Consider the following 60948-nt stretch of genomic DNA (forward strand, 5'->3'; position numbering starts at 1 on the left):
CTGACAGCTGCAAGAACCAGTACATGAGCTCCCCAAGGCGATTCCAAATGGAACGATTTATCACTTGGAATCACATCAAACAAAGGATCCAGGTACCTAATCAATGGTTTGCCATGCTTGCCATGTTCTTTTGAGACAAAGACTGACTGTACAATTTGCAAAACACCAGATGGGGGCAAATTAGACTGATAATTTCAGACTCACATGGCTTCTACCTCTGCTGAACCGTTCTATAAACTTTTTTACCTTTATCTTTGAATATTCCAAACTCAACATGCATAAAACCATCCAATCAATCAAAGGGCACACGCAAAGGGCACCAAAAATAAATTGGATGGTAGACACATGATGGATACGCTTCTGTAGCTAAAAGAAAGTGGTCCACAACAGAAGAAAAAAACAGCTTTGAACAGTGAGACTCTGGAAATACCCAACGACACATATTTTTTCACATTACATAAATATTTCACTTTTTGTCAGGCTATGATCCAATTGTCCAAAGACTTCTGCAATGCTAAAGGGGTGTAAGGATTCTTTGGCACAGAATTGACAATGGTGCCCTCTGGTGGCTAGCTGCAGGACAATTGGCAAATCTCTCAGAACCAGGTGTTTCCATGGCAACCCAGCCTCAATGACATTTCTCAGACTGAGGGAGTGGGTGCGTGGAGCATGTTATGAGGTGACATCACCCCCTCACCATCACATGCTCCCCTGCTCAGTGAATTTATTAAAGCTTTCTTTAATTTAATTAACAACATCGCATTAACACCCTCCACGCTCACACACCCACAGGTAGATACCTACATCTGACAAAAATATATGCTAATGAGTCTTCTCTCCCTATTTCTATTTATCACTTACCTTTTTGATACTGAATCCACTCAGCTAAAACGGAAGAATCTTGTATCAACCGTGTGGCCCCACAAAATACCAGAAAGTTCTATAGATGCAGTATAAGGTGGTGTGATACAAGCCTCCTCACAGCAGTGTCAATAATCTGTGTGTGTGTGTGTGTATGTGTGTGTGTGTGTGTGTGAGCGTATGTGTGCGTGTGTTTGTGCATTCATTACTTTATTTTTTGCATGACAAAAAAGCTTAATTCTCCAATGTACAGTGTATTTTATGCATATATACCGTTTCAGCAAAACACATTAGGCACTAATGCAAAGTGTACAAATGTAGTAAAATCATTACAAATCTGCTGGAGAGATTTTCCAAGATTTATTAGAGTTTTTATTAGTTTTTCAGTGATATACTTGAAAGGAATACCTGTATGCTATAGTGCAGTCAAAGTAATTGTAGTCTATTTGCAATTGATTAATCTGTAAGGAACAGCTGTCAGAATGCCCTACCGTGAAGAAGGAGAAAGGACGATTATTTACTTCGGTCGTAAGCAGTTTCAGTTCGTGTTAATGCAATAACATATAACTCCACTGGGGGCGATCACATACCAAAATATGCCTGTGGTTCAAAAACTTTCTTCTAGTTATAATGCATTCATTGACTGTTTCATGCTGCTTAATCCATTCATTCTTTGCCCTTGCCTTCTTTCAGAATTTCCTAAATCAAACTCAAACGTTAGTGCGCATTAATTTTATTTTAAGCCCGTGGAAATTCAAAATTGGCAGCTCTTGTAAGGGTAAATATTGCAGCCCACTTTGAATGACGTAGGCCATCTAAAGAATTGAGGGTTCATTCGAAATGTATGTCAAAAACATTTATGGACTCCTGTGTCATTTAATACATTTATTATAAAATCGATGAAAAAATGAAAAAGGTAGAATGTTGTTTTCATTTCTACTACTACCACTACTATTACTACTGCTAATACTATTGTTTTTGCTGTTGTTGTCGTTTGTGTTGTTGTTGTTATTATTATTATTCTTTTTTTAAATAATAATAATAATAATAATAATAATAACACAAACGACAACAACAGCAAAAACAATAGTATTAGCATTAATTAAATAAATTATTATTATTATTTTAAATAAATAATAATAATAATAATAATAATAATAATAATAAAAAGAAGAGGAATAAGAAGAAGAGTTATGATCATCATCATCATCATCAATGTGGTATTTAGTCAAACAATAAAAATCATAAACACTGACATACTGATTTTGTCACGAAATCATTTTTTGTCTCTAGGCTTAGATGTTCCGAGTTTAAACTACATTTCCCAGCACTCCCCGAGGGGGAAAAAAGAAAAGCGTTGTCGAGTTTCAATGTCATTTACATACTTTTCCCCCTAACAGCAACGGAAACAGTGGGGAACCGGAGAGCCTAACAGTTAGTGATCTCATACTCTTAACTTTAAAGATAAAAGCAAAACATAGATAGGATAGGCACGTGAAGCTGAAGATTAACATTACAAACAACTGCCGTTTTATAAATATTTATTGCGTTCAATTTTTTTTAAAACTTTCATGTATTTTTGTTCTTAATTTTTAAACCAACAGTCAGCTCATAAAGCCTAAAGGAAGACTGCTTGCTACGTCTGCACTTCTCATACATTATCTGAATTAGCCTGTATCACAGCCATTAAAAAACGCTTTGGATTTAAATTAACATTGATCCACTGTCGGGGAAAGCTGTATGTGGAAAAGTACACTTCGGTTAAATCGCTGCTGTCTCCCATGTGAGGGTTGGTGCCAACGCCTTTTTTTCTCTCTCTGCTCCCCGGTTATTACGGCTGCTGAAGAAATCGCTGTGTGTATTTTGTGTTGCTTCTAAAACTGAGAGTTTGAGTTTTATTATATCGGTCTCTCTACGAATACTTATTGGTATTTCAAAATGGGATGTACGCTAAGTGCCGAGGACAAAGCGGCGGTGGAGAGGAGTAAAATGATCGATCGGAATCTGAGAGAAGACGGAGAGAAAGCGTCCAGAGAAGTCAAACTGCTGCTGCTTGGTGAGTATAGAGAGCTGGGGCAATACCACGCGATTTGGTAATTTTACCCAACCCTCTTATAGTGCATTGTATCTCAAACCACGACGGCTGCTTTCTTGCCAGTCTTGCTCTACCTCAGCGATTTTACATGGCTACTTCGTAGCTACATTTCTGAAATGACACAAAAACCGCACTGTATTAGCCTATAAGTATGCAGGATGGTTTGTTTCCTCGCCCACTTCGAGTAGCCACTCGATAATATGAAAATGTGGTTTCGTTCAATTATCAGTCATTTAAGCGAACTAAATTAAGTTGCTTAAAATGAGAATAATCTCGTCTGGTGTCCGTGTCTAATTGTGCTGCATTTCGTTGATAAGTATGTTTCAATAATTGAGCAATCATTCAGTGGGCGACAACAATCGAATTGAGTGAATCTAATCTGAATACATTGCCTTCCTATTTCGTTCATACAGGATATATTGCCTGCTACTTGTAAGGCAATGTGATATATAGTACAATGACATTTATCAGTTTCTTCGGCCAATAGTTATCGAAATGGCAGATCATTTAATTCCAAACGCTTGTCTTAGACAGCGATGTCCTGTTGGGTTTGAAACGCTAGACATTTCACCATTTGTCCACCAACTGGAAGTTGATCTAAAGTTTTGCGTCGTCATTCAACGCTGTGGTCGGGGCGACGGCTGAGTTGTAATAGCACTTGATTAAGAGCCGATCAGTGACGTATCTTCTGGATTAGCACGGCTTCCAAATACAATAATAACAACGTAGCCAAAGCTCATAATCTTCCACAAGACTACTCTCCATGTCATATCTGTCAAATAAACCAGCAAGATGCATAACGAATATGCTGTCCGGATGGAATGTGTCATTGCGCTGTTGTATTGCGTTTGAAGTTTAAAACCGTTGCATATTTTTGAATGATTGCCAACTTTTTAAAATTCTGTTCTTATATGCTTCTTTCGATTCTGGAAATATGGCAGAGATTGCACACTAGATTAGAATTTTTTTGTTAGAAAGTCAGTAATAGAGACTTTAAGGGAATTTAGGCCTTCATGTACTGATGCCTTGTATATTTAACATCAGTACGTAGGCTATGCCCAGTGCTCCTGGTTGTGAACTTTAATTTACACTAACTGAATGTAGATTGGAAGCTGACACCCACTAGACAGACAAATCCGCCATCGTTTCCATGCACACACTTTCTTTTTGCTTGCTACATTACAGCAATATATTGCAATAATAATGTGCTCATTGGAACCTGTGTGACTGCTGATATGTAGGAACTGTGTGGCCTTGACAACAGGAGATACGAGTTTCATTTTACCTCTTCGATGCTGCCCTGCTTAGTTCTTCCACGAGGGAGCTAATGATTAAAGGTGTTGGTAAGGTCTTCAGAGAAAACTGCACTTTGCAGGGATATGAGATTTCTGCTGATTTGTGTGGTTTTTTATTCACAATAGAAGGACCCGGAGAATTTGACATATTCAAGGCTGCTTCCCAAACCCCAAGCTGAATCACTCCAGTCCGTGGTCCCCTGATCTCTCTGAGTGTTCATTGGGTGTGGCCTGGTCACCAGTGGGCTTGAACACATGTGCCAGAGTTGCAGCAGTACAATGCTCATCTTTTACCAGACATCCTGCAGCTCTTTAATTTTGTATGGACAAAAAAAGATTTTAAAAAACACCATTAGTCAGCACTTAATTGCTCCGTTACATAAGAACATTAGAATAGAGAGTGATGAGAACAGGCCATTCAGCCCATCTAGGCTTGTCATTTTAATGTGGCTGATTACAAAGCTAACCCACCTGAGCTGGTTTCTTAGGTCTGGATTGCTAATTCTAAGGTGAAAACTAAACCCCAGCATACCTTGCAGATTTCCAGGACCCAGGTTATTGACCTCTCAGCTACAGGGAAGGCTACTTACACTTATTACACAAATACAAATTGTACATTATCCCCAGTTTTTGTGCAAATTAGAGGTTGAAATTTGCAGGTGAATGTTCTTTTGTCAACCGGCAGGCTACAGGTACGCACACGTTTGTGTACCAGTGCCCAGCGGCAGTGTATCAGAATCTGAATAAGAATCCTTTTATTTGCCAAGTGTATTTACACATACAAGGAATACATTTACAAGTATATTTACACATACAGGGAATATATTTACAAGGGCATTTACACATACAAGGAATCGTTCTTCGTGGTTGCAGTGTGCGTAGTTAAGGCAAGGAGAGTAGAAGAGACACTAAGGCGATATAAGACGGAGAATAGAATTACATACGCAGTAGAAGTGAATGTAAGGAAATGTGTTGTCGTGGTCTCTGTGAGATGCAGAGCAGATAACGTTTGCACAGCGTTTCGGAGAGCATGCTGATGGTGCAGCATGCTGTTTGCGATGAGCAGGAGATTACCAGCTATGCACCTTCTCCCTTGAACGGTGGTCAGGGTGAAATGTGCGCACTTCTTTCTCTTAGAGCGCCAAGAGGCGTCCCCCGTGCTACGCCTTCCCCCAGCGAGTTAAAGGTGCGTTTAGTTGCATTAAAAATGCAAGCTGCAACACAGATGTCGTTCAAATGCAGACAGCTGGCTATAAAGTTACAGTACATACTGAGCTCTCACACACACACAGCCAGCCTGCGAACAGGCTATCGTGTTATCAAGGCAATTTCTCAAAAGTGATGACATCACTGTTAGCCTAATTAGTGCTCTGCGTGCTTTTCAGAACCTCGTTAGCGGCTAGCGGTTCCTGCAGATGAACTGAACTGACCCAGTCTGGGTGGATTCTGCCTTGTTGAACTTTTTTACTTTCAACAACCTGGTTTTCACGCACATCATTGTTCCGATTTTGTTCAGAAACCTCAAGTACTATAATTCTAGTTGCAACACATCCCATGGGAACATCGGGTTAAACCTGTATTACAAGTAGCCTATGTGCACAATCCAAATAAGATCCAAGGTTGCGCATCCCTCATACATGAACACCTTAGTCTGTTTACACCTCTTAAACATGGTCTGTGCATATACAGATTCACAAGGCATTGTGGGTGTTGAAGTCAGCCGTCTAATTTACTGTAAAAAAAAATAAAATAAAAAAAAAGTCATGGCAAGCGCAAAACCCTCACTTCTGGACTGACGAAGAGACCAAAGTCTGCATTAAGAGATTTAAGCATTGTGCAGTGTTTGAACAGCAGAAAACAGCAATTTGTTCAGTTACACAGAACAGATTAGACACTGAAAGCAGTGTATTTTGCAAGGGCTGTCAACGTTAACATGTTAACTCATGCGATTAATCTTAATTACTATTATCAATTACAATAGTTAAAGACTGGATAATAGATGGGGGTGGTAGATAGGGAACCTGGTCATAGATATGCAACTATGGGGACCATCGCTGCCAAAATAAGAAATTATGAGAATTAACTGCATTAAAAAACGTGTGAATTATTTCAATTATTTGCATGAGTTAATGCGCTAATGTTGATAGCCATAATTTTATGACAAAACAATGGCAGCAGTTCTAGCCCAGCACATTTTAAACACTTCATACACATGGAAGAATTACTAAGACACCTTGGGTTATTCCTTTAATGACGCACATAAATGGTTAAATAAAGGTAATGAATGAGTATGACCCTAACTGGAATAAGGATTATTATATGGAATGTGGTGTGCATGTACATGTGGTCAGTGTAATTCCAGTGTTACAGTTTTATCATAATGAAGTATACTTGTGAATTTATCCCTTTGACACTGCTGACCTGCATGATATTATTGGTTTATTTATCATTTAAAAAAAAAAAAAAAAAACTTTTATTGTGACTTTATTTCTGTTTCAACAGATCTTTGCCATCAGACCGATGAGTAGCCTAACTGTATACTGAATACAGGGCTAAATATGGTCCAAAGTGGATCGATCTTGTGAAATGGGCCTATGGTACACATTTTGTTTGAAATGCTGTTTTGGGACAGAAGTTTGAATTTATAAGTTAATTATATCAGTACTGTTTAGCCAAGCCATTATCAAAATCACAGTAGAAAACAGCTTTTGAAAGGTTTGCTCTTTGATTTAGGAGAACATAATGTGGAGAATGAGGCGTGTGATTACATTAGTTTTTTAGATCCTGGAGGCAAATTTGGAACATGCGGAAAGCATTTTTGGGAGGCTGCAATTTTGTAAATGGCGTGAAGTGCACAGTTCACAAATAGTGTACTCAAATGTATTATTGAATTTTGTTGCTGTTCTGGTTGTTTATTGCTGAGAGTTTTAATATGTCATGTCTGAAGTTTTGCAGCCTGGCACATTGTAGATTTTGTGTCAAAGGTTTGCCTGACAAAACCATTTCCATTGTTTTGTTTTTGAGGTACACACTGAACCAAACTTCAGTTATGATTCCAACAAAAATACTTTACATACTGTACAATGGCACAAAACCACACACAGCAGCATAGAGTGCAGCTCAAGCCTTTATTTCGCTGACCTCTCACATTGTTTCTTTGTTCAGTCTCGGTCTGTGGCTTTTTAAAGTCATGGTTAGGTTTCTAGGGCTAGGCTTATAGCTCATTAATTGGCTTCCTAGGACTAGGCTATAGCTCTTTAATTGGTTTCCAAGTGAAGCTAGTAACATGAATTATATAAGTATAAACTCTCACTTTAGCTTGCTGTTAGTAATGAATATGCTAACAGGTATAATCAGTGCCTTTGGGAAACATACCATATAGCCAAAGTACATCACAGCTTCATCATTGTTTTTTGCAAGAGCAAGGCAGTGTACTTGGGAGCCCAGTAGCAGACCGTGATTTGCCACTGTAAATTGCAAACAGTGTTTGTGATGCTTGATTGCATGCTAGCTAATATAGGCCGCTAGCTAATTGATAATTTGCTGCTTGGCTGAAGTTAGGAGAGCGTTCTTATAATGAAAATCACACATCCTATAAGATTGTATAACCGTTACGGTATGTTTCCGTGCATTTTATAAAATACGTGGCTGTACGATTGCTTGACAGATGTTCTGCAGGCATGTATTCTGGATCAGACCTGGGTCAAATAAATATTTTAAATTCTTTAGGCCTGTAGACAGCAGTAAAATTCCTGCAGATTGTCTTGTAATTTATGAGCGGTGAGGGCGGATTCCCCCGTGAACCTGGACTGAGTCCTGAAGTGCTGCAGGTCTCTCTGCGAGATTGTTAAAGTCGTCACAGGGGCTTCACCCTTCGGTGCTGCACTTCATTTTCCTCCGCCTGGCTCTCACAGTCACAGATGGTATATTTCCCGACAGATTAGACTGAATTACTGTTGTGTCAAAGTGTGCAGCACCTCAGTCCCTCCACCATTTAGTATAGGCTACCTGTGTCAGTATTGGTCTGTGATCTTTAGTGTGTCGGTATTGGTCTGTGATCTTTAGTGTGTCGGTATTGGTCTGTGATCTTTAGTGTGTCGGTATTGGTCTGTGATCTTTAGTGTGTCGGTATTGGCCTGTGATCTCTAGTGGATTAGTGTGGGTCTGTGATCTTTAGTGCATTAGTGCAAGTCTGTGATCTATAATGTATTTGTGTGGGTCTGTGGTCTTTAGTGTATCTGTGTTGATCTGTGATCTTTAGTGTATCTGTGTCGATCTGTCATCTCTAGTGTATTAGTGCTAGTCTGTGATCTTTAGTGTGTTAGTGTGGGTCTGTGATCTTTAGTGTATCTGTGTTGATCTGTGATCTTTAGTGATCTGTGTTGATCTGTGATCTTCTGTGTTGATCTATCATCTCTAGTGTATTAGTGCAAGTCTGTAATCTATAGCGAGTCTGTGATGTTCAGTGTATTAGCCTAGTGCGTGTCTGTGATGTTCAGTGTATTAGCCTAGTGCGTGTCTGTGATGTTCAGTGTATTAGCCTAGTGCGTGTCTGTGATGTTCAGTGTATTAGCCTAGTGCGTGTCTGTGATGTTCAGTGTATTAGCCTAGTGCGTGTCTGTGATGTTCAGTGTATTAGCCTAGTGCGTGTCTGTGATGTTCAGTGTATTAGCCTAGTGCGTGTCTGTGATGTTTAGTGTATCTTGCTCATTATGTCAGACCAGGTTGTGAAAAGTTGCAGGAGAACAGCAGGTGAATCACAGGTGGGAAACTGGATTAGCTGAGCAGCCAAACAGAAACAGAAACAGAAATGGAAACAGAAGACGGAGAGCAGACCAGCTGCCTTCGTTTAATGAGAACTCTCTTTCCCAGTGATCACCTGGGGAAGTCTAAGGATCGCCTAGCCAGTCGCATGTAGGAGGTGATTAGGTGGGTGGATTGTGTAGCCAATCAGGTGTAGAGGTGATTAGATGGATGGATTGTGTAGCCAATCATCCATCCATAATTAGGTGGCCAGATGGCAAGAGCCAGTTTCATAGAAATTATACCAGAGCATTGGGGCTAACACCCCTGCACTTCTCAGAAATGTCACAGGAACTTTAGTGACCACAGTGAGTCAGGACCTCAGTTTAACATCTCACCTGAAAGACAGCACCTTCATCAGGCTGCTGGGGTATTGGATTTTCAGTTTGGTTTAGAGGGGCACATGCCCCCTACTGCTCCACCAACACTCTTTCACCAGCAAGGTAGTCTCCCATCCAAGTGCTGACCAAACCAGTGCCTGCTTAGCTTCAAACGTCATTATTTAATACATAAATGCAATGCTTTTACCATGTGATGAACCCTCTGAAATTCAGATCTCTGTTTGGGTGGGGTAAAAATTTCACAAGTTAAAAATGTGAGCTGAAACAATAGGAGAGGGAAATAGATTTCATTATTTTTCATTTCAAAATGACTAATAGGAAAATTGCGCAAAGGTTCTTACTTCTCTTATTTAGAGGGATGTTGCAGCAGTCTGTTGGGTAAGGCTGAACTGCACAGATGGCAGTTTATTGTAATGTTTCTTATCTCCACTGTGTTTCTTTATGGAAGATGAAAAATATAACCGCTTGAGTGGCTAATGCTAACGGTGGCGAGCTCCAAGAAAAAGCGATTATCCAAAGGGAGTAGTTCATGAAAGTGGTGGATTTCTGTTTATTTCTAGCGTGGGGAGTCTCTGAAGATTACACAAATTTTGACAAACACTAGCGTTTCACATAAACGGCTGGCATGAAGACTAGAACTGACTGAATGTGAGAAAATAAAGGCACTTAAAACCGTCTTCTTTAGTTGCTGTGAAGACCAAAGAACACAACTTGCATCCTCCCCAGTGCTATAGTGAGCCATGCTGTGGAAACTTGGAGAACTCCTCGTAAAACCAGCATTGTATATAAAGTAGGCTACATGTCATACAAAATTATGGGCATTAATATGGAGTTGGTCCACCCTTTGCTGCTATAACAACCTCTTGTCTTCTGGGAAGGCTTTATACTACATATTGGGCATTGCTGCAGGGATTTCCTTCCATTCAGTCAGAAGAGCATTAGTGAGGTCTGGCACTGATTGGGCGATTAGGCCTGGTTCACAGTTGGCTTTCCAATTGATCCCAAAGGTGTTGATTGGGGTTGAGTTCAGGGCTCTGTGCAGGCCAGTCAAGTTCTTCCATCCCATTCCTGACAAAAACCATTTCTCGTGGACCTGGCTGTGTGCTCGGGGGCATTGTCATGCTGAGACAGGAAACGGCCTTCTAGAATGTCTAGAATGTGATTGAATGCTGTAGCATTAAGATTTGCCTTCCCTGGAACTTTGGGGCCTAGCCCAAAACCCAAACCATGAAAAACAGCCCCAGACCAAGGGGTGTCCAGATACTTATGGTCATATAGTGTACCTTGGATAGCCTGCTGAAGTATTGTAATAAGCGCGCCTTTTAAATTTGGTTCAGCCTGGCGATTGTATTTATGGTCCTGGTCCTGACAGCTGAGAGGTGTGAGTTTGCCTGTTAACAGTGTAGACGGCGATAAACCCTTCCATCAGAAAAATGTCTCGGGAGATGACAGACATTAAAATCTGTCAACCTGGCAGGGAGACATCGTCTCATAACAGAAGAAGAATGCACATGTTGGAAAAGCCAATTTTATGGAGTAGAAACTGAGACAAGGGTGTGAGGAATGTCACACAAGGAATAATACCCATTTTTGGAAGGGCCAAATATTTTATATTTTTAGTGTGTAAACAAGCTAAGCAAGCCGTGTTTAAAATACTGCATGAGTGCAGGAATTCCTGACTGCTGCAGCACAATGGAAGCCATGACAGAGGGCCCAGACTTAAGGCACCAGCTTTAGCATTGGGGGAATGAGGTTGTATGACCCCCAAAAATGGGTGGAGCGACGATACGCTGTCAGCGACTCGCCAGTATGAACATTTGTTCTTTGCTTTGGAAAGCACGGTCATTTGATTGGCTCACAGAAGTAAATTGTGATGGGATTGACAGCTCACTGAAACACCAACCATTGGGGTGCTTTTTGAAACCTCACGCATCGACCATTAACCCTTTGAGGAGTAGGTTATTTTGGAATGTTTTTCAAAATTCTAAGTCAGTGTTCTAGAACTACTTTGCTTTCAGTTACTATTAGTGATTGTTACATCAGCATTAGAATCTTCAGTGAAGAACATTCTATTCACACATTTGTGATTGTACACCTTAAAGGGTTAATATAGCTTTAGCATTCATTTGCACTGTGAAAGCACTTCCCAGCAATGGGTGAAGGGTCCAGTGACTGTTGCATGGCTGGAGAACTTGACTTTGATTTTGGCTTGGTGGAGCTCATTTCTGATGATGTGCAAGAACACAGATGTCAACAGTTTGCAACAGAGTGAGTTTGCAAAACAAAGTGACTGTAAGAACAGGAAGAGCATATACTCTAGTTTGCCAGAAGAGTTTAGCGTACAATCATGTGCGGAATCGCATGAAGCTGACTCTCCCAAATGTCAGAAAAGTAACTCATAGTTTGTTTGAACCAGGGGGTTTTCACTGTCCAGTCTTATCTGAAAAGGGCCTTTGTTTTAGCCCGACACTGAGACACCTGATATTAATTAGTTAATCGGGTGCTGTAGTGCTGGGATAAAAACAAAAAGCCACACCCATGTTGGCCCCTTTTTAGAAGAGATTTGACACCTCTGGTTGACCCCCCTGGTCTGACACCCGGACTGTTGTAATTACTAGCGTTTATGCCTAGCTTTGGACCTCAGCACAGCATTTTTTAAATTGAAAAACATGAACTTCAGCTTAATATTAATCACTCATTTCAAATGACTCATAGAACATTTGCATGAATAGCCCTCTTTCTCTTGTTCGGGAACAGTTCATCTGAAGTGGTGTGGCTGCCTCTTCTGCCTTGTAGTCCCAGAATATGTGATGGTGTTATGGCCAGGTTATGGGTTCGCACTTCATTAATTTCACCCAAGGTTTTTGCTTGCTCTTTCTAAGATGAACATTCACCTTTTTGAATATATGTGGTTTGAATTATTTAAACACATTTATTCCCACTGCTTATTTCTTCCTCAAATTGTGGATTCCCTCAGCACTGCTACATCATCTGTGGGTTTGGGAGAGCTTGTGTCGTAGCACATGTCGTAGCATGTGTGTCATACCGCGTGCGTCATACCGCGTGCGTGTCATACCGCGTGCGTGTCATACTGCGTGCGTGTCATACCGCAAGTGTGTCATACCGTGTGCTCGTCTGATCTCTCTCTCTTTCTGTATGTACAGACAGGTGACAAGTTAAAGGAAAAACCTGAATAAATTAGGGGAAAAACATAATGAATTCAGGTGCTTCCATACAGGTGTACTGCATGATACAATTAAGCAGTTAGCACCGTATCAAGCTCTGTTGCTGAGCAGGCCCAGTTGACCTCAATTTCAGATCAAGATGGCAAGAGGAAAAGAAATAAGTGACTTTGAACGAGGGTTCATTATTGGGGCAGGGATGGCGGGAGCTTCAGTCACAAAGACTGCTCAGCTGGCTAGTGTTTCAATAGGAGCAGTGACCTAAGTGACATCTGCTTTTATTATCAGTAAGTAGGGTCGGAAAATTGTGGTGGAAAGCTCATATTCGATGACCATGATGCTCGTGCATTAGTGCGATATGCAAGTAAAAACCGAAGAGCAACTCTTCCTGGTGACTGAGAATGTCAATGCAGGACGTGATCAGACTGTCAGCAAGAACAGTCTGTTGACTGCTACATAGAGAGGGATATTATAGTAGGGTTGCAGTGCATAAACCCCTCATTTCAAAGACAAATGCACATTTGAGAGTTCAGTGGTGCAAAAACCACAGGCATCCAGAAATGTGGAAAAAAGTGATATGTTTTTTTTGGTGGCAAGGCGGTCTTAGAAGTGCTGCTGTGTGTGGGAGACGTGTGGAAAAACCAAAAATCAGTAAAAAAAAAAAAATAATAATAATAATTTTGTCAAGAAATGATGCAGTCCTCCACACAGCAATCCCAGAGTGCTGAGACTGGGCAGGACTGGGGGCCCCTGGGGGCCGATTGCTGTTCAGCACAGAGCTGGATGCTCCGAGGCCCACGCTCTCACAGGCCTTTCGTTTCCCCGGCGTGCTCCGAGTCGGCATGGAGACCGACAGAAAACAGACCGCCGAGCCGCTAGAAGAAATATTAGGGTGGTCTTCTTCTGTGAGACGCGTCTCCTTCTGTGAACTCTCTGAGACTGAACTTCTGTCCCACTGACCGTTGGCTGCCTCAGGTGGGATTTCCCGCTGGACATTCGAAACAGTATTTCAGGACGTGAAATGGAAGAAATCTGATTGCACAAGGCTCACAGCCGTACAGTACTCTGAGCTCTGCTTGATTGTGTTGTTTGTAACCTTTTGGTAGTATGACCCTGACCAGTTTGCTTGTACACTTGAGGTTCTAGGAGCCCAAACAGGTTGCTGGTAGCTTTAAGGTACACTGAGCCTGATTCATTTTTCCCAAACTTCATTTGTGGAAAAATGCTCCAAAGTCAGCTCAGGGTTTTTCATAGTTGAGATAATGTAAGATGTCATTATTCTGGTGGGGAGTTGGTATAAAGTACTTGTGCATGTTTTCAAATATAATACAACTCCATAGCAGGTATTAAAAGTTCTTCTTGCAAAAATGTGGACTACATTCAGATGATTGGTCACAGCAGAGCAGAGGTTTTGCCCATTGGCTAGTCTGAGTAGGGAATTTAGCATGTGACTTGGCACATGGATCTTTTATGGAGTAAATCATAATTTATGCAGTAAATCAAGTAATTTATTATATATTCCTTTGCCTGTGGATGAAAATGTATTGTTGTACAGCTGAGGGAATGCTGGAATGTTCCTAGCATGTAGGCTTGTACAAACCACCTGCCAGCAGTAGTTCCCTCCTTGTCATTTCAAAAAAAGGGAGGCACAGAATTGTTTCTTTTTCCTAGATACTGTGCTGTTCATGCTCTTGATGAAAGGTTTCATTTTTAAATCTTTAATTTTTTTTAGGTGAAGCCCTTTTGCTGGCATGAGCTTGGCTAAAGGCAATCTTTTAACACACTCAGTGTTTTCCTTAAGCTTTACTATAGTATACAACACACATTTTTGCAGACTCAAGTTTTTCTAAATCAAATAAAACAAAAATAGAATTTCCTTTGCACCTTCCTGATCAGGTTTCTAGTTTCCCAAAATGCACTTCTTTTCCCCTGGTCATGGACTACCTCAGAGTCTTAGGCTGAGTTGATTGGCTGTTCCCAGCTGGCTGAAGGTTCTAGTCAATTTGAAAATGAAAGGGGAACAGAGTCCCTCGCTGCTTTGGCAAGTCTTCCCCCAGCGACAACTGAGGACATTCCAGTCAGGGAGCCGGTAGTGAATGTACAAGCTCTGACTGAGATTTATCAGAGCACGGTGATACGGAAGGGAAGCTGAATAAAGGCAGAGCCATTCTGATGCTTGTCCTTCTAGTTTCCATACAGAACGGCAGAGCTGCTTATTGCAGAGCTGATTCACTGGATTTGTAAATAATCATTTTCCAGATCTAGGGGAATTATTCGAGTTTGGGAAAGATGGCGGCATGAAAGTTACTGAGAAATATGAATAATGAAAGGTAGAACAACGGTCCAACAATCGACAATGTCGTAACTTCGAAAGAAAGCCTGCGGTTTTGAATGCTATCTCAGTTGCGCTGCATAGGTTCTGTGGAAATAAAAGCATGCCTGTTCCCATGCACACACACATAACTCAGCATGCTGTGAGCCGGCCACTGTTTTAGTGTTACCATTGATGAGATACAGCTCTAGATGATCTGATGCCTCATATTTCCTGTTGTTCGTCCCCACAGGTGAGTACGCCCTGTTCCTTGTGGGCCCAGAGGCTCCTTATTGCCCATAAATTTTCTCGCCGGGTGGGGAAAAGTAAATGGATGGCGTAGAAATGCGGGAGTCATGACATAGTTTATTAACGAGTGTTGAGCCCGAGAGTTCGTTGAGCTGTGTGTTGTATTTGCGATCTTCCCGCTTCAGTGAAGAATGTTGTCGGAAACATCGACCTCAGAAGCCTTGACTGCGGCCAGATCTGTTTGTGCGTGTAAACGGAACCAGAATGTTCCTGCGCAAAAGTCACCTTACCCTGTCGAGCAAGGGGCGCCCGGCCAGACAACACTGTTTGTTTTGACTCGTGGAGAAGTCGAGCTGGGGTGTTGGATTACAGGCGGCAAAGTACATGCAAAACATGACGGAAGATTTAAGGGGAATTTGCGGAGTTGTGGCACAGGCATGTGCAGGATCTTGTGCAGGATCTTGTCCAGGCCTGTCCTGGTTTAGCCAGCACTGGATCTTGGGCAAGAGCAGGCTGTCCCGCGCGCGTGAAAGGGGCTCCAGAAATCTCACCGTTGTGCCGATTCCTGTTCTCCTCTTGTTTGCGCGTGTTTTGCTCGGTTGTTGGCAAGAGTGCCACTTAAGGGGCTGATCCAATCCAACCTCGTGTTGTTCTGCTCTTTAGCAGAAATCGTATAACGCAAAGCCGAACCGGGCTAAGGAATTTCAGCCTGCCGTCAGGCTTTGAGTTCAATTCAGTTCGGTTTAGTCACTGCGTGGTGAAAGTAAAACCGTTCGCTTGGGGAAGTAAATCGCCCCGTTAGTGCCTATGATGCAAGCTTTTGCACGGGGCGTAACAAAAGCTCTGTTGAGGAAATGAGGGAATTTTAAAGCAGGTTTAACGCGCAGTTTGTGCCGGGTAACCGATTTCTATGCCACCCACATGCCCTCGCTGCAGGCACCGAGAACAAAGAACAAAATCTCTCCACGTGGTCGAATAATCCAGAGACGTGTGCAAACACCGCACAATGTTCATGACGCAACGAGAAAGAAAGCTTCTGCAAGATACAATTAAGAGGGAGAGAATTAGTTGCCGACTGTTACCGATTTCTCGGCTAATTATATGCTTGAGAGAAAAATGGGTTTGAGAAGCGATGTTCTTTAAAGGTCACTTTAGAAGTTGGGCAATGATTTCAGCCGTTCACCAGAAGATGGCTTCCTCCGCGAGCGTTTGTCCTTTCCCGTCCCTCTGTGCGTCTCGTACGCAAATGGAACGCGCTGGAAATATATAAATCGAAATATATTCAGACACTGCAAGGCCTCACAATATATTGGCAAATATACAAATTATTTCCACTTTTTTCAATTATTGCAGTATGTAGACCTATGTGAAATATATTGGTGTGAAATATACTTTATGTTTTAGCTCAAATGTCCGACTGAAGCCAACAGACCCAAATGAGCTGCTCTGTTACAGTGCTTGATGGTCTAAACGAGTCGAAAGTCAACTCTCCTTTTGTGTTGTGCGCCCGCACGTTGTGTGTGATCAGTATCAGAGCTTAACCAACGGTTATATGGCACATACTGATCATTTTGCAGTGTGTTGCTAGCCTTCTAATAACTTAGACTTTTGCTAAATATATGCTTATTATATTAGTCTGCATATTTTCTGTACGTATGCTTTCCTGAAAGAAACGGAAAAGAATGAAAAAGAACGAGAGAAGGAACTGAATTCCCGTTAGGATGCAACGCGCTAACGTCGCAATGCGCTAACGTCCCCCCCCCACTGCCGACTGCTTCTGGAGGATTCTTATTCCTGTGCTCTGGGTGGGTGGTTTGGCCAGTCCAACAGTCTTTAGGCCAGAATACAGCCCGTGCAGCCAAGTTTGTCAGTTCACTGGCAAAACATTCATTTCAAAAGCAAAAGTTCCAATACAATTTGCAGAAGTAATCAGGGAGAAAAAAACACAAAAGACAGGAAAGAAAGGAACATTATGTGTCCGTGCAGTTTTCATAATGCCGTCTTGCTAAACCACTGAGGACATTTTCCATATAGAAGGACATGACTTGAGAAATGATTGGCTAATGCAATGCAGGTTCAGCCCATTTTCATTTTTTGTTAAAGGGGAACTGCACCAAAAATTATTTTGTATTTTCCTGTGTTCTTTGGCCATAATATATATAATAAAAATTTGGTTCTGAACTTCGAAATTCATCCTGTAGAACAGAACCATCCCTTCTGCATATTTTGACTAACCAGGTGCCACGAAATGCACCATCTGGCTAATTTCGAGCTTGAGTCTAGACATCCTATTCATGACGGGCTTGTAGAATAATGGGGGAAAACTTTTTTTGGGTGTCCTTCCAGTTCTGTCATTGCCTTTATTCTGAAACCTGACACTGGCATTGTTAACCTCACTAACTGCTCATTAAAGCCAGTATTTTCGGTGTTATACCAGCTAATCCTCATTTGTGGCTCAAAATGGCTGCCACATGGGCGTGGGGACCAGAAGAGGCTCCCCACTTCAATGTGAAGTGCTTTGAGAGCACTGCATCAATCCAACCCATGATATCAGTTATAGTTGTTACTGCTATTAGGCTACTACTAATGCTGTAGTAGGTAATCTGGGAATTTTTCATTGGGGAAGTTACAACATGGTGCACACATCTTTCACTTTTAGTTCCTAACATTTTTCTTGCCACCTTAGTGCAAATGAATGGGTGAAGCAGCGTACAGTCTGAGAAATAAAGGTACAGTGGGTGTACTTATTTGTTTTTTGGGGAACAAATTTCCCAAACGTACCCTGAAAGTCACGCAAAAAAGCTACAAATGAATTATTGCTAGGGGAAAAGGTTTATGTCCCTATAGGGTACCACCTGATTGCTCCTAGGGTACGCACCGCGACGTTCCTGGTCTGATTCCTCCTAGGGTACGCACCGCAGCGTTCCCGGTCTGATTCCTCCTAGGGTACGCACCGCGACGTTCCCGGTCTGATTGCTCCTAGGGTACGCACCGCAGCGTTCCCGGTCTGATTCCTCCTAGGGTACGCACCGCAACGTTCCCGGTCTGATTGCTCCTAGGGTACGCACCGCAGCGTTCCCGGTCTGATTGCTCCTAGGGTACGCACCGCAGCGTTCCCGGTCTGATTGCTCCTAGGGTACGCACCGCAGCGTTCCCGGTCTGATTGCTCCTAGGGTACGCACCGCAGCGTTCCCGGTCTGATTGCTCCTAGGGTACGCACCGCGACGTTCCCGGTCTGATTGCTCCTAGGGTACGCACCGCAGCGTTCCTGGTCTGATTCCTCCTAGGGTACGCACCGCAACGTTCCCGGTCTGATTGCTCCTAGGGTACGCACTGCGACGCTCCCAGTCTGATTCCTCCTAGGGTACGCACCGCGACGTTCCCGGTCTGATTGCTCCTAGGGTACGCACCGCGACGTTCCTGGTCTGATTGCTCCTAGGGTACGCACCGCGACGTTCCCGGTCTGATTGCTCCTAGGGTACGCACCGCGACGTTCCCGGTCTGATTGCTCCTAGGGTACGCACCGCAGCGTTCCCGGTCTGATTCCTCCTAGGGTACGCACCGCAACGTTCCCGGTCTGATTGCTCCTAGGGTACGCACCGCAGCGTTCCCAGTCTGATTGCTCCTAGGGTACGCACCGCAGCGTTCCCGGTCTGATTGCTCCTAGGGTACGCACCGCGACGTTCCCGGTCTGATTCCTCCTAGGGTACGCACCGCAGCGTTCCCGGTCTGATTCCTCCTAGGGTACGCACCGCGACGTTCCCGGTCTGATTGCTCCTAGGGTACGCACCGCGACGTTCCCGGTCTGATTGCTCCTAGGGTACGCACCGCGACGTTCCCGGTCTGATTGCTCCTAGGGTACGCACCGCGACGTTCCTGGTCTGATTGCTCCTAGGGTACGCACCGCGACGTTCCCGGTCTGATTCCTCCTAGGGTACGCACCGCGACGTTCCCGTACTGATTGCTCCTAGGGTACGCACTGCAGCGTTCCCGGTCTGATTCCTCCTAGGGTACGCACCGCGACGTTCCCGTACCGATTGCTCCTAGGGTACGCACCGCAGCGTTCCCGGTCTGATTGCTCCTAGGGTACGCACCACGACGTTCCCGGTCTGATTGCTCCTAGGGTACGCACCGCAGCGTTCCCAGTCTGATTCCTCCTAGGGTACGCATCGCAACGTTCCCGGTCTGATTGCTCCTAGGGTACGCACCGCGACGTTCCCGGTCTGATTGCTCCTAGGGTACGCACCGCAGCGTTCCCGGTCTGATTCCTCCTAGGGTACGCACCGCAGCGTTCCTGGTCTGATTCCTCCTAGGGTACGCATCGCGACGTTCCCGGTCTGATTCCTCCTAGGGTACGCACCGCGACGTTCCCGGTCTGATTGCTCCTAGGGAACGTCAAACCCGGTTCCATGTCGAGAGGACTCATTTTTTCATTTTTTTAACGCCTGGCTTTTCGGTTTGCCGGGCTCTGAGGTTCGCTCCTGATTTGGCGTACCGCGACGCGCCTGGCGTAGCGCGCTGACCTCCCTTTTTACCGGAGCCGCGAGGCACGGCTGGTCTTCCGAGAACACGGACAGCGCAGGAGAGAACGCCGGAGGCCCGGGAAATAAACGGAGACTCACCGAGCCAGAAACGAGCGCTGAAACGTCCGCTGTCCTGCGGTCAGGAAAAAATATGCACTGAGACGCACTGAGACGTGTCACTGATACAGGGAGACGATCTGAATATGGACTAGTATTTATGCATGCAGCTAATGCGCTTGACTTGACTTAAAAATAAAAAAAATTTAAAAATCGGTTCAGGAAACTAAGGCAATTTAGTAATAGGCTATATCAATTGTGGGTGCATAGCTGCTAAACTGTATAAAGCTAAAAGGTAGACACATTGTAAACAGGTTGTAATGTAATAGACTGCATTATATAGCGCTAAGCGTAAATGAGCACCTCAGGCAGTTAGAGTTGGTAGTTCTGTAAGACAGTGCCCGCGGGTTTGACGCAACTCATGCGACTGTACTCGGTAATCGCATTGGTCTATTAGGATTGGAGTACTGTAATAGCAATTTAGCACACGCTGTTGTCCAGAGCCCCTTACAAAAGTGCACACTTGAAGGTTTAGGGAAATAGCAGAGATTCAAGTCATCAGGGTCCCAACCAATAGCGTTCAGCGTTATATAACCCTGCAACTTAACAGTAGGTGTTCTAGTCAGTGCAAGAGGGAGACTGACGTTAAAGTGTTTTAAGTAGCAAATGGATTTGAGTTTGAGTTTGGATTTGGGTGTATCAAGCCCATTTTAAAGTTTTGGCCATTCCAGTACATTCTACTATTTACAACCAATACACTGTCCTGGGTGAGGATTTTATATGTTCCTGCTGCACAAATATTTCTATAGATAGAATTCTTAAAATATAAATGCAATTTTTAAAGGAGTAGTAGGCTAACTAAGAAGAAGAGATTGTTTATAAAGTTGCGTACACTTTGTTAGATGAGACATAGACTAAACACTTAACTGTGTCTGGCCGTTTTAAAGCAAGTCGCAAGCTAGGCCCTTTTCTCCGTCGACTGTGGAGAGGGAGGATTTATTAGGTCAAACAAGGCGAGCTTGGATTCTCCCCCTGAACACACAAAACCGAAGCTCTACGGTTGGCTGGAAACCATTGGCTCTGCCTGAAAAGAGTTTGCCCTCTTAAGCATGAATGCCATTCATAAATAACTGCCCTTCTGCTGCAGGCGTGCACATCCAGGAGTGTTTTCAGACCGTACTGGCAAAAGCCAGACGCATTAATGCAGCCTTTACTGTGCAGGCAGAACTGAACTGTGGGTATTTAGCCAGACGGGAACTGAAATGATGTGGAAAGAGCGTTTGAGGGTTGGGGGTTGTGGCTGGGTTAGAGTTTGGGGTGGTGGCTGGGTTAGAGTTTGGGCTGGGTTAGAGTTTGGGGTGGTGGCTGGGTTAGAGTTTGGGCTGGGTTATATTTTGGGGTGGCGGCTGGGTTAGAGTTTGGGGTGGTGGCTGGGTTAGAGTTTGGGGCCGTGGCTGGGTTAGAGTTTGGGGTGGTGGCTGGGTTAGAGTTTGGGGTCGTCTTTTGGTTAGATTTTGGGGTGGCGGCTGGGTTAGAGTTTGGGGTGGTGGCTGGGTAAGTTTCGGTCGCTGATTGTGTTCCCATAATTTAAGCTTCCGGGTGGCCGCTCCCTTTGTGCTGACTAAGCCCCTCCTGACCACAGCGATTCTGCAGCCCGACAGCAGCTGCCGTCCCTCACTGCTGCTCATATTAACAGCACCTCTAGCTGCCCTGCTGGGCCCTGTGGCCCTGTGCCTCTGTGTGGCCCTGTGGCCCTGTGGCCCTGTGGCTCTGTGGCCCTGTGGCTCTGTGGCTCTGTGGCCCTGTGGCCCTGTGGCCTTGTGCCTCTGTGACCCTGTGTGCCTGTGGCCCTGTGGCTCTGTGGATCTGTGGCTCTGTGGCCCTGTGGTCCTGTGGCCCTGTGCCTCTGTGCATCTGTGGCCCTGTGGCCCTGTGTCTCTGTGGCCCTGTGGCCCTGTGTGGCCCTGTGGCCCTGTGGCTCTGTGTGGCCCTGTGGCCCTGTGGCTCTGTGTGGCCCTGTGGCCCTGTGGCTGTGTGTGGCCCTGTGGCCCTGTGGCCCTGTGGCTCTGTGACTCTGTGGCCCTGTGCCTCTGTGGCCCTGTGGCTCTGTCTCTGTATTTGTCCCCCCTTTGACTGGAAATGTGTATTGTAGGGGCATAAACTGTGAGTCCTGTGTGTTGGCTCTGTATAAGGCTACACGACACCATCAGCCCTTCACACCCCATACCTCTCCCCCATATGCTCTGTCACAACTCATATCTTCACCACCATTCCTCGCACAACACCATTCATACCTCGTACACAACATATATCTTTCTACACACCTCAACCTCTCAAACCATCACTCTCACACACACCATCACACCCTCTCACACACACCATCATACCCTCTCACACACACCATCACACCCTCTCACACACACCATCATACCCTCTCACACACACCATCACACCCTCTCACACACACCATCATACCCTCTCACACACACCATCAGCGGTTGCATTAATGCAGGAGTCTGCATTTTTTACATACACTGCTTTCTATAAATACAGATATCTGGAGGTCTTTAAAAAAATTACCCGTTTCATTTAGCCAAATGGCTTTTGGTGTCTGACACTTTTGTTGTTTATTGATCATGATATTTAACAGGCATTGGTAGCATTGCAAGACTCAAAGAGAAAGCACTTAATTTGAGTGAAAAGTCGAAAATTAGATGTCACGCTCTAGCTCGCTTGCTCAACATGAGTAAATTAAAACAGAAATTACTCCTGGAGTTTTTTAATCATCATACTCTCCACAGCATACCCTCTCACACACCATACATTAAACCCTCACCTCACACACCACACACCTCACAACACACACTCACACACACTCACCCTCTCACACACACCATCACAACACCTACTTCCACACACACACACACACACACACAAACACAAACACACGGGCACACACACACACACCATTATACTCTCTCTCTCACACACACAAACACAAACACACAGGCACACACGCACACACACACACACACACACACAGATCTGACGCTTTGTGCAGTCTACAGAGTCTGGGTTGCGTCATTGTCTTAAATAATTTCTTCTAAATGAGGAACCGGAACAGCGAAGGCCACAGGCTGTAATCCTGGGTGCAGTGAATCCAGTCTTCCACCGCACACCGTGTGCTCTGCGACACAAGCCAGCATACGTGCAGATGACTTCGCGTAATTCAGCTGTGTCTGACATGTCTGTGCTGCAGCGTGAAGGACAGAATGGCACATTAAACTTTATTTTCTGACATGTTTACTGTAAGAAAATAAATAAATAAAAAGTCTCCAGTAAGAATGGTCCCAGTCCAGCCCCTCCCCCCTCAGAGGAGTCAGAACCGGAGCCTTTGTTTAGACACAAAGGCCTTACTGACCGTCTCTTCTGAGCGTTTCTCAGCCTTACTGACCGTCTCTTCTGAGCGTTTCTCAGCCTTACTGACCGTTTCTCTCAGCCTTACTGACCGTCTCTTTCTCACAGCCTTACTGACCGTTTTTCACAGCCTTACTGACCGTCTCTTTCTCACAGCCTTACTGACCGTCTCTTTCTCTCAGCCTTACTGACCGTCTCTTCTGAGCGTTTCTCACAGCCTTACTGACCGTCTCTTTCTCACAGCCTTACTGACTGTCTCTTTCTCACAGCCTTACTGACTGTCTGTTTCTCACAGCCTTACTGACCATCTCTTTCTCTCAGCCTTACTGACCGTCTCTTTCTCTCAGCCTTACTGACCGTCTCTTTCTCTCAGCCTTACTGACCGTCTCTTTCTCACAGCCTTACTGACCGTCTCTTTCTCTCAGCCTTACTGACCGTCTCTTTCTCACAGGCTTACTGACCGTCTCTTTCTCACAGCCTTACTGACTGTCTCTTTCTCACAGCCTTACTGACTGTCTGTTTCTCACAGCCTTACTGACCATCTCTTTCTCTCAGCCTTACTGACCGTCTCTTTCTCTCAGCCTTACTGACCGTCTCTTTCTCTCAGCCTTACTGACCGTCTCTTTCTCTCAGCCTTACTGACCGTCTCTCACAGCCTTACTGACCGTCTCTTTCTCTCAGCCTTACTGACCGTCTCTTTCTCTCAGCCTTACTGACCGTCTCTTTCTCACAGCCTTACTGACCGTCTCTTTCTCTCAGCCTTACTGACCGTCTCTTTCTCTCAGCCTTACTGACCGTCTCTTTCTCTCAGCCTTACTGACCGTCTCTTTCTCTCAGCCTTACTGACCGTCTCTTTCTCTCAGCCTTACTGACCGTCTCTTTCTCTCAGCCTCACTGACCGTCTCTTTCTCTCAGCCTTACTGACCGTCTCTCACAGCCTTACTGACCGTCTCTTTCTCTCAGCCTTACTGACCGTCTCTTTCTCACAGCCTTACTGACCGTCTCTTTCTCTCAGCCTTACTGACCGTCTCTTTCTCACAGCCTTACTGACCGTCTCTTTCTCACAGCCTTACTGACCGTCTCTTTCTCTCAGCCTTACTGACCGTCTCTTTCTCTCAGCCTTACTGACCGTCTCTTTCTCACAGGCTTACTGACCGTCTCTTTCTCACAGCCTTACTGACCGTCTCTTTCTCACAGCCTTACTGACCGTCTCTTTCTCACAGCCTTACTGACCGTCTCTTTCTCACAGCCTTACTGACCGTCTCTTTCTCACAGCCTTACTGACCGTCTCTTTCTCTCAGCCTTACTGACCGTCTCTTTCTCTCAGCCTTACTGACCGTCTCTCTGGAGCGTTTCTCACAGGAGAATGCAAATGCGCACCGCCGTAGTCGCGGCAGACAAACCGCTAGGCGCCACGGCAGGCCCCTCCCACGGCAGGCCCGTCCCACGCTGCTTTGCATATCGCGCAGATGTTTATGGAAATGGATCGACGCTAACCGCTAACGGTCTCTCTGGCTCAAAGCCTTGCACCGCGAGGCCCCCGATTGGCCAGAAATCTCCTGAGCGGTACGTCCCCCTCTCTCTCTCTCCGCTCTTTGGATGCTTTCCTGAAAGCCTCTCTCACCTGAGAGAGAGGTGTCGTTCGCTCAGGGTTCATAGAGACATTTACTCCCTGGGTTTTCTTCCATTCTGTGTCAAAAATCTCCTCCTGGAGCGTTAAGATGAGCTTTGTGTGATTGTCTGTTTGGAATACAGGGTGACCATGCAGTAGGTTTACTGTTACATTACATTACATGACTGGCATTTAGCAGTTGCTCTTATCCAGAGCGAATTTACATTTACATTGCCTCCATTCATACAGCTGGATATATACTGGGGCAATGCAGGTTAAGTACCTTGCTCAAGGGTACAACGGCAGTGTCCTACCCAGGACTCAAACCTGTGAACTTTAGGTCACAAGACCAGTTCCTTACCCATTAGCCTATACTACACTGCCGCCTTCTGTATTTGGGGTACCCTGGTGTTGAGCTGCTGTTGAACTAAATGAATATTCATGTATTCTTTATACATTTAGGCTAATAAACGCACACACGTACAGGTGTTTGGGCATATTAATATGTATGCCCAATTAACTTTATTAATGAAGTCGGAAGGCTTTTTACTGTGCATATGCATGATGCATATACATAATGTAGCAGCATACTTATTAGGCAATCACAATTGAGAATGAATCCAAACCATATTAATATGCCCTGACATACTGGCTGCTTAAACAAACGTGTCAGTATTATATCGCTGGAACTACTTCTGACTTTTAAAAGGTTATTCTGAATTCTGCGACATCCTCAGCTGCAGTGGAAATTGCATTTGAAGACTGATCAGTGGGCCCATGCAGGAGTTTTCAATAATAGCGGAACTCATATATAACTTACATGCACGACTACAAGAGTGGAACAAACTCGTAAAAAGTTAGATTGATTCCCACTGTTAAATCGTTTCCGCTGTTTTTTTTATTGTGGTAGCATGCCAGCTTCTCGGATGTTTTTCTTCTGTCAGCGAATCTGGATAATTTGTTATAGAACATCTCACTTGCTTACTTATTTGGCTAGCAGTAAACAAAGCAACTGAATATTATATAGGCCTATAGCTGGTGAACTAAAAAGGGAGACATGTATGGTAAGACTACCTGGAATATCTGAAATTCTCTATTCCAGGATATTAGATCTGGTGACACAGAAGGTCATGATGTATGAATAACGTCTATCTTGCTTCTCACGCCACTGGCTGACTTGTCATGCAGAAGGTGTGGATATCCTAAAATCATCAGAAGATAGACTGGAGTCTGGATTGGATTCTATTCCATTCTGTAGAAAGGCCAGAGTCCCACATAATAGTAATGATAATAATAATTGCTGTTGTTGTTGTTATTATATTGTTAATTATTATTTGTGTGTTGTAGTAGTAGTGGTGGTGGTGACGGACGGTGGTATTAATGATGATATGTATTTTTTGCAGATAATATTACATATATAAAACTCTTCATCAGCATTTGTAAAGATCGTTAAAGCCATAAGTAGCCCAACATAAATATTCATAACTAAATATATTGTTTTGTTATACAAACTGGTTGGCAGGGACGTGCTCTTTGAATAATTTGATGTTTGAATATTCTAGTGTGGCTTACAAGACCGTATTTCTGAATAATAAAACTTCCCTTTCCCCCTGAGGTTCAAATGCAACTCTTTATTTCCTGTTTATGCAGTGAGTCACTGCAGAGATCTGCTCTAACAAATCGTATATTAGTTATATTGCGCTCACGCATCAATATTAATGAAAAACGAATAGAACTTTTTGGCAATTAATATTTCAGGAAATGTAATATTTGGACTCGCCCCTAGCGCAGTGCCTGCACATTAAAATGAAAAATATCAATACACTTTTACTTCTGTGAGAGGACATACAGTTGTTAATTCATCATTTATAATACTGACGGCCATTTTGTCGTGTTTGTAAGTGATGTGTCATCTGTCCTGAATGCTTCTCATTTCTGTCACGCTGTCGTTCAGCTGGCGTCCTGTACTGATGGGAGCACTGCGATTACAAACTGTAGTGAGGATTTATGAAGTTATTATTTTTCATCTTGTTGTCAGACCCGCTCTCATACATAGTTTCTGCTTTAAGTGAGATGGGCAGAAAGCAGAGATGGTGTCAGAGATGAGGTGACGGCTCAGCAGGTTCGATTGTGGGGATTGCCGTCTCTCTTGGCCGTTTTGAGAGTCCGCTCGCCTCACAGACTGCTCCACACATCTGGCCAGAATTGATGGAGTGATTTTAATTGAGCCAGACGGCTAGCTGCAGCCAGATAGCTCGCCTTAGGTGGAGACCTGTGGTTTCGGAAAAGGGATGTGGTAATACACGGTTGTCTTAATCAACAGAAACATGTGTTGCCTCACTCTTTGAAACGGTCGTAAAAAGCCAGAGTCTAGGGCTGCGGACGCGTTCGTTCAAACACACACGGAAACACACACACACACACACCAAACCATTTGGAAAAGCGGTAAAATGTGTCCGTAATTAGTGCGACTGTTTTACTGGACTGAGCAGAGTGCCTTGCAGCGGTGAGCTTCTCCAGCTTTCCCGTGTTTGAGCCTTGTTACCGGGCATTGCTGACAGGGCTGCATGAGCCGCGGTCTCCCGGGTTACCAGACCGCTCTCGGACTCCGCTGTGTTGAAACGCTGACCCGAGGGTTAAGCCTTCGCAGAAGGGAGTCGTAACTCAGCGAGAAGTTACCGAATGAATCTTACGCGTTTAAAAAGGAACGCCGTAACATTCAAAACGTAAATATGCTTAGGCTATTCGCTTTGCAGTCGTCCTAGACTTGGGTCAGACATTTCACATTACACATGGACAATTTCTCAGTTTGTCCTGAAAGACTGGCCTTAATCTTCACGTATGAATAACAGTAATGAAGTAATAATATTTTATATATAGAATTTTTTTTCTAGGAAGTCTTGACACTAGAGAGTATTTAAAAAACGGAAGTACACATGGATGAACAGCGTGGTTTTAACAAAAGAATCAGTCGTTTGGCCTTTGCTAATTTATTTATTTGATAACAGATACTAAAGTCAACAGATGTTGTTAGCGGGAGCTAGCGTTTTCCTCGTTGCCACCTTTTTGGGTCTGTTAGATAGTTTGAAAAAAGCCCATCTGACCAAGAGTAATGGAAGCATTATCTGTGATGCACCCATCTCTGCACTCAGGATAAAACCTTCACCTTACCAGGTAAAGTTCTGTCTGCAGTAATAATGGGGCATGGGTGGAAATGAGGTAAATTCTACACAGAATGCTGACCGTATTTTTAAACAGACTTGTCTATGTATGGAACTGCTTGCCTGGTTGTAGTAGAGGCAGACACAGTCGGGGAGGGTGATGCGGTGTTCAGTGCTCTCTAGACTGTCGGTAAACAATGAGCTTGATGGCCTGTTCTCATGTTCTTATGTGTTCCTACCCAAGTCTAACTGCTACTGAACATAGTTAGAATTACCCCTGTACCTTTTGTGTTACATGCAAGTTACACACACACGCGCATGCACACACACACACATGCACACACACGCACACACACGAGAACTATGAGAACTCTTGTGCTGTATGTCACACTTGCGGGTTTTGATTATATGTTGTTAGCCTGCTTCCACGTGAGGCTGTTGGTGGACTAAATGAAGAGTAATAGGCCTAAATGCTGGCTGCATTCACCTTCTGGGAAGGTGAGAAATTGGAGACATCCTTCTTCATCTTCTCACATCTTCATCGGTGCATTTTTCTATCTTTTCCTCGCTGCCGTGGGATGGGTCTGCTTTCAAAACGCGCTTGAAGTCTGTGGCGTAAACGTATATGAATTACGCACTCAAAGTGTGTGGCGTAAACATATAAAGTAATGCGTGCCACATGCATAAAAATACACAATGGATCAACCTGCCGTCATTTCTACATGACTTAGGCTAACTGAAAGATGATAATCTGCACTTTAACCTAATATGAATTGTTTGATTGCAAATCTAAAATTGTGGAGTACACAGCCAAATCAGGGGGAAAAAATATATATTTATATGTGTGTGTATGTCTGTACGTCTGTTCCAAACATTATGCAGCTCACTGTAAATTAAACATTTGGGAGATTTGTTTCTTTATGCTTTTGGAGTGAAGGCATGAGGCTGTATTTAATGATATCAGAAATAGCTACAGTATGCACACTGATGCACATGAAGCATGGGCAAGACATATTTATCTCTTATGTTTTGTTTACTATATTTTTAAATATAGGTGCATGTATGATTTTTAAACTTTGTTTGCACTGAGTAGGCTATATTTTAGGCAGATGGCCCCTCAGCCGATTGATGTTGGATTTAGTACATTACATTGCATTTTATTTGGCAGACGCTTTTATCCAAAGTGATGTACAAGAAGTGCATACCGAAGGTTTCTGGAACTACTTCAAAACACAGGTCCGATAAGATACAATACTCATCAAGTATCAGTTATCCACAGCCAGTAACATCGTCTGCTTCAGACAGTAAGCATAGGCTAAGTCGGTAGAGTTAACAAGTCAATTGATGATTACAAGAGCTATGATAAAGAGCTACAACATTGATGGAGTAGTGTTAGGGTTAGACTTGATGCAGTCTGAAGAGGCTGTCTGAAGTCTGCGCTAGCTAGCGAAACCTGGCCAGCTCAGCTGAAGGCCTGTACTGTACCACTGGATCGAAAGCGCCCTTTAATCTTGTGTTGAAAATGATGGCCATCAGGTCCAGCGTGACAGCTCCTGTGCTGGATCGATATCAGGCTGAATTGAGGCCTCAGACCGTTTGAAATGGCTTCTAACGGCACGTAATTGCCTTCGCACTCGAAGTGTAGTTGAAATATTTGCCGCAAAAGCAAATGAAGCCTCCCCAAGCGGGGGCAGAATTATTCAATTATTCAATATCATTTTATCCTACACATTTGTTTTCCTTATGCATAATAAATGTGATCGTTTTCTGTTCCAGCAGGTTGCATTATGTGTCACTGATGTGTTAACGGAGACACACACACACAAACAAATACCGTATGCACACACACACACACGCACACACAAACACACAACTTGATGTGTGGTAAATAGTTGGTGCCGCCTTCTCCTGAAATGTTTGGCTCACAGCGAGGTCAGCCTTCATCATTTTAACAATAGATTGATAATATTCTGGTGGCTACCAGTATTATTGGTGATTTTCATCTATGTTGGACACGATGCCATTTTAAGAAAAACATAAGTCTGTGCTAGATGTCAAATGTAACTCTCATAAATGCTGTCAATGCTATAACATTAGATCCATTTTTGGTTGCTGTTAGTACTGCATCATTCCTACACTCCTAAATTAAGATATACTTTGTGCAGTATAACCCTTTGAAAAGTAGGTGTTTTTTCATGTTTTTTAAAAGTTCTAATTCAGTGTTGTAGAACTCCATTGCTCAGTAGGGATTGTGACATCAGGATTAGAATGTTCAGTTAAGAACATTTTAATCACATAAGTGAGCATAAAATGGTGGCGTGCTGTACATGGTGTCATTGGAGGATGAGTCCTCATTGCTTGGTGAAGTGGTGAATTTGGTTGCGGAGGATTCAAACGAACGGTAACTTTGTTTCTGCCGGGTGGCTCATCCGGTTAAAGCGCTCTCGTTCCAGCACATGGACGGGCCTCGTGGTCTCGGTCCGAATCCCGGACATGCCAGTGTCGACTGCGGTGTGATTGGTGGTACCGTCGCCAAAGGTTACGGAAGGCTCAGGAGTCAGGGATCCGAGTCTCATCGTTCCTTAGCGACCCCCACTGGTTGCTCGGTTACGCGTGAAGAGTCTTCCCCTGACTCTATGTGAGCCCTACTGGCTGGCTGCGTTGTGATGAGACGCGTCTCTTGGCTTTGCGCTTGGTGAGAGTGGTTATCGTAAACAAGCCAATAGTCTGTTTCCGTTTAGCGGTGTGCTCCTTTCAGATGTTTCTCCAGTTATAAACGAGAGTCACGATTGGAGGCTTTGAGTGATTGACGACTGTTAAGGCCTGCACCAGCCATGTGTGTCTCTGATGGGTGTATTTTAGTGTGAGAAATGAGATTTATTTGTTTATTGATAATATAACAGCTCTCTTGTTAAGGGGTTGAGGGGTGTGAACATGTAGCACAGGGGTTCCCAAGCTTTTTTCTGATGTGACCCCGAATGAATGCTCACAAATTTACATGACCCAATGCCCAACACCCCACACTCACACCTCATACCTAACAACACCCTTTAGCCGTGACTATGCTTGCGATATACCACGACCTCCTGCCTCGCTGTTTTATTAGAGTTGAGTTGTTGTGATGTTCCACATGCAGTAGCCTATATTTACATATTTTAAAGAGACAGAAAATGACAAACTTTTTTTTTAGTTCTTTTTTTTTTTTATTACCCCCCCCCAAAATTTCCAACCCATTGTTTGGGCACCCCTGATGTAGCACAGCTGTAGCCTGGAGAAGTGTGGGGAACTAGAGCTGTACAAACGTGTATGCTCTTCTCTCCTCTCTCTCTCTCTCTCTCTCTCTCTCTCCTCTCCCTCTCTCTCTCAAGAATGAGGTAAACTGAGAGCTCCCTGGCGTATTCGCTTCTGTCAGAAAGAGAGGATTTATTCTCTCCCGTGTTGAAATATTTACGCCCTTGCGGTGACGGACCCCAGGGGCGCTCTATAAATGAAGACTGTTGGACAGCCAGAGTAAGGATTCTGTAATAACAGCGGACCTGCCTGCACCTCTGTGTGTGCGTGCCAGCCTGCACCTCTGCGTGCCAGCCTGCACCTCTGTGTGCCAGCCTGCACCTCTGTGTGCCAGCCTGCACCTCTGCGTGCCAGTCTGCACCTCTGTGTGCCAGCCTGCACCTCTGCGTGCCAGCCTGCACTTCTGTGTGCCAGTCCGCACTTCTGCGTGCCAGCCTGCACTTCTGTGTGCCAGTCTGCACTTGTGTGTGCCAGCCTGCACTTCTGTGTGCCAGTCTGCACTTGTGTGTGCCAGCCTGCACTTCTGCGTGCCAGCCTGCACCTGTGTGTGCCAGCCTGCAGCTCTGCGTGCCAACCTCCACCTCTGTGTGCCAGCCTGCAGCTCTCTGTGCCAGTCTGTACCTCTGTGTGCCAGCCTGCACCTGTGTGTGCCAGTCTGCACTTGTGTGTGCCAGCCTGCACCTCTGTGTGCCAGCCTGCACCTGTGTGTGCCAGCCTGCACCTCTGCGTGCCAGCCTGCACTTTTGCGTGCCAACCTCCACCTCTGTGTGCCAGCCTGCACCTCTCTGTGCCAGCCTGCAGCTCTGTGTGCCAGCCTGCACCTCTGTGTGCCAGCCTGCTGTCCGTCTTTTCTGGGTATCCGTGGCGACTTGGAAGTTTACCTGTGATTTTCCTAGGACACACCTGGCGTGGCGTGGGTCAGTTGTGGCAACAGCAGACAGCACGTGAGGAACCCGGCCTTACTGCGCATTCTGACCGGGCGGAGTCACGCCTCTGTTTATCCCAAACACCGTGCGGCCGGGCCGACGGCGCTCTCGGTCCCCTCACACCCGTAGGTGTGGCGTTCAGGCGCTTCGCTCGCGCCTATCTTTGAGCAGACGGGGTCAGGAGGTGGCTGTTACCGTAAGAGTAACTCGGCTGACGTTGGCCGAGTGGTCTGGTGCAAAATGGCTGCTGTGCATCACCCAGACAGGTGCTGCACGTTGATGGTGGCTGAGGTGAATTTCACTCATTGTCGCTGTAAAAGCCCTGTGAGATCATGACACGAAAAGCATTGTATACATGTTTTACTAAAATATTATATGTTAGATGCCTGGCATGGCATATAACCACCTGAAGTAATTCTGCCCTCATCTTGTCAGAAAATAAAATAAAGCCTCCAACAAGTGACGGAGGCTTCTTTACCAAAAAGTAATATTTGGTATGCACCTGGGAAAGATGGACTGTCAGCTCGGTTGCGGTTGGAAGGAGCCTAAGATGGCTCCTGGCCTTCTGGAGATGGAGTACGTCCGAGTCCTGCCCCTGATCGGAGGGTACAAAGGGAATCGGGAGAGAGGGATAATTGGAGAAGCGTCAGAAGAGAGGAGCCAACAAAGATTCGTTCAGATTTGTAGGTCAGCGTGCTGAAAGGACACCCCCCCACCCCGCTCGCTGTCCCTGGGACAGGGAGAGGACTGCTCGCGTCAGAGACGGAGCCATGACATTTTACGGCCCGGCGAAGGTTCCGTAATCCTCATCAGAACCCGAACTTCTTCACCTTCATCTTCATCACGCAGTCTCGCTGACGAGACAAAGCTCTTCTGCAAGGGAGACGTGGTCACGGTTAACTTCTCACCTTCTATCATTTTGATTGGCGTGAAAGGCAGTATCTAAGCTAATCTAGTATTAATATCTAATATTTTAGCTCTGAGAATTGTGGACTCTTTCTTCTTTACTTGCCTCATTTGTCATCACTAATTGTGGTAAGTTTGAAAGCACAGCTCACTCCTCTGGTATTTATTTATGTTTGCCCCGGGTGACTGGTATTGCTTAAATCTTTCCATGTTGTTCATTTATGTGACTCGATTAGATCTGTAGTTGCTGGTTGGGCTTGCAAATAGGCTTGCTTAAGGGTGAAACACATTAAAACATTCAAGCTTCTGGTCGCAAGTCTAGTTCACAAAAGCACGATGACATACTTCTGTCCATAAGTGTAGGAACTGCAGTGCATCGTGGGATAATAATTATATGGAGTTCAGTACTACTGAGATTCCATAAATGGAATGTGTAGTGCCTTTGAATGTTCTACTGAATCTTAAATGGATTGACTGACATTAAAAATATGATATTGTATAATTCCTAATAAGTATAAAATATACACTCACCGGCCACTTCATTAGGTACACCTGTTCAACTGCAAACTGCACCCGTTAACGCAAATATCTAATCAGCCAATCACGTGGCAGCAACTCAATGCATTTAGGCATGTAGACATGGTCAAGACAATCTGCTGAAGTTCAAACCAAGCATCAGAATGGGGAAGGAAGGTGATTTAAGTGACTTTGAACGTGGCATGGTTGTTGGTACCAGACATTTTGAGCATTTGAGGTTTGAGCATTTCAGAAACTGCTGATCTACTGGGATTTTCACGCACAACCATCTCTAGGATTTACAGAGAATGGTCCGAAAAAGAGAAAATATCCAGTGAGCGGCAGTTCTCTGGGCGAAAATGCCTTGTTGATGGCAGAGGTCAAAGGAGAATGGCCAGACTGGTTTGAGTTGATAGAAAGGCAACAGTAACTCAAATAACCACCTGTTACAACCGAGGTATGCAGAAGAGCATCTCTGAACCCACACCACGTCAAACCTTGAAGCAGATGGGCTACAGCAGCAGAAGACCACACCGGGTGCCACTCCTGTCACCTAATTAAGTGGCCGGTGAGAGTATGTAGCTGGCAGTAGTATTCAGTGGAGCCATGAACAAAATTCTTGCAGTCATCGCTAGCATCATGAGGGTATGACTGAATCTTTCTCGCAGATGTTAGGATTTGTATGTATTGTTTTGTGAAAGTGCTGGAAAAATTCATTGTTTATATCATCGTGGGGTGTGGTAGTACATCCCATAGACCCGAATTAATCGCTGCAGATTCAGCAAATTACCACATGGCTCACTCGTAGTTCCACATTAAATTACCAGCAATTTCCTTGGTCATGGCAGCCATTTTATTACTAGCGACCTTCCTGTTGAGGTTCAGAGCTCCAGCTCGGTACAGGGCTTGGTGCACGGGTTAGGAGTGCGAGTTCACGTCCTGTTTATTAAACGCATATCTCTCTTCAGAAATGTAACTCCGCCCGTCCTCCGGCCGTATCTGAACTGGTCCTGTCCCGGCCACGCCTCCCCGCTGAGCGCTGTGTAACCGTGGTGATGGCGCAAGAGAAACCGACGCCGTGTAGGACACTTACAGGCACGTGCAGTTACACCAGCGGTATCCCAAGCCACTTGAGGAGATCGTTTGCTCGGTGTCTCTGGCTCCTAGCCGTTCGGCGTAGCAGGGCTTTACCGCTGGCCGCGACACAAGGACGCGACGGGCGCGGCTTCGGCTGTTCCTCGTCCTAGACGTCACGGAAACGGCCGCAGCGCTGCCAGCGCGCCACGGAGGCTGCTGAAGCACAGGGCGCCTTGCCGCAGAGGTGAGGACTCTGGAGGACTCTGGAGTTCACAGTAGCGTCCTTGCGTGAAAGGCACGGGGAAAGAACGGAATCTCTATGGTAATTTGTGAAAATGAAAACAAGTTAAAAATGATACATGCTCAAAGACACTCCTGCGTGCACGCGTTCAAAGAAAAAAAACGCAAGTCTTCCGTATACACTGAAGTGCATTTCATAACTTCTTTCAGTCGTATTTATAGTTTGTATTTTCTTCTTATTGCTTGTGGTTTCTGAGGATCTTCCAAGGATGAAGCTCAGGGTTCGTGTTCTGTTGACACGGATGAAATGCATTTAGATGGAAACGTCTTGGCCAGTGGTAGCCAGTTTGTTTACGCGCTATCCCTACCCCTACAATGTTGGTCACAAATTGCTTTCGGTCTTTACGCTTAAAATACCGACTAATTATCCCAGCTGAAATGGCTTTATTTAATAGACTCCAATAAGCATGCACAAAAAAGTAGCTGTTAGAAAATGGAGACCTTTGCACTGTAAAAAATGCAGTGTAGTTTAAAGTATGGATTTTTGCCTGCGTGCCTTAATTGGATTGCCAGAAGTGTAACCTGAAACACAGAAATTGCAGTCCGGTTTTTTCTCCGGCACTACGGTATTGTTTGTAGATTTGACGTGTTTTCCTTAATTCAGAAATCGGCGATTTGCCCAGTTTTTATTCTGAGAATTTATTAGTTGCCCCAGCATTCACAGTTTGCCCGCTGAGGGATTTTTTTTATTTTATTCATCTCGTTTTAACTGGAAGTTCAGATGTTCCGTTTTCCCCCTCCTCCTCCTTCTTCAGCTTCTCTCGCTAGAATGTCGGTGTTTGTGTTTGCGTCCGGGGCTAGGAAGCACAGAAAGCTTGAGATGACAGCGGTAAGCCTGGCCCTTTCACGCGCTTGGCGTTCCACGCCGCGGAGCCCCGACCGCGGGAGCTGAGCTGCGTAGATTCCGCGCCGCGGGGGGATAGCTCTGACAGCTTCTCCGGGCCGAGCCGTTCCATCCGGAACGCATCAGGCTTTCAGATGGGCGCGCGTGACGGGCAGGGGGGAGAGAGCGATCCGCGCGGATTCTCCGCGCTTCGCTACGTCCCCCCGGAAGTGTCAGCGCGGTCTCTCTCTCGGGCGACGGCGGATTTCTGACCGAATCCCCGAGTGGAACGCTTCCGTTTTTACCGTTCGTTCCGTCTGTACGTTTTCAGCTGTCAACAACACGCGCACAATAGTGTCTTCAAGGGGAAGAGCATCACGCCGTGCAATGCAGCTATTTAAAATATATTTGGGCTTTCAAACCAGAATGAACAAACATATTTTTAGGCTTACAAGCCAGAATGATTGAAAGCCTTTGCCTACATATGGAAGCTGAAGCAAAGGTTATGCAAGTCTGCATGCGACATGTCTTTCTGTATTTTTGTCTGACAAGAAAATGTTTGGGAAGTAACAAGGAAAAAAGATTTCATTTAAGGAGCAGTATTTCCAAACACAGCACGAGTCGACACCAGAAACAATGGCTGAGGGCACTCCAAGTGTTACTCTGCCGTCCTTGTTTTGATCCTACTTCTCATCTTCCTCGTGATTCCAGTTCGATTTGTCATGCTTATTGGTCATGGCCTGCAGATGCTTTGTGAAGCGGCTGTCGGCGTCTGAGGCCGTGAGGTCATGCACACGTTGCAGCCAGAGGCGTTTTTCTCGCGCTGGCTCTCGTGTTTCCTCACACACACCTGGTTTTACGGTAACTGTGTAGCTTTAGCATCCGCGAGAGTTAGCGCTTGACTTCATTTCAGTTCATTCTTCTCAGGGAGTGAATGTGCAGTTATTTAACTGAAAAGTCACTTAATTGGAATTGGTGTTAAATAATTGGAATTCCATTTCAGTTGAGTTAAGGGAGTGTGCTGAAATTTAGGCTAGTTCTTGAACTTAAAAATACCCATTGTTCATGAGGTTCATTGAAATGGAATTCTAGCCAACCCTGGTACTCTGCTATTTCCAATATTATTTTTCAGTCTTGTGTGAATTTTTTTATTTTAAAACCCTAATTCATTTAATATTTCCCATGTTACTCTGAGTGTTTCTCAGTCTTTCTCTTGACCAGTACTCATAGGTCTTGTGGGTGTGTGCAGCTTCTAGTTTTTCTTGGATGTTGAGTTGGTGTATGCAGGTGGTTCTGTCTCTAACGCCTTCTCTCTCTCTCTCTCTCTCTCTCTCTCTCTCTCTCTCTCCCTCCCCTCTCTTTCTCTTTCCCCAGGAGCCGGGGAGTCGGGGAAAAGCACAATAGTAAAGCAGATGAAGTAAGTCCCAGGAATAGCTCCTGCCTTCCAGGCAGCACATGCAGCGCATTCGAATGCATACTGTACGCTCATCAACATTTCCCGCAGGACGAAGGTTGTGGAGTGTTTGTTTATGTTCCGTGTCCATGGATACGGCTTATGCAGTCCGTAGCACGGTGCGTTTCTAGCTAAGGCCTTTGGAAAATGAATTCCTTATTTTGAATTATATGTGTATTTTAATTTTAAAAAACATTATTTCCTTAGATATGGCATGTAAATATATAGATATGTGTAGATAGTCTCTTGTTAATTGCACAAACCGCAACCCTCCTCAGTTTCAATTAAATATATATTGCTGTAATGAAGTCCCGTGCCCCGTGTGCCCATGAATGAATTAACGAGCGAACGGACGACGGAGCGAACGAAAGGAAGATCGCGCCAGAGAAGGACGATGGAAAAACGAGAGGAAGGCGGGAGAACGGAGCGGCGCGCGCTCGCTGTGACTCACCCCGCCCGAGCCCCGCGTGGGGATAACGACATTCATTGCTTTCTTGCGTCTGCGTGAATGCGAGGCAGACGCGGAGCGCGGAAATCGGGTTTGTTTTCCGCCTCCCGGACCGCGAAAGAGAGGGGGAAGGTTCACTCGCAGAAACGACAGCCTTTCGCGGTTTTTTTTTTTAACGTGGGACGTTTGGGAATAAGCGGGACGGCTTATGCCCGAACCCGGTGGGGGTAGCCTATTTGGCAGTGGCCTATTCCGAGTTAAGGTTCCGAGTTTCTTTCACAAATTGTAGCACAGCGTCCAGGCGGGTCACTCCTGGGGGGTGAAACCCCGGCGCTCGCCGGGCCAGCTGTGTTCGCTAAAAACAGCCGACCTGATCTGCGTATGCATCGGACTCCCGAATCCGTGGAAACAGTGCCAAATTAAAAAAAACCAAGAAACGATGACAGAGTCAGGGGGGGACTTGAGGATAACTGGTGACTCGGAGCGTATTGCACAAACTGTAGCGGTTGGACTGTTGTTATGCAGGCTGTTATTGTGAATGATGGTCCTCCTCGGCCAGCTTTGTGTGTGTCATTGCTGTTGATTCAGAAGATGGGAGAAGCATCTTGGCATTTCACAATGAGCACAATGTGCAGATGACTGGCTTCAGTTAACTGGGGGAGAAAGTAGTTGCTGTAGGTTGAGCAAGGATGATATATCTGCACTGGTAGTGTTTAGAATTTAGGTCTGATTTACTAACACGTGCAAAACCAATAATATGACCAATAATTGGTCCTGGTATTTGTTTTGCACCAATCATTGGTTGTGTTATTAGTTGGGGTCTAGTGTGGGGAGGGAGTGGTTTCAGTTGGCAAGATTTCAGCGTGTCATATCATGCAACAACAACTCCTCGCTGGTCAGTCAGGTTCCTGCTGGTCAGTCTGGTTCCCGCTGGTCAGTCAGGTTCCCGCTGGTCAGTCAGGTTCTCGCTGGTCACTCAGGTTCCTGCTGGTCAGTCAGGTTCTCCCTGGTCAGTCAGGTTCCCGCTGGTCATTCAGGTTCCTGCTGGTCAGTCTGGTTCCCGCTGGTCAGTCTGGTTCCCGCTGGTCAGTCAGGTTCCCGCTGGTCATTCAGGTTCCCGCTGGTCAGTCAGGTTCTCGCTGGTCAGTCAGGTTCTCGCTGGTCAGTTAGATTCTCGCTGGTCAGTCAGGTTCCCGCTGGTCAGTCAGGTTCTCGCTGGTCAGTTAGATTCTCGCTGGTCAGTCAGGTTCCCGCTGGTCAGTCAGATTCTCGCTGGTCAGTCAGGTTCCCGCTGGTCAGTCAGGTTCTCGCTGGTCAGTTAGATTCTCACTGGTCAGTCAGGTTCCCACTGGTCAGTCAGGTTCTCGCTGGTCAGTTAGGTTCTCGCTGGTCAGTCAGGTTCCCGCTGGTCAGTCAGGTTCTCGCTGACAGGTTCTCGCTGGTCAGTCAGGTTCCCGCTGGTCAGTCAGGTTCTCGCTGGTCAGTCAGGTTCTCCCTGGTCAGTCAGGTTCCCGCTGGTCAGTCAGGTTCTCGCTGACAGGTTCTCGCTGGTCAGTCAGGTTCCCGCTGGTCAGTCAGGTTCCCGCTGGTCCCGCTCGGTGTCTGCCTGAGGAGGCTGGGAATGAGGGGACCTCCTTTCACTCTGCGTCACATGAGCTGGTTGGCTGTGAATTAACACTGGCGCGATGCGTTTCATGGAGAGCGCATGTCAGTCTGCACTCCCAAAATGGACAGAAGAGGTTGCTACAGCGACCACAAATACCAGACTCTGGGGATTTAAAGTTAGAAACGTGAAATAATGAAGAGTTCTTGAGTGAGAGATGCCTTTCCACTATTGTTTTTCACTATTGTTTCTCTCTCAGGATGGCTACTTGGAGGAGGAGTGTGTGTGTGCGTGCATGTGTGTGTGTGTGCGTGTGTGTGTGTGTGTGCGCAGTGTAACAGTAGTGTTTCTCTTTCAGGATTATCCATGAGGACGGCTACTCGGAGGAGGAGTGTAAGCAGTATAAAGTGGTCGTGTACAGCAACACCATCCAGTCCATCATCGCCATCATCCGTGCCATGGGCCGCCTAAAGATCGACTTTGGGGACCCTGCACGAGCGGTAAGTACCACCCCTCTGTCAGCCGGTTAGCCCTGCCCCTCTGTCAGCTGGTTAGCCCCGCCCCTCTGTCAACCGATTAGCCCTGCCCTTCTGTCAGCCGGTTAGCCCCGCCCCTCTGTCAACCGATTAGCCCCGCCCCTCTGTCAACCGATTAGCCCCGCCCCTCTGTCAACCGATTAGCCCTGCCCCTCGGTCAGCTGGTTAAGCCCGCCCCTCTGTCTGCCGGTTAGCCCCGCCCCTCTGTCGGCCGGTTAGCCCCGCCCCTCTGTCACCGTTAGCCCGCCCTCTGTCGGCCGTTAGCCCGCCCCTCTTCAGCCGGTTAGCCCCGCCTCTGTCGCCGGTTAGCCGCCCCTCTGCCGGCCGTTAGCCCGCCCCTCTGCCGGCCGGTTAGCCCGCCCCTCTGCCGCGGTTAGCCCCGCCCCTCTGTCTGCCGGTTAGCCCCGCCCCTCTGTCCGCCGTTAGCCCGCCCCTCTGTCAACCGATTAGCCCTGCCCCTCTGTCAGCCGGTTAGCCCCGCCCCTCTGTCGGCCGGTTAGCCCCGCCCCTCTGTCTGCCGGTTAGCCCCACCCCTCTGTCAGCCGGTTAGCCCCGCCCCTCTGTCAGCCGATTAGCCCTGCCCCTCTGTCAGCCGGTTAGCCCCGCCCCTCTGTGAAATGAAAGTCAAGTATACATTTCACTGGAATGCTTATTGCAGCCTGGCCTTGGCTGACCCATATCACTACAGTTAGGCCCGCATCCATGTTGTCTTCCCGCTCTGATATAGAACCGAACAGGGAACGTTTGGGTCGTAGCCAAAGCGTTTCCGCTGTAGCGTAACTTAAAGTGATTTAAAGCTCTATTTAAAAAACAAAAAAAAACAATGACATCGCATCCCTCAACCCGCTAGCCCAAGGCTGAGAGACCCGCGTCCCCCCTGGAGCGAGCTGCGATCTGGAGGCCGCGCTGAAATAGACGTTAGCGTGGGCGGTGAAGCAGAGCTCTCGCGCTGCCAGAGTGCTCCGTCACGCTAAGCGGCGCGGACAGCGTGTTCGATTGATGCCGGGGATCGGGCCGCGTTCCGGGGAGCCTGGGGACGGGCGGGCGGGCGCTGGTCCAGCGTCACCCGGGGGGATGAGTGCTGGCTGGCCCAAGTCCGGTCCAGCGTCACCCAGGGGGATGAGCTCGGGGACGGGCTGGCCGGGGTTCCGGAGGGCCTGAGAGAGAGAGAGAGGAGGATTTACGGGCCCTTTTCTCACCTGGGCCCCCGGAGTTATGAGTCCCGCTCGCGGTCGCCCTACGCAGCGCGCGGAGAAACGCACGTCTCCGTCGGCCCGAGGTCAACCCCAGCGAGTCTCCCCTCAAACATAAACACAGCTTCACATTCTGTTCCCCTTCCTCTGAGGACAAGCGCGGGCCAGTCCAAATACTTTAATTCCTTAGGTGCCATTAACGTTTCGAAACGTTCCCACAAATCCCCCGGTCATTTTCAGATGCACGCGTTTCTTTCCAAACCATGCAATCGTGAAAAAATTTTACCCTGAATATTAAATGAAATTATGTTGTTTTTTGAATGATTGTCAGCAATCTTCAGATTTACTTGCACTTAAAAGGTTGAAGTATTTCAAATGAAGCTAACTGATGCAGGACTGCTGCATTCTGGGATCTGTAGTTGCTAGTGTATACTGCAGTTATCCTTTTAGCCAGCAGAGCGCTGGGATCTGAAGTGGGACACCTCTGGCCTTGTACTCATCCCGGGGGCAATAGTTCCTCCCTAAAACCTGCCAGGGGCCCACAACCCCTTTTTATAAATGAGCTATGTCCCCCTTCCAACTGATGCCAGCTATACTGTAGTCCTGTTTGGCTTGCAATGTGTAAGATAGTCACTGACTATAGAGTGTTAAATAATCACAGTCTCTCTTGTAATCCCGTGTGGACCGTATGGTGTAAAACAGTCACATTCCTGTAGTCCTGTGTGACCTGTAGTTAAGTAGTCACAGGCTCTCTTGTAGCACTGTGTGATGTCAGAGGGACTCACAGGCTTCAGCTGAACTAATCTTCGCTTGGGCTGAGGGCAGTTCCAAATGGAGAGGGAAAAATGTTCCTTTAAGTGTGGTGTGTCGTAAGGCACACGCATCACAATCATCAGAGGTCACAAGGTCACCGTCATTGTTACACTCAGGGGACCAGAGAATGACATTCCCCCTGACGCTCATAAACTCCAGTGGTTACCAGAGGTATTGCAGTTTAGTAAGCCTCTGGTGCAAAAAAGCTCATTTTCTCATTGAAGTCCATTCAAAACTATGACTTTTCCCTGGCAAAATTATACTATTTTGGACAGCACATTTAAATGAAAAAAATTTCTTCAGACCAAACTAATTAATCTCCTGGGATATAAAAAGCATTAAAAAAATTCCCTTTCATCCCTACACATTTAGGTACCCAGTGTGCATCTGGTGCCAAAAGCCCGAAAGTCAAACATGGCGGCCTCCATGAACTGTCTTCATGCGCCAATGAGCAGCTTCCATAGGAGTCCATGTAACCGACTAGCAGAAGCTGTCACCAGCTCTTTTGCATCTCCATGGTTACACTCAAACAGGGTTCCATTGCTGAGGCTCCTGTAGCCAGGGCACCCGATGCTGGCCCCAGTCGGTCCCTGGCAGCAGCGATCCTGCTCTCTCTCTCTCTCTCTCTCTCTCTCTCTCTCTGGAACCCTCCGTGCGTTACGCAACGCCAGGGGCGGGGCTTATGTGGAGCGTGTCACCTCGTTGCCCTGGCAGCCGGGGAGGCCTGGATGACATATGGAAGTGCTCTCTGCGCCGCAGTTGGCGCTTGGCAGCTCGGTCCTGTTTATGCAAGGCTCCTGGTCTGGGGCTCCCGTGGGGGCAGTGGGGGGGGTGATGGCGTTCAAAGTGGGGGGTAAACGTGCTGGCAGTCTGGTGCTGGCAGTTGGGTTGGCGAGTGCTGCTTTGTCCTGTAAAAACATAATTTGTGGTCTGTCTGTATGTGTGTATATATATATACATACATATATGTATGTGTATGTGTGTAGGGGTAGACCTCATGACCCTGTGTGTGTGTGGTGTGCGTGTGCGTGTGTGTAGATTTAGACCTCATGGCTGTGTGTGTGTGTGTGTGTGTGTAGATGTAGACCTCATGGCTCTGTGTGTGTGTGTGTGTGTGTGTGTGTGTAGATGTAGACCGCATGGCCCTGTGTGTGTGTGTGTGGTGTGTGTGTGTGTGTGTGTAGATTTAGACCTCATGGCTGTGTGTGTGTGTGTGTGTGTGTGTAGATGTAGACCTCATGGCTCTTTGTGTGTGTGTGTGTGTGTGTGTGTGTGTGTAGATGTAGACCTCATGGCCCTGTGTGTGTGTGTGTGTGTAGATGTAGACCTCATGGCTGTGTGTGTGTGTGTGTTGTGTAGATGTAGACCTCATGGCTGTGTGTGTGTGTGTGTGTGTAGATGTAGACCTCATGGCCCTGTGTGTGTGTGTGTAGATGTAGACCTCATGCCTCTGTGTGTGTGTGTGTGTGTGTGTGTGTAGATGTAGACCTCATGGCCCTGTGTGTGTGTGTGTGTGTGTGTAGGTGTAGACCTCATGGCCCTGTGTGTGTGTGTGTGTGTGTGTGTGTGTAGGTGTAGTCCTCATGGCCTGTGTGTGTGTGTGTAGGTGTAGACCTCATGGCCCTGTGTGTGTGTGTGTAGATGTAGACCTCATGCCTCTGTGTGTGTGTGTGTGTGTGTGTGTGTGTGTAGATGTAGACCTCATGGCCCTGTGTGTGTGTGTGTGTGTGTGTGTGTGTGTGTGTGTGTGTGTAGGTGTAGTCCTCATGGCCCTGTGCGTGTGTGTGTGTGTGTGTGTGTGTAGATGTAGACCTCATGGCCCTGTGTGTGTAGGTGTAGACCTCATGGCCCTGTGTGTGTGTGTCTCCCTCTCCCTACAGGACGATGCCCGGCAGCTCTTTGTTTTGGCCGGGACGGCGGAGGAGGGGGTGATGACGGCGGAGCTGGCCGGGGTCATAAGGCGTCTGTGGAAGGACGGGGGTGTGCAGACCTGCTTCATCCGGTCCCGGGAGTACCAGCTCAACGACTCCGCCTCATAGTAAGAGCGCCCCGCCTCTGGCCTCTGCCGCGCTCACACGGCGGTCTGGTCTCCATCTCTGGGCATCCCCGCCTCTTCGGAGCGCCTCTCGGTTCCCTTCCTACCCCCGCCCTGTGCCTCTCCCACCTTGTCTCGGTACTCCGTGTTTTAAGGTCATAAGCTTACAGTGTTATGGATGTAATCTGTATTGTATACATTCGGGATTTGTTCTTTGTTTCTTGGCCGGCATAGCTAACGTGCTAGTGCTAACGTGCTTGTGCTATAGTGATGTTGTGCCTTTATTCGCTGGTCTGGGAATGTTGTCAGCCAGGTTTGGTGCTGTTGTTTATATAAATCAGGTGAACGCGCTCATGTTTGCCCCGTTGTAGCAAGCAGCGCTGCTAAATGAATGTTAAAAAAAGAAAAGAAATTGAGGTTTAATGAATGCTAAATTGAGACTTTCTGTAACACCAGAGGCGGAAACTCCGAAAAGCTGCCGACGCTCCACTTCGGCTTCGAAGAACAGGTGTCCTGTGTCAGCTCTGTTCCCCTGTTGCCCTTGGAGAGGCACACGGTGTTTGGCTTTATGTTTATACCTTGAAATCAGCAACCTGTTCACACCCAAGAGACCAGATGACTTGAATTAAATATCATGAACTAGTCGATCACTGTAATTGCCGGGTTACAGTGAAAGCCTGCGTGCCGTGTGTCTCTCTGAGGACCCGGGCGAATACCGCAGTTTTCTGCGGTAACATTTCCCTCCTCTGTGCGGTGGAGCTCTCATCTCACACACGTTAATGTGGGGCCCTAGAGGGTAGCGTAGCTCGCTTTCCTGGTGTAATGGCATTCATGATGGCTCAAGGTGAGGTGTGTAGGGTGTAATGGCGTCCATGATGGCTTAAGGTGAGGTGTGTAGGGTGTAACGGCGTCCATGATGGCTCAAGGTACCATTTCCCTCCTCTGTGCGGTGGAGCTCTCATCTCACACACGTTAATGTGGGGCCCTAGAGAGCGGCCAGGCGTAGCGTAGCTCGCTTTCCCTGGTGAACTGTCCAGCGTTTCGCCATGAGGCTCAAGGTGAGAAGGTGTGTAGGGTGAAGGCGTCTGATGATGGGCTGGCGAAGGGGTGGGTTGTGGTGGGGGGGGGGGGGGGCGAGAGAACGGGTGGGTCCACGCCTGTCCCTCTCTTGCGCGAGCTCCTTTAGAATTCAGCGAGGGCGCGCAGCTGGCTAGCGCATCGCGCCTGTCCTTGGGGGAAACAAAGAGGGAATTGAAATTCCGGCCTTATCAGCGATTGCTTGGGATGTGACATCCACTGTGCCTCGGGGTCCCCTGTGCATTCAGCCAGCGGACTTCCCTGAGCCTGTGTTGTTTGTAAGAGCACTTCTGTCTGTTAGGCCTTTTACATTGTGTGCCATTCTCCACTCAGAACGGAGCATTTGATGGCTGGAGAATCTGCGTGCGGCTGCCATGGTAACGCCTTTAGAACGCTAAGGCTGCGGCCTGATTGGCTGCTTCGCCGTCAGTAGGTCTGCCTCTTCCTGTTCAGGCCGCTGCGTTCTCGGTTACCTGAGGCTCCAGGTGTCACTGCGAGAGTGACGAAAGGCTGCTGGCTCCTCTTAGTTTTGTCTCTCTGGAGATCGTCGTTGTCTGAGATGAGATTCATTCCTCCTTAGGAGATGGCGAAGGCCAGCTTTCGTTTTGCGAAAGCTTTAAAAAAACAAAAACCTCCTGCTAGCTTCTCTTGGTTTTGTCTCTCTTGAGATCGTCTTTGCCCGAGATGAGACTCATTCGTTCTTAGGAGACGACGAAGGCCAGCGTTCATTTTGCAAAAGGCTCTGCTTGTTGTTCGTCACAATATGTCGCAGACGCAATTATGCCCGCGCGATAGACTGGTTCATTCGCCACCCGGGGGTGAATTAGAGTGCTTCCTCATTCTGCGAGTCGTTCATGCGGTCTGCCTTTCTTAAATGAAGAATAGCGTCGGGGGTTCTGCTGCTCCGCACCGGCAGCCCCGGCTCAGTCTCCGCCAGGATTTCATTCGAAGCCTCTGTTTGAGCGAGCTGTTGAATTGCAGCAGTATTGCGTCAGTTAAAAACAACACCGGTGTTTCTGTGAGCTCTGTGCTCTTACCGGTCCTGCGCTTTGCTAGTCCTGACCAGGAGGGAAATTGACCAGCACTAGTAAAAGTTTTTCTGACTTCACTGATTACACACAGATTTGTAATACTTGTCATATTTTTTTTTGTTTGTATTGGTCACATGACATTTTTCAAGAAACTTTATAGTAATATTATATCAGAAACTTTCTAGCTGTCCCTGTAACTTTTGACATCTCATGGAAGAGACTCCACAGTGCAACGGCAGTACATTTCCACTTAATGGATGGGTTCCAGTAAAGGACGATGCTTTATTATGGAAAAATGATGTGTAGGGTGTAACAGTGTCGATGACTGCTCAAGGTGAAGGGTGTAGGGTGTAACAGTGTCCATGATGGCTCAAGGTGAAGTGTGTAGGGTGTAACAGTGTCCATGATGGCTCAAGGTGAAGTGTGTAGGGTGTAACAGGTGTCCATGATGGCTCAAGGTGAAGTGTGTAGGGTGTAATGGCGTCCATGATGGCTCAAGGTGAAGTGTGTAGGGTGTAACGGCGTCCATGATGGCTCAAGGTGAAGTGTGTAGGGTGTAACGGCGCCCATGATGGCTCAAGGTGAAGTGTGTGGCTGTAGGGCGGGGCAGAAACTTGGTATAGCTGTGTGTTTATGCTGTACCATAAATAGACACGTAGTGTGTTTATCCTTCACCACTGTCCAGTGGGGGCCCATATTTAGTATTCCTCCTCTCTCTGCCTCACTCTCTCTCTCTCTCACTTTCGCTCTCTCACACTCTCCCATTCTCACACACACAAACACACACACACTTACATGCACGTGCTCACACATGCACACACAAACATAAATCCTCTCATGTGTCATGGTAATATCATTTGCTGCGTTAATGGTGACATTGGACATAATACTAATGTAGAGCTTATGAGCGCTGTTTTACATCTCTTGTGAAGAACCAGTCTTAGAAAATGTCACCAAAAATGAGTTGTTCTTTAATGCAGGCATTGAAATGGTGCTTGTTTGATCTGGATGTGCTCTGTTTTAATTTGTACCCCCCCCCCCCCCCACAGCTACCTGAATGACCTGGACAGGATATCCCAGCAGAGTTACATCCCCACCCAGCAGGATGTGCTTCGAACCCGAGTGAAAACCACTGGCATCGTGGAAACACACTTCACCTTCAAGGAGCTGTACTTCAAGTCAGTACCCACTTCAGTCAGTAACACACTTGCACACACACACACACACACACACACACACACCTCACAAACACTCACACATTAAACAAAAAACATGACATGACACTTATCTTTGCACTTCAGAGTGATGTGATAGTAATTATGGGCTTTGAGTTTGCCTGAAGAACGATGATTGGAATTAAAGGGTAAACACCAGATAGTATAAAAAATGAAATACACCAACCAAATGGAAGAAGTTGTCTATCTATTTTATGATTCACAATGTAATTTTTTTTTTTAATTGAAGGCAAGAAATCTGCCCTAAAAAATCTAATTGTTTACTCTTTTTGCCCCGCCTCCCTTTTTTTAGCAATCTTCAGAATGACCACCCACATCATTTTGTGATGTGATAGAACAAGGAAGTGAGATACTGTCAAATTAGCTATACCTAGCCCTTTTTCCAAGAATTAGCCTACACTTGATGTCTTATAAGAACATTATTCCGACAATGCTAATGGAAAGCGAGTTAAATTGACACTTGGTAGACTAATTTGCTCGCTAGAGGTGGATTAGAGTAAATCATAAGGTAGGAGTTAAGCAAGCTAGTGCCATCCATCTGCAGCCATTGATAGAGCTAACACTGTTAGCATGCAGCTCAAATTGTCTAATATCCTTGTACTAGACGCACAGGGACACACGCAATTGGTGTCAATCTTCTTGTATGAATCTGGGCAAGGGGTTGTGTGTTCTTTTTTTCCCTTTAATTTATTGATCTAGATTAGGCTTACATTTGAAAAAATATTGAAGACCATTCATTCCTCTCCTAAATGAATTGCAACTGATGTTCTCACTAAAGAATGAAATTAACTACAGGGGATCTGAACTCAGTGTCCTCAGTGGAAGGTACTGCCCTGTCTGCGACCTTACATTGGTCACCTGACCATCAGCGTCAGGGATAAAACCAGGAACGTGGATTTTAAACCGGCTTATTTCAAGAGCCTGGCTATTATGCTGCACCATTTATGAGCCAATCATTAGCGTGGAATGAAATGACACTGTCACACCGAGCTGCTTTGGGTTTCATTCCGGTAACTTCTTCAGATAGACTCAAAGCAGATAACCATCACGTCGCTGTGAAGTATGACCATAACTCGCGTCAGTCGGAAGTGCAGAGATAGCATCGCGCTAACTCAGGAGTGCAAATGCAGTGCTTGCAAGTTGAGCATTACCAGAAGGCAAATACATTTGAAATGATGTAATTACGCTTAGGCAAAATGTAAAACCTAGCCTGTATTTGCGAAGCGTGGATAAGAAGCGGGTGTGTGTACGTGCGCGTATTACAGGCTCAGTGGGGGTCAAAGGCTTAGGTTCGTTAAACCTAGTAGTGAGTAGAGTAGTGAATCTGCACATAAACAATGCCTTTATAACAGCGTAATGAAATTCATATTTATGTTACTTAATGTTCTTTACAAAAAAAATACTGCAAACTTGTACACGACAATTTTGTGTTTATTTATTACAAATAATTTGTAACAAATAAAATGCAATGTAAAGTAACCTTTGAATGTCCAGTGTCACTGACATTTAAGGAAGATTACATGCAGCATGTGTTCATATTTTAGTTCACAGGAAGGGTCGTGGCTATTTGAGGGGTCCCTGAACAACATAAAACAAAAGCACTGTGTTCCTGCCTTCTGAATGTTTGCCTGAATATGTGCTCACGCATATAAATATTGTAGATATTGCGTAGAGCTGCGGGACTGGCTTCTTCCGCTACGGACAGCAGCGGCTGACAGGTTGTGTGGGGGGGGAGGAGCTCTGTGCTGTTCGGGTCGGGGGGGGGCTGGTGGGGGGGGTGAGCTCTGCCATTCGGGCGCTCTGCATTCGTTCCGCATTTTCCGGGAAACAAATTGAGAAAAATGAGCCACATCTGCCTGCTTCATTCTGCCCCCCGCCCCCATGTTCTGTAGAATGGGGTGGTGGTGGTGGGGGGGGGGCAGGGGAGCGGCGACGGCTTCCCGTGTTCTCGGACGTTTCGCGGAACACGGCGAGCCGCGCTCGGTCACGTGCGCTCCACCTCCGTTTCCACGGCTGATTACCTGAGGCGGGCTCGTTAGACTCCGGGCCGGGTTAATTAGCTGAGAACAAGCCGGGGAGCAGGGCATTATGGGAAAGGTCAGTAGTCAGAAGCCTTGTGGGTAGTTCTGTGGCAAAGCGGCAACACATCTCCTCGGTCGTCATCGTGGTTTATTCTGTAGTGCGTGGTGTACAGCTGCTGCCACGGTTTTATTTACATTGGATGGCTGGTGATTGGTTCCAGAGCTGGTGTGGTTCTGAAGTATTGAAAAGATATATATAAAATTAGGAAGAACTCAGTACAACAGGGCTGTTGCTGTCTGCTCTTCCAGTTGCTATTTTTGCTGTTGCAGCAGCAACAACAACAAAAACCGTATCAAAATGGTAGCATAAAAAGACCGTGCACAGTACATATTTGCACAATGCAGTTTTTTTTTGCCGTTAAAGATGCTACTACACAGATGGGCACATGGATTTACAAAACGGATAAATATTAATTGATAAATATAAGAAATACAGGAATGAATAAAATATGAGTAAGAACAGAGGCGGCACTGTGATAAAGGCTGAGGAGTTAAGTGAGTTTTCGGAGCCGTAATGGACTCCACATTGCACCAGAGGCAGTTTATAGGGCTCGTTAGCGAGTCCCCAGGGAGCGATTGGCTCCAGAGCGAAGGTTAAGGTCCCGGTTTAAAAAGCCAAACGTGATTTTGGCTGATGCCGGCTGGCACTCCTGCGTAAAGGCCGTCTGAAAGAGCCTGAAGGTGGAGAAACCGCATTAACACGGAAACCGGAGAGATGGAGGAGTGCCTTCCTGTAGCTCGTCATCAAACCAGCAAAGCTGAGTGTGAGTGTGTGTGTGAGTGTGAGTGTGTGTGCATGTGAGTGTGTGTGTGTGTGAGAGTGTGTGTGTGTGAGTGTGTGTGTGTGTGTGAGTGTGTGTGTGTGTGTGAGGGTGTGTGTGTGTGTGTGTGTGTGCTTGTGTGTGTGAGGGTGTGTGTGTGTGTGTGTGTGTGTGTGTGTGTGGTGAGAGGTGGTGTGTGTGTGTGTGCATGTGTGTGTGTGGTGTGAGGTGTGTGTGAGAGGGTGTGTGTGTGTGTGTGTGTGTGTGGTGTGTGAGAGTGTGTGTGTGTGTGTGTGTGTGTGTGTGTGTGCGAGTGTGTGTGAGTGTGTGCAGTGGTGTGAGGTGTGTGTGTGTGTGTGTGTGTGTGTGTGAGTGAGCAGGGTGTGTTTGAATGAGAGATGAGGTGTGATTGTTGAGTGTGAGTGTGATTGGTGAGAGACGTGAGTGTGTGGTGAGAGAGGATTGTGTGTGTTAATGAGCGTAGAGTGATGTGTGTGTGTGTGAGAGGGTGTGTGAGTGTGTGTGTGTTAGTGTGTGTGTATGTGTATGAGAGGGTGTGTGTGTGTGTGTGAGAGAGAGTGTGTGAGTGTGTGTGTGTGTGCGTGAGTGTGTGTGTGCGTGTGTGTGTGTGTGTATGCGCATATGGTTGTCTTTGACATGAGGAAAGATGCTAATCCTAATAGAACAGAATAGAATAGAATATAGAATATCCTTGCGTTTATACAGCACTTTTCTGAATGCTATGCATATACTAACAGGTCGCAGCAAATTAAAAACTGTGCCAGTGATACTGGGAAGACGGCACCTTAAGGAAAACAGTGTATTAACTTGAGCCGATTAGAAGTGATCTAGCATGTCAGAATCTTGAGAGAAAATTTGTCTCTGTACCCCTACAAGTAGAGTTTATCAGAGTGCCTAATGACTGCATAAAGTTTTGATGTGTGTATGGGGGGGGGGGGGGGGTGATGAGTTAAAGCTATGAGGGAAGGAAGTGGCAAAAATGATTAAAGAAACACTGAAATCGATTAAATTGCAATCAAATTAAATATTGCATCAAATAAAACGCAGTTAAATTTAATATGGAAATGTTGACGCTGTCAAATTAAATAACCCCTCCGTGTTGAAATAAAATTATTCACAGATCATTTTATCATTGTGTCTGATCGCCCTGACATTTATTTGTTTGTTCGGAAGCAGGTTAATCAGTTTTCATGCTGTGCAGTTCCGGTCCCCACCACTGGGGCTTTCTCTACCTCGCTTATCAGATCCCTGCAGCTTTCAGCACCACTTCAGTGGCCGTTTCACAGCTTCTACAAGTGTCAATCAAATTATCCCGCCCACCAATGTAGCCTGTGTCTGAGTGGTTGACACGTCTTGTTTGGACTGTCCGGCAAAGTTGCCAAATTGGCTATAATATGTGACTTTGGGGGGGATTGTCTTTTTAATTGCATTTTATTTGATGCAGTATTTAATTTGATTGCATTTTAATCGATTCGACATTAAATTCAACTGCAATTTAATCGATTCGGTCTTTATTTAATAGTTTTTGTTACTTCCACTAATTTAAAATCCAAAAAGTGTAGGCGCAGACTGGAACATGTTTGCCCCCAGGAGAGTGAGATCGTGTGATTGAAAAACATTGTCTTTGTTCTCCTTAATGCCAGTATTTGTCCTCAACATTTGCCTGTTCTAATTGAATTTTTCACATGGCCTTTTGGATGAAGGGTGAGCGAGGATCAGTCAGGCTCACGGGGATCGGGTGAATAATGAGCTGTGTGTGTATTTACCCTGGGACGACGCCCTGCAGTTTGGGTTCTCTCAAGCGCCTAACTCCAGTGCCAGGATTCAAACCTGCAACCTACTTATCATAAGACCAGCTCTTATGTAGTTTTCTTGGATTTAAAATGCAAGGAGGTTGTGTTTAAAAGGCCATGTAGTAAAAGCTACTACTTTTGAATTTCCCTTCTAAAACAGGTTGAATATATTGAAATATATATTACAGTTTTAAATTTTGAACTGAGTGTCAGAATTTGACCAACTTTCGGGCTGTTTTTGTGTGTTATGTCCACAAGACAGCTAACCAATGAAAGCGGAGATATAACATTACATTACATTACATTTATTTGGCAGACGCTTTTATCCAAAGCGACGTACAAAAAGTGCATTTCATGGTCATAGACAACTGCTAAACACAGGTTCAGTAAGGTACAATACTTATTTTGTACAGCTATTTCTAGCCAAGAACACAGTTTAGTTCACACAGTGAACACTATTCAGACCTAACCTCTGCAAAGCCAACTAGGCAGAAGAATAAGCTACAGTATTAGGACAGATACAAATTACCAAAAAGTGCCATGAAAAAAGGGGGGGAGGGATTTAGAGTGAAATATGCAGCGTGGTGGTGGTTAATCTAGGTAATTTTTCTAGTCTGAAGAGATGAGTCTTCAGGCCACGGCGGAAGATGGGTAGTGAGGGGGAGGTTCGGAGAGGGACGGGGAGTTCGTTCCACCACTGGGGAGCTAGGGTGGAGAAGCTCTGTGATCCCTTTGGGCGGGTGGGAGGGGTTACAAGGCGCCCTGCTGCCGCAGAGCGGAGTGGTCGAGCAGGCACATAGAATCGAGTCATGTCCTGCAAGTAGATGGGGGCTGTCCTGTTGGCAGCAGTGTAGGCAAGGGTCAGGGCTTTGAACCGGATCCTGGCAGCGACCGATAGCCAGTGGAGTGATTGCAGCAGAGGAGTGACGTGGGAGAATTTGGGAAGGTTAACTAGCATAGGTGTGTTTTATTTGAACAAAAACACAAACGCAGTCAAGTTGTGGAAAAAAATGTTAACCTGAACATTTGAGATGGCTTTTAAGCGTGAATATTTACGCTTGAATGTTTGTTTGTTTTCTTAGAGTTTGAATAACATTAGAATTTCCAACCCTAGTTGTATTTTGGGCTGAGTAGAGTAACCAGGCAGGGCTAGGAGTCAACTAATTCAGGAAGTTTTGCCCAATGAAGCCCTGCAGTGGTTGAAATATGTTCTCTGTTATTCTGTGTTGTGCTTGTGCATCTGGGTAACTACATGTTTGTGTTCATAGTTCTGTGGTGCACATGTGAGTGTGTGTGTGTTTGGTTACCCTGCTAGCGTACCCTACAGCTGGGTGCTCCTGGCAGACTGTAATAAACCCTTCTGTCCAATAAGTGAGTGCTCGCACATTTTAATCCCTCTTATATTTCACTGCTCAATCTTCGGAGTTCATGAACTGGAAAAATGGCCAGTTTCTATGAGAATTTTTCAGTTAATGAATTGAAATGAATTTGATGAACTGACTGAACTGAAATGGATTGGGCCCTCTTTCCCCGCGGAGGGTTGAAGTGGGGTGCGGTGGCTCGGTCTAACCCCTCTTTCCCCGCGGGGGGGGGGTGAAGTGGGGTGCGGCGGCTCGGTCTGACCCAGAGCGCCTCTCCGCCTCTCTCCGCAGGATGTTCGACGTGGGCGGCCAGCGGTCGGAGAGGAAGAAGTGGATCCACTGCTTCGAGGGCGTGACCGCCATCATCTTCTGCGTGGCGCTCAGCGACTACGACCTGGTCCTGGCCGAGGACGAGGAGATGGTGAGAGAGCCCCCCCCTCCCCACCCCCCCTCCCCCCCCGTTCGGATCAGGACCGCGAGGAGACGAGACCGGCCGAGTTTCGCGTTCGACGGTTTAAATGAACTGTTTCCATGACGACGAGCCTGCGTTAGCTGAACGGATCGGTCTGGCCGTTAGCTGTGGATTAGACGCGTTGAATCTCGGGGTCCTGGGCAGGCGTAAGCAAGCGTTCTGAAACCAGGCGGTTCACGCCGTGCTAAATCTCCTTTAAAAGTGTTCTGTGACATTGCAGCCTTTTTTTTAATGACCTTTATTTAACCTTTTTATCAGCTGATAACGTTAATCAGAACTGACCGTAAGGGATAGACGTATGCGGGAATCACAGCGCGTATGGCTGTGTCAGTGTACGCACAAGCCCAGAGGTGGAGTGGGTCTCCTTACAGCTCGGCAGGGACCCCCCCCCCCCCCCCTTAGCCGGTCACTGCGGTCTCATTAGCAGCAGCTCAGCTCTAGCCGCGGTCCCATGACTGCGACGGAGAGCCGCTGGTACGCCGCGCTCCTCTGGGACCGCTAAGTGCCTCGCTAAGGGGTGTCGCAGTAGCGGCTTTATTTGCGCTCGCCCTTGGAGATCTGCGGGCGTGCCGGTCTCGCTTGTTACGCTGCAGTTTATTGCGCTACTCCGCTAACTCGCCTCACCTGGCTGCTTGGGTCTGCACAGGCTGCAGATACAGTTCTCCAGTGTTTTACACGGCTATGCAGCTAGTCACAAACCCAAGGCTTTAAAGGTGGCCATAAGAAGTGGTGGCAATGATTACTATTAAAAATATTATTTCACAAATTGCTGAATTGTACCTCGCATTTCTCAAGCCAGTTGCCAAATTCACATGCTGTTTCTTTTAAAACCGTTTTGCTAACTGGACTATTTATTTGGCAAATGGCAGGACGAACTAGGCTTTCTGCTTATGCTTTTGCAGACGCCGGTTCTTGTAATTAGAGTTAAGTCACTTATCTCACACACAGAATCTTTGCTGATAAGGTCAGGCATTCTCTGCTCATTATTTCCTGCCAGAGTTAGTTGAGTGTACTTGTAAGTCATCATTTTGCTTTGTTTTTTTTCCCTCATTGGTGGTGTGATGAGTCTTTAAATAATGAATTCATAGACATTCGCTCGGACAATTGAAATCAATGCAATGTACGAGCTGAAATCATAAACCATACAGCCGTGTGGATCCTGAGGACCAGGGTTGGCCACCCCAGCTAATGAGATCACGTAAACTTATGCTAAATGGCAGTTACACAAATACACATGTGATTGGCTGGTCCTGGTGCCCATGTGACACATCTGAGCCAATCGGGGACTAGAGCGGTGCGTTTTTTTTCTTTGCAGAACCGCATGCACGAGAGCATGAAGCTGTTCGACAGCATCTGCAACAACAAGTGGTTCACCGACACCTCCATCATCCTCTTCCTCAACAAGAAGGACCTGTTCGAGGAGAAGATCAAGAGAAGCCCGCTGACCATCTGCTACCCGGAGTATTCGGGTGAGGAGTTTCACTTATTTAGCGATGCCCTTAGTCAGAGCAACTTACACTCTAGTTCACACTCTAAGTATTTATACAGCTGGGTATGTCCTGAAGGAATTTAGGCTAAGTGCTTTATCAATTCTGACAGTAGACCACCTGGGAATCAAACCTGCAACCTCTGCAACTCCTCTACAGCAGACTGCTGTGAAATTCAAATTCACCTTCAAAATCAGGATGCTTTATTGGCAGGCTACGCACTCATAATGTTGGCTCGAATAAGTTATTAGGCTAATTAACTAATGTGTAAAGGACATGGGCATTATAGAATTTTCATCACATATGCATGCAAGGCATACAACTTCTGAATAAATGAACGAAATAAACTTTTTACGGCATTTTCCCAAATTCTCAAAAATACGTGGTGAATTCGTGCAGCGTTTTAACTGCGTTAATGTTCATACTTCAGCACTGAGAGAACGAGTCTCTGTGATTAAAGGTGTCTGTCACTGTACTGGCATGCAGATGGCTGTGGTTTCGACTTCACGGAGACAGATGCTTTTGAAGTGGTCTTCAGGGGGATGTTACGCAACATCCCCGCTGGATGAAAAGCAGGGAGGGTGTCTGCTGCAAGTTTTTTTTGAAGAATACGAGCGAGATCGTTCTCTGATAAACCCGTGGATCTGCCGGGGATGTTCACTCGACAGCCCAAGGTCGTCATACGACCCCCGTGGATGCGCTTCGATTGCTCTTTGAATTCTGAGGAGAAAGGAAAAAAAAAAACATAATTCAGACGCATCAAAAATTGTCACTGTGTCCCGGTCGCGATACCGTATACTCCTATATACGCCACCTGTGATCATAGGAAGTTTTAGGTGGGAAATATGTTCATTTGAAAGTCGTCATACCCCTCTGTAATGACAAAATAATAACTAATAGTTATTATTATTAACTAATATTTAAAAAAATGCATCCACTTTGTTTGCATCTGTGCAGTTCTTCTCATTCATACATTTTTGAATGGTGCATGGAAAATCGCAGGCTTGTGTGCGGTGTTTTTAAAAGAAGTTCACCCCCAGAAAGAATAGCTCTTAGTGACCTGCTCGCACCCAGACTGAACTATGTGTGCCCACATATTGCTTCAGAGGTGGGGATGGGGCTTAGCAGCCGTTTAGCAGAGTTTGGGGCTATCTGTAGCACTTAAAGGCATACTATGCAGGATTTTTAGCCTTGCTGTAGTCCTGTGTACAATCAAAGTAGTCTTCTCCGTCCTCAAACCCATCCACTCACCTCCGTTTTTGTGTGTTATGTCCGTTTTATTCCGTTTTTATACTTCTGTTTCTCAACAGCTGTTGGCATCGAGGAAAGCGATTCCACGGCTGCCTCTGGTTTTTGAACGAGCGGTTTGTCGTTTCGCTTCACTGTGCTCGTGCTTTCTCACCTCCGCCACTGCGGTAGCTAGCCAGCTACAAACGCGCCGCTGAAACCTGACCCCACCCCCCAGCTCTGTAGCCACGCCCACCCCTCCCCACGCAGAAAAGAGCGACACGCCCAGAAACGTCCTGAGCACATCTTAGAAGAAGAAATACAGACAGAGGAGCACAGATTCGAGAAATATGCACTAAGACAGAGATTGACCACTATAGATCAGAATCAGAATCAGAATCAGAATCGAATTTATTGCCAAGTACATTTACACATACGAGGAATTTGCTTTGGTCAACACACCGAGGCAGCCATCTGAGATATGTCTGAGCATGGTTATTTTAGAATTTCAAGGTAAACGTCCTGCGTAGTATGCCTTTAAGGCAGTTGGGCCATATAGAGCTTGCTGTTTGCTGAACTGAAAATTTTCCCCAGTGATTTGTTAATCTGAAATGAGAGTGAGGGGTTGTTTACTGGATACCAGAACAGTTCACCAGAGCAGGTGTTAAAATAAACAGTTCCAATTTCCCTGAGTAATGGCTAAGAGAGCAAGAATAAATTGCACTGTGCCCTTACATCTCAAAATTTCTCCTGTGATTTCTTTTTATGAACATAAAATAGGGCTGATTTACATAATTACATGTATAAGCTAACTAGACTTTATTAGACCAATTACAGTTTGGAGAATTTCCTCCGTTAAATATTTTTAATATACTTGCGCATAAATAAATAAAAACGCTAAGCGTTATGTTCCACGTTTCCAACGCTGAATCTGTTTCCCCGTGGAGTTATGCCATCGTAACTTTGCCCTGTTTTTAAAAGGCGTCAGGACGCGCTCTGGTCGTCCGCGCTGAAGCCAGATGCATTGTGGGCCGCGCTGTGCCGGTGCCTCGCGCTTTAGAAGCCGAGCTGCTCCCCGCTGCTCCGACGAGCCCCAGCTTCTATTTGTGGAGCAGCTCAGCGAGGCGGAGGAAATCAATTCGGTTTGCCCTGGCGGGTTTAGACAATCAGCCCGAAATTTAAAAAACGCAGCAGTCAGCCGTTCCGTGAGGCCCCTCCCGGAGAGCAGAGGAGCGCGCTGCTGATTGGTGGAGAAATGGAGGAGAACACGGGGAGAATTTCTCTGCTCATTGGCTGGAGATAGTGGAAAACGAGGGGGAATTCTTTATTTGGGAATGACTTGTAGGCATATTGCTATTAGCAAGACAGAATTGAGATCCGAGATAGTAACATTTGTAATTACTGCAGTACTGTATATATATATATATATAATCACAGATTTGATTAATTATTTTACATTATAAAGTGAATTACTATTTGTAGAATAAACTCTGCAGAACGTGTTCAATTCGGCCTGGAGTTCTGACAAAAGCAAGTGTGGGAAATGTCTCTCCTGACTCTCCTGCTATGCTGTTTTCAAAAGCTTTGCATGTCTGACCAGACATTTCTTCCTTGCTTTTTTGAGTTATTGGGCTACTGGACACCTCAGTACTAGGCGATGTATAAATAAAAATGTTCCATGTCATTTCCCTGTGGTCTTTCTGCGTCTTCCTGTTGAACAGCTTCATTTTGGCACTGTCTCATACTGTAGCCGAGTTCTCTGTTTTAAGAAATTGCCTCATCTTTGTGTGGTTCTCACAGGAACACTTGTTTTTTTAAAATGTGCTTAATATGAGAGGCATTACTTTCATTACCTTAAATTAGAATACTGCAACCATGAGGGGGGAAATGGGTTGCCAAGTTCTAAAGTATAGCTAAAGAAAAAAACTTTTTTTCTCTCCATTGTTTTTTCTTCCATTGTTAGTAACACTATTTCAGGCGTTCTTCTTAAAATAGATGTTTTTTTGCATTAAAGGTGTCTGAAGGTGAAACTGTTACATGACAATCACTTAGCAGTCATCCTCACCCAGAGCGACTTACAGAAATCAGAACTCACTATTAGTCTCAGGAGTAAAGAGGAAGTAGGAAGTAGAAAAGAAACGTGTGGCCAAGAAGGGACAGAAGACTTATTAATAACAGAGCTAATATAATATAGACTGATTAGTAAAGCTAGGCAACACACCTGCTATTAATATTCTGAAGGAAAGCAGATATCAGTGCGTAGCCCAAATGGAATATGGAGATAGAAAGAGGGAGGCTGAGGAGGGACGGGTGGAGTTTTGGGGTACCGTCAGAGGAGAGAGCGCTGAGTGTGCCTGCCCTGTGGATCGTCCGTGAGGAATGGCGGTCTTCGCGGCTTCTCCGCGCTACGAGGCTCGCTTCGGACGCAGGCAGCTGACGGTTAATTTGGCCGCCTGGGTCCAGCGTCGCAATCTGCTTTGGTAATTATGTAATGTTTACGCCCCGCCTCGGGCAATTAGACGGGGAAGCAGCGAAGCGTCGCGCCGTGCTCTCGAGAAAGGGCGGCGGAGGCATCTCATTCGCTCAGCTCGGGAGTGGAACGCTCGCCAATTTCAGCGTGGCGGCGCGACGCGAAACGAAGCGTCCTCGTCCGTTTCTGCTTTGCGGCGGAGTTTATTAGGATAGCAGAGTCGTTACGGCAGTTCCTCCGTCGCGTGACCCCTGTGCCTTTTCCCACACGCGCGTGCGTGCGCTACTTCACGTAAGGGCGGAGGCGAATTTAGACAGCCGTGTTTTCAGCACGCTGAAAAGCAGCGCTGGAATAAATGTGCGTTCTGGTGCTCGCAGCTTTGTCCAACTTCTCCAGTTAAAAAGGACAAAGAAGTATTAAAACGTTCTTTCTCGTTTCTCATATTTAATTAGCTGTTCCCACACCAGGAAAATGAGATTTAATCTGAGACAGATGGGAGGAACGAAATTTTATGAAATCGTTTATTTTTACCGCATTAAAAAGCTGAAGGATTTAAAGCGTGCTGTGTTGTGCATAAGCATGCGTCTTTGCCATGGCGATTTCCAGAGGCGGAAATGAGGAGGTTGAGAGTTATTATGGGATGTGTGTCTTAATTTAGCCTTTGGGGATGGAATGAATCTTCTGTGTCTTGTTATGCATTCTGTCCCACTCTCTCTCCCCTCCCTCCCTCTCCCCTTCTCCCTCCCTCCCTCTCCCTACTTATCTCTCTCCTTATCTGCCTCCCTCTATCCCTCTCTCTCTCACTCTCTCCCTGCCCCCCCTCTCCCTCTCCTTTCCTGCCTCCCTCTCTCCCTCTCCCTCCTTATCTCTCTCACTCCCTCCCCCTCTCCCACCCTCTCTCCCTCTCTCCCTCTCCCTCCTTATCTCCCTCCCCCCCTCTCCCCTGTTGTGGTGGGGGGGGGGGGTTGTGGAGTAACTGATGTGAGAAAATGCTGGGTCTGATGTTGGTTCTGGCTCAGGGTCCAACACGTACGAGGAGGCGGCGGCCTACATCCAGTGCCAGTTTGAGGACCTGAACAGACGGAAGGACACCAAGGAGATCTACACGCACTTCACCTGCGCCACCGACACCAAGAACGTGCAGTTCGTCTTTGACGCCGTCACCGACGTCATCATCAAAAACAACCTGAAGGAGTGTGGGCTGTACTGAGACCGCTGAGCTTCTCACAGGTACTGCACCTCACACAGGTACTGCACCTCACACAGGTAGGACACCTCACACAGGTACTGCACCTAACACAGGTACTGTACCTAACACAGGTACTGCACCTCACACAGGTACTGTACCTAACACAGGTACTGCACCTCACACAGGTACTGCACCTAACACAGGTACTGCACCTCACACAGGTACTGCACCTCACACAGGTACTGTACCTAACACAGGTACTGCACCTCACACAGGTACTGCACCTCACACAGGTAGGACACCTCACACAGGTACTGCACCTCACACAGGTACTGCACCTAACACAGGTACTGCACCTAACACAGGTACTGCACCTCACACAGGTACTGTACCTCACACAGGTACTGCACCTCACACAGGTACTGCACCTAACACAGGTACTGTACCTCACACAGGTACTGCACCTAACACAGGTACTGCACCTAACACAGGTACTGTACCTCACACAGGTACTGCACCTCACACAGGTACTGCACCTCACACAGGTACTGTACCTAACACAGGTACTGCACCTCACACAGGTACTACACCTCACACAGGTACTGCACCTCACACAAGTACTGTACCTAACACAGTGACTGCACCTCACACAGGTACTGTACCTCACACAGGTACTGCACCTCACACAGGTACTGTACCTAACACAGGTACTGCACCTCACACAGGTACTGTACCTAACACAGGTACTGCACCTCACACAGGTACTGTACCTAACACAGGTACTGCACCTCACACATGTACTGCACCTCACACAGGTGCTGTACCTAACACAGGTACTGCACCTCACACAGGTACTGTACCTAACACAGGTACTGCACCTCACACAGGTACTGCACCTCACACAGGTACTGTACCT

At 46.3% G+C, this 60948-nt stretch overlaps 1 protein-coding gene across 2 annotated transcripts; it reads left to right on the forward strand.

Annotated features, from left to right (window-relative positions):
- The first annotated feature begins 2237 nt into the window (after positions 1 to 2237).
- On the forward strand, positions 2238 to 60108 carry gnai3 (guanine nucleotide binding protein (G protein), alpha inhibiting activity polypeptide 3). 2 transcript variants are annotated; one of them, XM_064300007.1, is made up of 8 exons: positions 2238 to 2917; positions 37121 to 37163; positions 39609 to 39750; positions 43673 to 43830; positions 46985 to 47113; positions 53479 to 53608; positions 54975 to 55128; positions 59863 to 60108. In XM_064300007.1, exons 1-8 carry the CDS (start codon positions 2800 to 2802, stop codon positions 60051 to 60053), a joined length of 1065 nt encoding a protein of 354 aa, XP_064156077.1. In that variant the 5' UTR covers positions 2238 to 2799; the 3' UTR covers positions 60054 to 60108. The 2 variants fall into 2 exon arrangements, with proteins under 2 accessions (XP_064156077.1, XP_064156079.1); XM_064300009.1 differs by lacking the exon at positions 2238 to 2917 and adding an exon at positions 15120 to 15141.
- The last annotated feature ends 840 nt before the right edge of the window (positions 60109 to 60948 follow it).

Source organism: Anguilla rostrata, chromosome 11, assembly GCF_018555375.3.
Source record: "Anguilla rostrata isolate EN2019 chromosome 11, ASM1855537v3, whole genome shotgun sequence".
In the NCBI taxonomy this organism is placed as follows: Eukaryota; Metazoa; Chordata; class Actinopteri; order Anguilliformes; family Anguillidae; genus Anguilla; species Anguilla rostrata.

Excerpts from the sequence above, each read along its gene's own strand:
- gnai3 (XM_064300007.1), top strand. The coding sequence starts at position 2,800 with ATGGGATGTACGCTAAGTGCCGAGGACAAAGCGGCGGTGGAGAGGAGT. Across the intron at positions 2,918-37,120 it reads AGTCAAACTGCTGCTGCTTG|GAGCCGGGGAGTCGGGGAAA; the intron begins GTGAGTATAGAG and ends CTCTTTCCCCAG. Across the intron at positions 37,164-39,608 it reads ACAATAGTAAAGCAGATGAA|GATTATCCATGAGGACGGCT; the intron begins GTAAGTCCCAGG and ends TTTCTCTTTCAG.